At 47.3% G+C, this 71818-nt stretch overlaps 1 protein-coding gene, 1 long non-coding RNA gene and 2 pseudogenes across 4 annotated transcripts; 1 reads left to right on the forward strand and 3 right to left on the reverse strand.

The window, feature by feature from the left end:
- Nucleotides 1-16502: 16502 nt before the first annotated feature.
- Nucleotides 16503-19881, reverse strand: LOC118476991 (putative disease resistance protein RGA3). Its single transcript, XM_035967477.1, has 2 exons — nucleotides 17149-19881; nucleotides 16503-17017 (listed from the first exon to the last, which is right to left on the reverse strand). The coding sequence occupies exon 1, from the start codon at nucleotides 19708-19710 to the stop codon at nucleotides 17185-17187; it is 2526 nt and encodes an 841-aa protein (XP_035823370.1). The 5' UTR covers nucleotides 19711-19881; the 3' UTR covers nucleotides 16503-17017; nucleotides 17149-17184.
- Nucleotides 19882-21098: 1217 nt separating this feature from the next.
- LOC100192812 (uncharacterized) lies at nucleotides 21099-41425 on the reverse strand (annotated as a pseudogene). Its single transcript, NR_152383.2, has 9 exons — nucleotides 40930-41425; nucleotides 40479-40659; nucleotides 38497-39887; nucleotides 38194-38304; nucleotides 37974-38124; nucleotides 37731-37868; nucleotides 22464-23246; nucleotides 22283-22333; nucleotides 21099-21547 (listed from the first exon to the last, which is right to left on the reverse strand). The product of NR_152383.2 is annotated as an uncharacterized protein (transcript).
- On the forward strand, nucleotides 24520-40469 carry LOC118476992 (uncharacterized). Its single transcript, XR_004857893.1, has 3 exons — nucleotides 24520-25021; nucleotides 25113-25280; nucleotides 40191-40469. It is a non-coding gene; the product is annotated as an uncharacterized lncRNA (long non-coding RNA).
- Nucleotides 41426-58211: 16786 nt separating the features above from the next.
- LOC103655781 (40S ribosomal protein S16 pseudogene) lies at nucleotides 58212-59050 on the reverse strand (annotated as a pseudogene). The gene has a single exon (XR_004549368.2). The product of XR_004549368.2 is annotated as a 40S ribosomal protein S16 pseudogene (transcript).
- Nucleotides 59051-71818: the final 12768 nt, after the last annotated feature.

The following is a 71818-nucleotide window of genomic DNA, read 5'->3' on the forward strand; positions in this document are numbered from 1 at the left end:
ACAACTCTTTTTCATCACCCAGTAAAACGAACGATTTGGCACGCCGAGCCAGTCGCCGAGCTTCGGCCTTATCGAGGGGTAGCTTTCCTCGGAGGAGATATTCCAGGTACGGGGTCTGCCAGTTCAGGTTTGGTGTGACCCCATTCCGCTCTATCTCGATGCGCAGGGCCTCACCCTCGGCGGCCGAGGGTACCTCGAGCTAGGTCGAGGTCCCTTCGGGTTCGGGTGTGTCGTTGAGTTTGACGGATGGTTGATATATGTCCCTGGAGAAGACATTCGGGGGAACCGTCATCCGTCCCGAGGCTATTTTAGCCAGCTCATCTGCAGTCTCGTTGTACCGTCGAGCAACATGGTTGAGTTCCAACCCATAGAACTTATCTTCCAAGCGCCGAACTTCGTCACAGTAGGCCTCCATTTTTTGATCGCGGCAGTGAGAGCTCTTCATGACTTGGTCAATAACGAGCTGCGAGTCACCACGAGCGTCGAGGCACCGAACCCCTAGCTCGATGGCGATGCGCAACCCATTCACCAAGGCCTCGTATTCGGCCACGTTGTTTGACGCCGGAAAATGGAGGCGTATTACATAGCGCACATGTTTTCCGAGGGGTGAGATGAAGAGCAAGCCAGCGCCTGCTCCGGTTTTCATAAGCGACCCATCGAAGTACATGGTCCAAAGTTCGGCCTGGATTGGAGCCGTTGGTAATTGGGTGTCGGTCTATTCAGCCAGAAAGTCGGCCAAGACTTGGGATTTTATGGCCTTCCGAGGGACAAACGAAAGTGTTTCTCCCATGAGTTCCGCTGCCCATTTTGCTATCCTACCCGAGGCCTCTCGGCACTGGATGATCTCCCCCAGGGGGAAGGATGACACCACAGTCATCGGATGAGACTCGAAGTAGTGTCGCAGCTTTCGCCGTGTTAGAATCACTGCGTATAATAGCTTCTGGATTTGCGGGTAGCGGATTTTGGTCTCGGATAGCACCTCGCTGATGAAGTAGACTGGCCTCTGGGTGGGCAGCGCATGCCGTTCTTCTCGTCTCTCGACTACGACCGCAGCGCTGACCACCTGAGTGGTTGCGGCTACGTAAATCAAGAGAGCTTCTCCCGCAGCGGGGGGCACCAAGATGGGCGCATTAGTGAGGAGTGCTTTAAGGTTTCCAAGGGCTTCTTCGGCCTCATGAGTCCAAGTGAAGCGTTCGGTCTTCCTTAAGAGGCGGTACAAGGGTAACCCTTCCTCGCCGAGGCGCGAGATGAAGCGGCTCAGAGCCGCAAGGCATCCCATGACCCTTTGTACTCCCTTTGAATCTTTGATGGGCCCCATGTTGGTGATGGCTTTGATTTTCTCCGGGTTGGCCTCGATGCCTCGTTCGGAGACGATGAATCCTAGGAGCATGCCTCGGGGGACTCCGAAGACACACTTCTCGGTATTGAGTTTTACGCCCTTTGCTCTTAGGCACCTGAACGTTACTTCAAGGTCGAAGAGGAGGTCGGGGGCTTTCCTTGTTTTGACGACGATGTCATCGACATAAGCCTCGACCGTTCTGCCGATGTGCTCTCCGAACACATGGTTCATGCACCTTTGGTATGTTGCACCTGCATTCCTCAAGCCAAATGGCATAGTAGTATAACAATACATGCCGAAAGGTGTGATAAAAGAAGTCGCGAGCTGGTCGGATTCTTTCATCTTGATTTGGTGATAGCCTGAATAGGCATCGAGGAAAGACAGGATTTCACACCCAGCAGTGGAGTCCACAATTTGATCGATGCGAGGCAGAGGGTAGGGAACTTTTGGACATGCTTTATTCAACCCAGTGTAGTCTACACACATCCTCCATTTCCCACCTTTTTTCTTCACAAGTACAGGGTTAGCTAACCATTTTGGATGGAATACTTCTTTGATGAACCCTGCTGACATTAGCTTGTGGACCTCCTCGCCTATGGCCCTACGCTTTTCTTCATCAAAACGGCGTAGGTGCTGTTTCACGGGTCGGGCACCGGCTTGGATGTCCAGTGAGTGCTCGGCGACATCCCTCGGTATGCCTGGCATGTCCGAGGGACTCCACGCAAAAATCTCGGCGTTTGCGCGGAGAAAGTCGACGAGCACTGCTTCCTATTTGGGGTCGAGCTCGGAGCCAATCCTGACTTTCCTGCCGGCGTCGTCGCTGGGGTCGAGAGGGACAGATTTAACTGCCTCAGCTGGCTCGAAATTGCCGGCATGCCGCTTTGGGTCGGGCGCCTCTTTGGAGAGGCCATCCAGGTCGGCGATGAGGGCTTCGGACTCGACGATGGCTTCGGCGTACTCAACGCATTCCACGTCGCACTCGTAAGCGTGGCGGTACGTGGATCCGACGGTGATGATTCCCTTGGGGCCTGGCATCTTGAGTTTGAGGTACGTGTAGTTGGGGACGGCCATGAACTTGGCGTAGCACGGTCTTCCCAATACCGCGTGATAGGTTCCTCGGAACCCGACTACCTCGAAAGTGAGGGTTTCCTTTCGGAAGTTGGAGGGAGTTCCGAAACAGACGGGCAAATCAAGCTGCCCAAGGGGCAGGATACGCTTGCCGGGGGCAATCCCGTGAAAAGGTGCTGCACCGGCCCGGATCGTGGACCGATCGACCCCAAGAGCCCTAGGGTCTCGGCATAGATGATGTTGAGACTGCTGCCTCCGTCCATGAGGACCTTGGAGAGCCTAGCGTTGCCGATGATTGGGTCGACGACAAGCGGGTACCTTCCTGGGTTTGGTACGTAGTCGGGGTGGTCGTCTTGGTCGAAGGTAATGGGCTTGTCGGACCAATCTAGGTAGACTGGCGTTGCTGATAATCGCCTAGAGGGGGGGTGAATAGGGCGAAACTGAAATTTACAAATATAAACACAACTACAAGCCGGGTTAGCGTTAGAAATATAATCGAGTCCGAGAGAGAGCGTGAAAAACAAATCGCAAGCGAATAATGAAGTGAGACACGCGGATTTGTTTTACCGAGGTTCGGTTCTCTCAAACCTACTCCCCGTTGAGGAGGCCACAAAGGCCGGGTCTTTTTCAACCCCTTCCCTCTCTCAAACGGTCCCTCCGACCGAGTGAGCTTTCTCTTCTCAAATCAACCGGGAGCAAAACCTCCCCGCAAGGACCACCACACAATTGGTGTCTCTTGCCTCGGTTACAAGTGAGTATTGATCACACGAAAGAATGAAAGAGAGAAAGCAATCCAAGCGCAAGAGCTCAAATGAACACGGCAAATCTCTCTCGCTAATCACTAAAGCCTTGAGTGGAATTGGAGAGGATTTGATCTCTTTGGGTGTGTCTAGAATTGAATGCTTAGCTCTTGTAAGTGGTTGAGAAGTGGAAAACTTGGATGCAATGAACGGTGCGGTGGTTGGGGTATTTATAGCCCCAACCACCAAACTTGACCGTTGGTGGAGCTGTCTGTCGTATGGTGCACCGGACAGTCCGGTGCACACCGGACATGTCCGGTGCCCCAGCCACGTCACCAATGCCGTTGGGTTCCGACCGTTGGAGCTCTGTCTTCTGGGCCCGCCTGGATGTCCGGTGGCGCACCGGACATGCACTGTAGAGTGTCCGGTGCGCCGGCATGGGCGTGCCTGACTTCTGCGCGTGCTGCGCGCGCATTTAATGCATCGCAGGTAGCCGTTGGCGCCGAAGTAGCCGTTGCTCCGCAGTTACACCGGACAGTCCGGTGTACACCGGACATGTCCGGTGAATTATAGCGGAGCAGCCGTTGCATTTTCCCGAGGCTGCCAAGTTCCGGAGCCGCGTCCTCTTGGAGCATCGGACACTGTCCGGTGTACACCGGACAGTCCGGTGAATTATAGCGCGCCGGCTCTATGAAATTCCCGAAGGCGACGAGTTTGAGTTGGAGCCCTCTGGTGCACCGGACACTGTCCGGTGGCACACCGGACAGTCCGGTGCGCCAGACCAGAGGTGCCTTCGGTTGCCCCTTTGCTCTTTTGTTGAACCCAATACTTGGTCTTTTTATTGGCTAAGTGTGAACCTTTGGCACCTGTATAACTTATACACTAGAGCAAACTAGTTAGTTCAAACATTTGTGTTGGGCAATTCAACCACCAAAATTATATAGGAACTAGGTGTAAGCCTAATTCCCTTTCAATCTCCCCCTTTTTGGTGATTGATGCCAACACAAACCAAAGCAAATATAGAAGTGCATAATTGAACTAGTTTGCATAATGTAAGTGCAAAGGTTGCTTGGAATTGAGCCAATATAAATACTTACAAGATATGCATGGATTGTTTCTTCATTTTTAACATTTTGGACCACGGTTGCACCACATGTTTTGTTTTTGCAAATTCTTTTGTAAATCCTTTTCAAAGTTCTTTTGCAAATATTCAAAGGTAAATGAATAAGATTTTTGCGAAGCATTTTCAAGATTTGAAATTTTCTCCCCCTGTTTTAAATGCTTTTCCTTTGACTAAACAAAACTCCCCCTAAATGAAATCTTCCTCTTAGTGTTCAAGAGGGTTTTGATGTATCAATTTTGAAATACTACTTTCTCCCCTTTTTGAACACAATAAGATACTAAATTGACATTTGTTATTTGAAAATTATTTTAAAATTAGGTGGTGGTGCGGTCCTTTTGCTTTGGGCTCATACTTTCTCCCCCTTTGGCATGAATCGCCAAAAACGGAGTCATTAGAGCCCTTTGAATTACTTTCTCCCCCTTTGGTCATAAATAAATGAGTGAAGATTATACCAAAGACGAAGAGATGCTCGGAGTGACGGCGAAGGATGAGTTGTGGAGTGGAGTGGAAGCCTTTGTCTTCGCCGAAGACTCCAATTCCCTTTCAATACACCTATGACTTGGTTTGAAATAGACTTGAAAACACATTAGTCATAGCATATAGAAAAGAGACATGATCAAAAGTATATTTATGAGCTATGTGTGCAAGTTAGCAAAAGAAATTTCTAGAATCAAGAATATTGAGCTCATGCCTAAGTTTGGTAAAAGTTTGTTCATCAAGTGGCTTGGTAAAAATATCGGCTAATTGATCTTTAGTATTAACGTATGCAATCTCGATATCCCCCTTTTGTTGGTGATCCCTAAGAAAATGATACCGAATGGCTATGTGTTTAGTGCGGCTATGCTCGACGGGATTGTCGGCCATTTTGATTGCACTCTCATTGTCACATAGCAAAGGGACTTTGGTTAATTTATAACCATAGTCCCGCAGGGTTTGCCTCATCCAAAGCAATTGCGCGCAACAATGGCCTGCGGCAATGTACTCGGCTTCGGCGGTAGAAAGAGCGACCGAATTTTGCTTCTTTGAAGCCCATGACACCAAGGATCTTCCCAAGAACTGGCAAGTCCCCGATGTGCTCTTTCTATTAATCTTACACCCCGCCCAATCGGCATCCGAATAACCAATCAAATCAAAAGTGGATCCCCGAGGGTACCAAAGCCCAAACTTAGGAGTATAAGCCAAATATCTCAAGATTCGTTTTACGGCCGTAAGGTGGGATTCCTTAGGGTCGGATTGGAATCTTGCACACATGCAAACGGAAAGCATAATGTCCGGTCGAGATGCACATAAATAGAGTAATGAACCTATCATCGACCGGTATACCTTTTGATCAACAGATTTACCTCCCGTGTCGAGGTCGAGATGCCCATTAGTTCCCATGGGTGTCTTGATGGGCTTGGCATCCTTCATTCCAAACTTGGTTAGAATGTCTTGAGTATACTTCGTTTGGCTAATGAAGGTGCCTCCTTGGAGTTGCTTGACTTGGAATCCTAGAAAATACTTCAACTCCCCCATCATTGACATCTCGAATTTTTGTGTCATGATCCTACTAAATTCTTCACATGTAGATTCGTTAGTAGACCCAAATATGATATCATCAACATAAATTTGGCATACAAACAAATCATTGTCAAGAGTTTTAGTGAATAAAGTAGGATCGGCCTTTCCGACTTTGAAGCCATTTGCAATAAGGAAATCTCTAAGGCATTCATACCATGCTCTTGGGGCTTGCTTGAGCCCATAAAGCGCCTTAGAGAGCCTATAGACATGGTTAGGGTACTCACTATCTTCAAAGCCGGGAGGTTGCTCAACATAGACCTCTTCCTTGATTGGTCCATTGAGGAAGGCACTCTTCACGTCCATTTGGTAAAGCTTAAAGCCATGGTAAGTAGCATAGGCCAATAATATACGAATTGACTCAAGCCTAGCTACGGGTACATAGGTTTCACCGAAATCCAAACCTTCGACTTGGGAGTATCCCTTGGCCACAAGTCGGGCTTTGTTCCTTGTCACCACACCATGCTCATCTTGCTTGTTGCGGAAGACCCATTTGGTTCCTACAACATTTTGGTTAGGACGTGGAACTAAATGCCATACCTCATTTCTAGTGAAGTTGTTGAGCTCCTCTTGCATCGCCACCACCCAATCCGAATCTTGTAGTGCTTCCTCTACCCTGTGTGGCTCAATAGAGGAAACAAAAGAGTAATGCTCACAAAAATGTGCAACACGAGATCTAGTAATTACCCCCTTATGAATGTCGCCGAGGATGGTGTCGACGGGGTGATCTCGTTGGATTGCTTGGTGGACTCTTGGGTGTGGCGGCCTTGGTTCTTGCTCATCCTCCTTTTCTTGATCATTTGCATCTCCCCCTTGATCATTGCCGTCATGTTGAGGCGGCTCATCTTCTTGATCTTCTTGTTCAACATCTTGAGCCTCATCCTCATTTTGAGTTGGTGGAGATGCTTGAGTGGAGGAGAATGGTTGATCTTGTGCTTTTGGAGGCTCTTCGGATTCCTTAGGACACACATCCCCAATGGACATGTTCCTTAGCGCGATGCATGGAGCCTCTTCATTACCTATCTCATCAAGATCAACTTGCTCTACTTGAGAGCCATTAGTCTCATCAAACACAACGTCACAAGAAACTTCAACTAGTCCTGAGGACTTGTTAAAGACTCTATATGCCCTTGTGTTTGAGTCATATCCTAGTAAAAAGCCTTCTACAGTTTTAGGAGCAAATTTAGATTTTCTACCTCTTTTAACAAGAATAAAGCATTTGCTACCAAAAACTCTAAAATATGAAATATTGGGCTTTTTACCGGTTAGGAGTTCATATGATGTCTTCTTGAGGATTCGGTGTAGATACAGCCGGTTGATGGCGTAGCAAGCGGTGTTAACCGCCTCGGCCCAAAACCGATCCGAAGTCTTGTACTCATCAAGCATGGTTCTTGCCATGTCCAATAGAGTTCGATTCTTCCTCTCCACTACACCATTTTGTTGTGGCGTGTAGGGAGAGGAGAACTCATGCTTGATGCCCTCCTCCTCAAGGAAGCCTTCAATTTGAGAGTTCTTGAACTCCGTCCCGTTGTCGCTTCTTATTTTCTTGATCCTTAAGCCGAACTCATTTTGAGCCCGTCTCAAAAATCCTTTTAAGGTCTCTTGGGTTTGAGATTTTTCCTGCAAAAAGAATACCCAAGTGAAGCGAGAATAATCATCCACTATTACAAGACAATACTTACTCCCGCCGATGCTTATGTAAGCAATCGGGCCGAATAGATCCATGTGGAGTAGCTCAAGCGGCCTGTCGGTCGTCATGATGTTCTTGTGTGGATGTTGGGTTCCAACTTGCTTCCCGGCTTGGCATGCGCTACAAATCCTGTCTTTCTCAAAATGAACATTTGTTAATCCTAAAATGTGTTCTCCCTTTAGAAGCTTATGAAGATTCTTCATCCCAACATGGGCTAGTCGGTGGTGCCAGAGCCAACCCATGTTAGTCTTAGCAATTAAGCAAGTGTCGAGTTCAGCTCTATCAAAATCTACCAAGTATAGCTGACCCTCTAACACTCCCTTAAATGCTATTGAATCATCACTTCTTCTAAAGACAGTGACACCTACATCAGTGAATAGACAGTTGTAGCCCATTTGACATAATTGAGATACGGAAAGCAAATTGTAATCTAATGAATCAACAAGAAAAACATTGGAAATGGAATGGTCAGGTGAAATAGCAATTTTACCCAAGCCTTTGACCAAACCTTGGTTTCCATCCCCGAATGTGATCGCTCTTTGGGGATCTTGGTTTTTCTCATACGAGGAGAACATCTTCTCCCCTGTCATGTGTTTTGTGCACCCGCTGTCGAGTATCCAACTTGAGCCCCCGGATGCATAAACCTACAAAACCATTTTAGTTCTTGACTTTAGGTACCCAAACGGTTTTGGGTCCTTTGGCATTAGAAACAAGAACTTTGGGTACCCAAACACAAGTCTTTGACCCCTTGTGTTTGCCCCCAACAAACTTGGCAACTACCTTGCCGGGTTTGTTAGTCAAAACATAAGATGCATCAAAAGTTTTGAATGAAATATCATGATCATTTGATGCACTAGGAGTTTTCTTCTTAGGCAACTTAGCACGGGTTGGTTGCCTAGAGCTAGATGTCTCACCCTTATACATAAAAGCATGATTAGGGCCAGAGTGAGACTTCCTAGAGTGAATTCTCCTAATTTTGTCCTCGGGATAACCGGCAGGGTATAAAATGTAACCCTCGTTATCCTGAGGCATGGGAGCCTTGCCCTTAACAAAGTTGGACAACCTTTTAGGAGGGGCACTAAGTTTGACATTGTCTCCCCTTTGGAAGTCAATGCCATCCTTGATGCCCGGGCGTCTCCCATTATAGAGCATACTTCTAGCAAATTTAAACTTTTCATTTTCTAAGTTATGCTCGGCAATTTTAGCATCTAGTTTTGCTATATGATCATTTTGTTGTTTAATTAAAATCATGTGATCATGAATAGCATTAATATCAACATCTCTACATCTAGTACAAATGGATACATGCTCAACAATAGATGTAGAGGGTTTGCAAGATTTCAATTCTACAACCTTAGCATGCAACATATCATTTTTAGTTCTAAGGTCGGAAATTGTAACATTGCAAACATCTAGTTCTTTAGCCTTAGCAATCAATTTTTCATTCTCATTTCTAAGGCTAGCAAGAGAAACATTCAACTCATTAATCCTAGCAAGTAAATCAACATTATCATTTCTAGAATCGGAAGTTAAAACATTACAAACATGTGAATCAACCTTAGCTAATAATTTAGCATTCTCATTTCTAAGGTTGTCAATAGTGTCATGGCAAGTGCTTAGCTCACTAGATAGTTTTTGACATTTTTCTACTTCTAGAGCATAAGCATTTTTAACCTTAACATGTTTTTTGTTTTCCTTAATTAGGAAGTCCTCTTGGATATCCAAAAGGTCATCCTTCTCATGAATAGCACTAACTAATTCATTTAATTTTTCCTTTTGTTCCATGTTAAGGTTGGCAAAAAGGGTACGCAAGTTATCCTCCTCATCACTAGCATTATCATCACTAGAAGATTCATATTTAGTGGAGGATTTAGATTTAACCTTCTTCCTTTTGCCGTCCTTTGCCATGAGACACTTGTGGCCGACGTTGGGGAAGAGGAGTCCCTTGGTGACGGCGATGTTGGCGGCGTCCTCATCGGAGGAGGACTCGGTGGAGCTCTCGTCGGAGTCCCACTCGCGGCACACGTGGGCATCGCCGCCCCTCTTCTTGTGGTACCTCTTCTTTTCTCTCCTATTGCCCTTCTTGTCGTTATCCCTGTCACTGTCACTTGATAATGGACAATTAGCAATGAAGTGACCGGGCTTACCACATTTGTAGCAAACCTTCTTCGAACGGAATTTGTAGTCCTTCCCCTTCCGTTGCTTGAGGATTTGGCGAAAGCTTTTGATGATTAAAGCCATCTCCTCATTGTCGAGCTTGGAGGCGTCAATTGGTTGTCTACTTGGTGTAGACTCCTCCTTCTTCTCCTCCGTCGCCTTAAATGCCACCGGTTGTGCTTCGGACGTGGAGGGATCATCAAGCTCGTTGATCTTCTTTGAGCCCTTGATCATACATTCAAAGCTCACAAAATTCCCGATAACTTCCTCGGGCGTCATTTGAGTATATCTTGGGTTGCCACGAATTAATTGAACTTGAGTGGGGTTAAGGAAAATAAGTGATCTTAAAATAACCTTAACCACCTCGTGGTCATCCCACTTCATGCTCCCAAGGTTGCGCACTTGGTTCACTAAGGTCTTGAGCCGGTTGTACATATCTTGTGGCTCCTCCCCTTGGCGAAGACGGAAGCGACCGAGCTCCCCCTCGATCGTTTCCCGCTTGGTGATCTTGGTGAGTTCATCACCCTCGTGCGCGGTCTTGAGTAGGTCCCAAATCTCCTTCGCGCTCTTCAACCCTTGCACCTTGTTATATTCCTCCTTACTTAGAGAAGCAAGGAGTATGGTTGTAGCTTGAGAGTTGAAGTGCTCGATTTGGGCCACCTCGTCCTCATCATAGTCTTCATCCCCTACGGATGGTACCTGTGCACCAAACTTAACAACATCCCATATGCTTTTGTGGAGTGAGGTTAGATGAAATTGCATTAAATCACTCCACCTAGCGTAATCTTCACCATCAAATGTTGGTGGTTTGCCTAATGAGACGGAAAGCAAAGGTGTATGCTTAGAAATGCGAGGGTAGCGTAGGGGGATCTTACTATACTTCTTGCGCTCTTGGCGCTTAGAAGTGACGGACGCCGCGTCGGAGCCGGAGGTGGATGTTGATGAAGAATCGGTCTCGTAGTAGACCACCTTCCTCATCCTCTTCTTCTTGTCCCCATTCCGATGCGGCTTGTGGGAAGAGGATTTTTCCTTCTTCTCTTTGTGATGTGAAGAAGATATTTTCTCCTTCCCTTTGGAGGAGTCCTTCTTCTTCTCTTTGTGGTGTGAAGAAGATCTTTTCTCCTTCCCTTTGGAGGAGACCTTCTTCTTCTCCTTCCTCTTGGTGCGGGACTCTTCCGATGAAGTGCTCCCGTGGCTTGTAGTGGGCTTTTCGCCGGTCTCCATCGCCTTCTTGGCGTGATCTCCCGACATCACTTCGAGCGGTTAGGCTCTAATGAAGCACCGGGCTCCGATACCAATTGATAGTCGCCTAGAGGGGGGGTGAATAGGGCGAAACTGAAATTTACAAATATAAACACAACTACAAGCCGGGTTAGCGTTAGAAATATAATCGAGTCCGAGAGAGAGCGTGAAAAACAAATCGCAAGCGAATAATGAAGTGAGACACGCGGATTTGTTTTACCGAGGTTCGGTTCTCTCAAACCTACTCCCCGTTGAGGAGGCCACAAAGGCCGGGTCTTTTTCAACCCCTTCCCTCTCTCAAACGGTCCCTCCGACCGAGTGAGCTTTCTCTTCTCAAATCAACCGGGAGCAAAACCTCCCCGCAAGGACCACCACACAATTGGTGTCTCTTGCCTCGGTTACAAGTGAGTATTGATCACACGAAAGAATGAAAGAGAGAAAGCAATCCAAGCGCAAGAGCTCAAATGAACACGGCAAATCTCTCTCGCTAATCACTAAAGCCTTGAGTGGAATTGGAGAGGATTTGATCTCTTTGGGTGTGTCTAGAATTGAATGCTTAGCTCTTGTAAGTGGTTGAGAAGTGGAAAACTTGGATGCAATGAACGGTGCGGTGGTTGGGGTATTTATAGCCCCAACCACCAAACTTGACCGTTGGTGGAGCTGTCTGTCGTATGGTGCACCGGACAGTCCGGTGCACACCGGACATGTCCGGTGCCCCAGCCACGTCACCAATGCCGTTGGGTTCCGACCGTTGGAGCTCTGTCTTCTGGGCCCGCCTGGATGTCCGGTGGCGCACCGGACATGCACTGTAGAGTGTCCGGTGCGCCGGCATGGGCGTGCCTGACTTCTGCGCGCGCTGCGCGCGCATTTAATGCATCGCAGGTAGCCGTTGGCGCCGAAGTAGCCGTTGCTCCGCAGTTACACCGGACAGTCCGGTGTACACCGGACATGTCCGGTGAATTATAGCGGAGCAGCCGTTGCATTTTCCCGAGGCTGCCAAGTTCCGGAGCCGCGTCCTCTTGGAGCATCGGACACAGTCCGGTGAATTATAGCGCGCCGGCTCTATGAAATTCCCGAAGGCGACGAGTTTGAGTTGGAGTCCTCTGGTGCACCGGACACTGTCCGGTGGCACACCGGACAGTCCGGTGCGCCAGACCAGAGGTGCCTTCGGTTGCCCCTTTGCTCTTTTGTTGAACCCAATACTTGGTCTTTTTATTGGCTAAGTGTGAACCTTTGGCACCTGTATAACTTATACACTAGAGCAAACTAGTTAGTTCAAACATTTGTGTTGGGCAATTCAACCACCAAAATTATATAGGAACTAGGTGTAAGCCTAATTCCCTTTCAGTTGCTACCTTCACTGAGCAGACCTCCCGGCGCTCCTGCTTGCGGCGTCGAGCCGAGGCATTCGCCACTTGCCCACCGTAGATCATGAAGCAGTTGTGGACCTCCGGGAACTCTTCCTCCTTGTCGCCCTCCTTATTGTTGTTGCCTTGGTCCTTGCCATCTTCCGCCAAGGGCCCAGCCTTATTGAAGTAACGCCGGAGCATGTCGCACTCTTCAAGGGTGTGCTTGACGGGACCCTTGTGATAGGGGCACGACTCCTTGAGCATCTTATCGAACACGTTGGCCCCTCCGGGAGGTCTCCGAGGATTCCTGCGTTCGACAGCAGCGACAAGATCTGCTTCAACGGCGTTGCGTTTTGCTTGCGCCTTCTTTTTGCTCTTCTTCTTCATGCCGCGCTGGACGGACGCCTCGGGGACGTCTTCCTTCTGCCTTCCCTGAGGCTGCTTGTCTTTCCGGAAGATGGCTTCGACCGTCTCCTGACCAGAGGCGAACTTGGTGGCTATGTCCATCAATTCGCTTGCCTTGGTGGGAGTTTTGCGTCCCAGTTTGCTTACCAGGTCTCGGCAAGTGGTGCCGGCGAGGAATGCTCCGATGACGTCCGAGTCGGTGATGTTAGGCAACTCGGTGCACTGCTTTGAGAATCGTCGGATGTATTCTCGTAGGGATTCCCCTGGCTGCTGGCGGCAGCTCCGGAGATTCCATGAGTTCCCAGGGCGCACGTACGTACCTTGGAAATTTCCAGCGAAGGCCTTGACTAGGTCGTCCCAGTCGAAGATCTGCGCAGGAGGCAGATGCTCCAGCCAGGCCCGGGCAGCGTCGGAGAGGAAGAGGGGGAGGTTGCGGATGATGAGGTTGTCGTCGTCCGTTCCTCCCAACTGGCACGCCAGCCGGTAATCTGCGAGCCATAACTCCGGCTTCGTCTCCCCTGAATATTTGGCGATGGTAGTCGGAGCTCGGAACCGGGCCGGGAACGGCGCCCGTCGTATGGCTCGGCTGAAGACCCGCGGGCCTGGTGGTTCGGGTGAGGGGCTCCGATCCTCCTCACTGTCGTAGCGTCCTCCGCGCCTGGGGTGATAGCCTCGGCGCACCTTTTCCTCGAGGCGGGCTCGACGATCGAGGTGGTGTTGCTCGTTGTCGAGGCGATCCAGGACCGCAGGGGTCCTGTCACCTGTGGGCTCGGTATGGACCGAGGCTTCTCGCACGTGTCGGGAGGGCTCGTCGCGATGCTCCGAGGGGCATCCCCGCCTTCGGGAGGCAGAGCTCTCGGCTTGTTGGACTGCGGCGTTTTCCAGGAGGCCCTTGAGTTCGCCCCGGATACGCCGCCCCTCGGTGGTGGATGGCTCCGGCATTGTTCGAAGTAGCATCGCCGCTGCAGCTAGGTTCTGGCTGGCCCCGTTGAAGATCGGGGGCAGCCCTGCCCCGGCATCTTCAATAATACGGCGCTGGACGTCCCGGGCTCGATGATGCGCTCTTCCGGCGAGGGCTCGGCCTGCCCACTCTTGCTCGAGGTTCTGTCGGAGCTGCATAAGTCGCTCTGTTTCTTCGTCGAGCTTGGCCTGCATCTCGCGGAGCTGCTCAAGCTGCGTGCCCTGACCCCCCGCAGGGACCTGGGCCTCAGCTAGCTCCCGCGGGATCTCGACGCGAGACGCAGGTGCAGGGGCGTTGTTGTTTCTTGGCATGCCGAGGTGGTTGTCTCCATCGTGCTCCTCCTGATCAATGTGGAAGCACTCGCGAGTTGGGTCGTAACCTTCGTCGTCAAGGCCGTGGCCATCGTTAGAGTCGCCGGAGAGGCAGTGGTCACATGCGGACATGAAGTCTCGCATGGCCCTGGGATCACAGAGCTCGGAGAAATCCATACTGAAGTCGGGGTCGTCCTCTTCCTCGGGACCCGCGGGTTCGGAGGTAGAGGCGACCGTCAGTAGGTCCCAGGTTGACCACATATGATACCCCGGGAGGTCAGGATATGTCCTTGCGAAAGTGCTAGCCGAAGTGGGGCTGCCTGGCAGATCGAAGCTGAATCTAAAAGGAACAGGATGGAAAACCGATGGTACCTCCTGGTTGGTGGACGGTGGTGAAGTTGTAGCGGAGATGAAACGTGTCGCTGTCTCGGGTGCGAGACTAATGCCCGACAAGTCCCTTGCAAGGGTGCTGGCGTCATCAGTCCGCCTGGGGTTGGCACGTTGTCGGGAAGCGACGCCCGTCATTGTCCCAGGTGCGAGGCTAACGCCCGACATGTCCCCCGCAGGGGTGCCGGCGTCGTCAATTCGCTCTGGTCCGACAGCCGACGAGGTGCCGCCCCTTGCTGGGCCATGGTTGCCCCGTCTTCGTCTCCTTTGGCGAGGAGGGTGGCGGGGTAGACCCGAGTGTCCCTCTTCCGCCCTGGGGAGAGGTTGTCGTCGAGTTCGTCTCCGCCGGGCGACCCGACGACCGTCGTTGCTGTCGTGCTGCGGTGGGAGGAGTATCATGTCGTAGCTGCCGTCGAGGGACATGAACTCGAGACTCCCAAAGCGGAGCACCGTCCCGGGCTGAAGAGGCTGCTGAGGATTGTCCATCTGGAACTTAACGGGAAAGTATTGTCAGCACGCAGCGAGCCCCTACCTGGCGCGCCAACTGTCGGTGTTTTGGACCCGCGGGGACCCTCAATCGACTAGTGAATTTTATGTTGCGTGTCCCTGCTCGGATGGATTGATGCAAGATGAAACACAAGAGAAAAGATGAGGCTTATATTATCTTGCACCGGGGTGCTTGTAGTAGGGGTTACAAGCCTCGTGAGAGGGGGAACGGATCCCAGGTCTCTTGAGAGGTCTCGTGCTGTGGAGAGAAGGTTTTTGCCTTCAAGTAAGCCGTCTGAGTTAGCCTTTTCAGCGTGTCGTGGGAAGGCCCTGAGCATCTCCTTTTATAGATACAAGGAGGTGATCCAGCTGTACATGTGGGGGTGTAGCTATGTGCTAACGTGGCCGGCGGAGAAGTGCTTGAGCCCTGTAGAAGCGTAGCTGGCGGTGCGGCCCCAGGTCCTGCTGACGTTCTTTTGCCTTCGTAGAGAGCTGAGGGCGGTCGACGTCATGGGCGCATGCCGGGAATCATCATTACCTGCTACTGGAGTAATTTGATGTGACACCGGTCTTGTTCCTTCGTAGCCTGAGGTGGTTAGCTAGGGGAAGGATAGTGTTGTTTTCCCGGTTTGCGTAGTCGGCTCGTGGTCGTCTCGGGCGAGGCGGTGATCTCTCCCAAAGCCGAGGCCTAGGTCGGGCGAGGCGAAGATCTCCTCCCGAGGCCAAGGCTGAGGCCGAGACCTAGGTCGGGCGAGGCGAAGACCTCCTCCCCAGGCCGAGGCTGAGGCCGAGGCCTAGGTCGGGCGAGGCGAAGACCTCCTCCCGAGGCTGAGGTTGAGGCCGAGGCCTGGGTCGGGCGTGGCGACGATTCCCTCCGAGGCCGAGGCTGGGGTCGGGCGAGGCGGAACTTCCTGCTGCGCCCGAGGCCGATCTCGGGAGAGGCGGTGACTTACTGTTGTCAGTCTTACCCCGGTGGTTGGCACAGTGGTCTGAACGGGGTGCATAGTGTCGTCATCCTGTCAGAACGATCAGTAAAAGGGTGAAGTGACTGCGGTCATTTCGACCTTGCCAACTGAGGCGCGCGTGTCAGGATAAGGTGTCAGATGATCCCCGCATTAAATGCGCACGTGATACGGTCGGTGGCAAGGCGATTTGGCCGAGGTTGCTATACGACAAAGTTCGCCCGAGCTTTGCCTCGAGCGAGCCGGGGGTGCGCCCACTGCCTGAGGGGACCCTCGGGCGAGCCGTGAATCCGTTCGGGACAGGGGCGGAGGGCCCAGTATGGCCCAGTATTGCCTGGGCAATACCTTAGGCTGGCCCACTAATAGAATAGATATTAGGGTTCGGCGTTCCGCACTGCCGCACAACCGCACAGCCGGCGTCCCACACAACTTGAGATTAGGGTTCGTCACGACGTTTCGCACTGCCGCACAGCCGGCGTCCCGCACAACTGCCCGCTCGGCCGCCGGCCGCTCCTGCCGGCGCTCCAGCCTCCAGGCCTCCAGCCGCTCGGAGCCTCGGATTCGCCACGCTCCGTCGCTCCACGCTCCAGCCACCCGCTCCGGCGCTCCGCTGATCTGCTTGTCCGGTTGACCGGTTGTCTTGTCCCACCCGGCGGCCGGCTGCAGGCTGTTTGCCGCTTGGTCCCGCCGAGGCGCCGACCCGCACGGCCGCAGGGCTGCCGCCTGCCGCTGCTTCCTGCTTGGCCGCACGTCTGCTTGGCTGCTTGCTTAATGCTTCGTGCTTCTAGTTGTCTGCTTGCTTCGTGCTTCTATGCTTCTAGTTGTCTGATTGTGACTTGTGAGACTTGTGAGCAAAGCATAGAAAGATCAAAGGTAGTCTTCGTTGCATTAGCAACACCTAATTTTTCTGGCGTCCTCCGCCACTGGTTCGGGACTACTGTTCTTGCCCGAGGCTGGGCTCGGGTGAGACGGGATCGCGTCCCTCGGTAGATGAGGCCTTAACTTTGAACCGTGCTTCCCAGTCTTTATGGTTTATTTTAAAGATGTTCTCCAGCCATGCTTAGTAGTACTGGGGGTACCCCTAATTATGGTACCCGACAACCATGTAGCAATATTTGCATAAGAAAAAAAAGGGGGAATGTGACATACTTCGCTGGACATGAAGCAAATTTTATCTTGATGAAAAGGTTGCATTGCACTCCATCCAGGAGTGCCTGAAGCTGGAACATTGATGTATATGCTGTAATAAGTAGGAACATTGCATCATTTTGAAGAGAATAAAAGTGAACGAGGAAACAGGTTCTCTAATGATCAGATAATAGTAACGTGATGGAAAGGGCTAGAGGTCAAAACACAGCAGAACAAACTCACCAGCAGATGATGATGCCATGGCAGGCTGGCTGCTGATCACCAAATCCTCAAATTAGGGATGTGGGAGATGAGGTGCCAGTCCTCCCCTTTTCCTGTCTCACAACGCCTCTCCAGATCAGGGCACCTACGGATCCGCAATTCCATCAGAGTGGTGAGGCCTTTTATGTCTTGAGGCAAGAATTTGATCCCCGGGCAGTCACTGACAATCAGCTTTTCAAGGGAAGCGAGGCCGCTCATCATCCCCTGCGGTAAGGATGTGAGGCCTGGGCAGTCGCTGATCAGGAGTTCTTGAAGGGAGGTGAGGCCGGACATTTGCGGAAGGCAAGCCAGCCTCGGGCAATCCCTGATCCTGAGCTTGCGTAGAGAGCAGAGCTCCCCTATGCGTTCAGGCAGCCGGTGAAGCTCGTAGCATGCTTCTATGGAGAGCATCTGGAGGGATGTGAGCTGCCCCAGTGACTGGGGAAGGCTGCTTAAGACATCGCAGGTCCAGATGCACAGCTGCTGCAGGGACGCAAGCTCCCCTATCCACTCGGGCAGCACGAGAAGATCTGAGCACGCGAACACGATTAGTGACTGGAGGCACGTGAGGCTCCGCAACCCCTCTGGCAGCTCTCTTAGCACCAGAGAGGAGTTGATCTCCAATGACTCGAGCGCCGTCATGTGTTGCAGAAGCTCCCACCGGCGTCCAGATCCTAGTCCTGTCATCCCCCATAGCCCAAGCTTCTTCAGGTGGCTGAAATTGGAGTAGGAAGAGGAAGACCCCAGGCATTGGTCTGCAGGCAGTTGCAGCAGTTGCTCGCTGCTCTCGGACAAGTGCAGGCTCTCCAACGACGAAGGCATGTGCGGCCTGAGCCTCAACCTGGGACAGTCTTGTATAAACAGATATGACAAGCGACCACCAACACGGACCTGTCGTCCAGAGCCAGGCGTGCCAGTGTCATGGACGTTGTGGCCTGCTCCTTCACCACTAGGTAGGATTGTTGTCTCGGCTACCAGCCACACCTCTCCTAGACTAGGCAGCGTGTCCAGTTCTAACCTCGACAAGGAAGGAAATGGGCCTCCACTCATGCTCTCGAGACAAGGCATCGCTCGCAGCTCAAGGTCTTCCAAACAAGGCAGCTCCACAAGCCCATCTAGATGCTTCAAGTTAGGGAAATCAGATAGCTTCACCACCCTCAGAAATGGGAAGTGAACAAGCTCTTGTGGTCCTCTTCTGCCACTCACTTGATTCTGCATCCAGCATGCGTGTTGGCTTCCAGAATACCCATTAATTTTCAACTCTTTAATCTGTGACGGTGGCTCTAGACCATCAAGTACAGCCTGCTCCAACTCAGTGTCCACCTCACCTGCCTCAAGTGGCATCCACTCAGAGTCCAAGTCCACCTCACCTGCTTCAAGTGCCATCCTTTCCAGGTCCAGGTCCACCTCACCTGCATCGTGTGCCATCCGTTCCAAGTCCATGTTCGCCTCACCTGCCTCATGTGCCATCCATTCCAGGTCCACCTCACATGCCTTATGTGCCATCCATTCTAGGTCCAAGCTCTGTAAGCTTGTTTTTTGTTGCAAGCATGCCATCTGTGCATCGTCTGGGTCCATACCATGTGGAATACCTCTAATACTCAGTTCCTCACTAATCCGAGGTACATTTGCAAGCTCTGAGATTCCTGCAAACTTTTCACTGTCACCTACAACAAACAAGCCCAGCTTTTGGAGCCGACTGAGCCGCCCAACACCTACAGGCATGCCTCCCAATGATTTACAACCTTTGAGGTTCAAGACTTGAAGCCTATCTAGATTCCCAATGCCTTCGGGCAACTCTACCAGCTCTTGACACGTGCAGAGATCCAAACACTCAAGATTTCTCAATGTTATGATGTTTGATGGAAGCCTCTCGATCTTTGTGTAACTTAATCTCAAAACTCTTAGCCTTTCAATTCTGCCAATAGTGTCTGGCAACACTGTAAGACTGTTACAACCGCAAAGATCAATGGTTGACATCATTTGACAGTCGCCGATGGAGTCTGGTAAACGCTTGAACTTCTCAGACTTGGATAGGTTCAATGTTCTTAACCTAGTTAGCTTACCAAAGCTTTCAGGCAAATCAAGGAGATCACTGGATGCCAGGTGAAGAGCTTGTAGGGTCCAGAAATTTGAAATGGCTTCCGGGAGTACTTCACATCTTAGCCTCGAAATCTCAAGATATTTCAAATGTTTCGCCTGGAATATGGCATTGGGAATTGTTGCCACAAACATGGATTCCATGGTGATACTACGCAGATGTCTCGCATTCTGCATTGTGCTTCCAAATATTGTGTCATCACTGTTGCTAACATAGATAGCACGTGCCTTTCCAAAAGGACGTTTGGATGGAACAATTCTTGACTGCTTAGTTAGAGAAAAGTATCTGTAGCTCTCTGTCAAACTGGTTCCCTCCTTCGGCACAACAAGTGAAATTTCATGATGAACGTGGATCAGCTGGGAGAAGAGCAGTCGCGCAGTGGAGGAGTCGCGCAGCTGAGGGGATAGGCATGGAGCCCGTAAGAAGAGGAAGGGATTAGACATGCAGCGCGTAATAAGTGATTAGGCAGGGAGCCGCGTACTGCCTCCTATTTAAATAGAACTGTGTTCCCTGTTTCATTACAATCGTTCCCTAACTGCGTTCCTAAATCGTTGGGAACACGTTCCACGCATCGAATGAACGTGGATCAGCTGTATACCCCTCAACGTTCCATGTTGCTTTAACAGACGTACCGTGTTCCTCGTTCCCGTTCCTCGTTCCCAACGTTCCGGGAACCTTGTCACTAAGATTTCATCTTTAAGTATGGAGTGGGCTAGATCATGAACCAAATCGTGCATCTTGCATGTCACTCTCCCATAATAATTTTCTTCCACATCCTACAAAAAAGACATTTGCACAAGAGAACTAAAACACTCATATCCAGTGTACTCCAAGTAATCAACAGCATCCGCACTAGCGAACATGTCGTGAGCAATCCATTGGTCAATCAAACGTTCCTTGTCAATCTTGTGACCTTTAGGAAACAGTGAACAAATCGTGAAGCACTGCTTCAGATGAGAGGGCAAGTTCAGATAGCTCAACCTCAAACATGCAGATACTCTACGCTCTTTGCCCTCAGCATCGAATAGATTACTGTCTCTAATGGCCTGCCACTCTTGTATCCGTTTCTTGTCATGGAGGACACCTGCAATTACTTTAATTGCTAGTGGCACCCCACCACATTTGTTTACAATGGCATTCCCAACATCTAGGAATTCTCTGTCCAAACCTTCCACCGTCGTACCAAAGCTTTGAATAAATAGTTGCCAGCTGTCAGACAAAGACAAGAGTGGCAGGTTGATCAGATATGAAGATTCCACCGCTTCAGCAACATCGCTATTGCGAGTAGTTAGTAAAATCCTGCTTCCAGATGCACCGCTCCTCACAAGTACCATAAATTGTTCCAACTCCATTCGGTCCTTAGTCCAGACATCATCCAGTACAAGCAAGAACACCTTTTCAGTCAACTCGTCTGATATTCTTCTGACCATGTGCTGCAAGTTATGGCTTTCAGACTTGCCATGGGCAATAGCTTCAAACAGCTTCCCAACAATACTTTCAAAACCAAACTCTTGTGACACATGAACCCATAGTCTAACTTTAAAATGCTTTGCTATAGTGGTACCATCGTTAAAAACAAGTTTAGCCAAGGTAGTTTTGCCAGATCCACCAAGTCCAACGATGGAAACTATCATGGTTTTTTGTTGGTCATTGGTTTCAGTTAATTTAGATATTAGCTGGTGCTTCTCCATTTCTCTTCCGAGTATTAATGTTGCATCCATGGTAGGCACTGATGGCAGCCCCACAGCTGTCTTTTTCATATGGGAAATAGAATGACCACTACCAGTTAAACTAGTAGCTATTATATTGATGTCGGCTCTTTGCTTCACGATTGCAGCAAATCTCTTCTTGATTGCCTTGATCTTCTTAGCTGCCTTACACTGAAATATGAACGATTCTGGTTTTCTACGCATATATCTGGATACAAAATCACCATCACCAGAAGCATCATTTCTCTCGGCCTTCAGCTGGTACTCATCGACAACATCGTCAACAGCATAAGCAACATCTTTCAACTGTTTGAAGTTTGAACCAACTAAGTGATGCATCATCACCAAAAGCTTGATATCCCGCGCTTTCTAGCCAAGAGTTTATATCCTCAACTAGGACCTGGAGCTTCTGGAGATCTTTTTCCACACCCACGATTGAGCTATACTTTCTTATAACCAGTGGTGCCAACTTGTTGCCCACAATCTTTAATATTCCAGATGCTACAGCAGATATGGCGGCAGCTTCGACACCAGTCATCTTTCTGTAAAGTGTCCCTTGTGCCAGAAGTTCCTGCAAAATAAACTCACAGTGATGAAGTTGCTAATCTCAAAACCAAAATACTCCCTCCATTCAGTTATGATAGTCTTATTTCACCTTGGCACAATGACCAAGGAGAAGAACTCTCGCTTATCATCTAATTAATTACATCATCAAACACTCCTGTTTTTTTTTTTTTTTGCAAAAACTCGGTATTGATATTTTCATATACATGCACAAGTCTTTTTTCTAGATGAGCTACTCTGCACGGGGACCTAAACAGCCATTTATATCAGATTTGGGACCACAACTCAAATAGGACTATCAAAAATGGAAAACTCAATTTTGAGAATAGGACTATCATTCTATCAAAAGTGAATGGAGGGAGTAATAGAGAGCCCCATGCCCACCCAAAAAAACTGTACTAAAACATGGCTTCTACATATTGCAACTACTTCATTCATGCAGTGCTTTTTCTTGTCCTTTTCGTGCCTTATGCTGTGACTAGTGCTTCGGAACAGTTGTTGGTTGATTTGATATCTGACCTGGGTAACTAATAGGTGTCCAAAGTAGGCTGAGCCTTTGTCTTGAAATTGCTGAACTGATTTCAGTCCCCCCCCCCCCCCCCCCAAAAAAAATCGTATTTTCCGTAATTAGGAATGAAGTCGCATATGAGACAACAGTTAGGGCGAGGACATTGGACAACATGTTATATGAGAAATATTACATTAAAAAATGAACTAGTTCTTGATGCATATATAAACATACCACCGCTTCGAGCACCGAAGAGGCTGTAGAGAGATCCTGTACCACAAGTCCCTGAGAATATACAGAAGAAAGGCTGATTATTTGCTAAGAATTTTGCAACAGATTAAAGCACAGAGGCCGGGGGGAGTTAGTGGAGCAATAACCTGCCTTCTTCGTTAGAAAATATGAATAGAACACCTACCTGGAGCTCAGATCTGTTTGCTCATCTTGAAAGACTCTAGAGCTAGTGTATGCAAGACAGAGCTTATTACAGGATATATGTGCTGCAGAGTTGAGGCGCTCAAAGATACAAGCGAGGCCAGGAAACTTGTGAGCTGGAGAACTGGAGAGAGGGGATAAACATGGAGATGTCAGATGAGATGATATGAGCAGGCTGCAGGCAGGCAGAGGGTGTTTGTGCCCACCGCCCCACCCTTGAGAATCTTTTCTTTGCTCGAGCATGCTGACTGCTGAGCTGGAAACGTGTCTCTCGCGGACAGCAACTTCTCTCTCTCTCTCTCTCTCTCTCTCTCTCTCTCTCTCTCTCTCTCTCTCTCTCTCTCTCTCTTGACAAACTGTGGGCTTTGACAAACGAATGGGAAGGCGACTCACGCGCTTTTGAGCCGTTGACGTACGCGCGCACGTTGCTCTTCCGATGACGACTTTCGTCGAACGGGTGGCGCGCACTCCTCCAACCGAAATCGATCTGTTTGGATTGATGACGAGCACCACCACCGCTGCCGGAGCTCACTCCTCTCACGAAGTTCGGGAGTTTACAGGAATTGGTGAATGCAAGGATGAGGCTACCACCTTACCCAAGTCATCCCCCTTCCTAAATGTAACTGGGCTTTCCCTCGCGCCGAGTCTTGCTCTTCCGGCATCGTGACAATCCGCCATCGCCATTGCACGCTCGCGGTCGCGGGGCTTAGCCGCTCGCTGCTGCCAACAGTTAGCCATGACTTCTAGATCCAAAGAAATGTTTTGCCTGTTGCAAACGAAGACAAACACTGAGCTGATACTAGAATTTTTCTCTTTCCCAAACTGCACTAGGCCTGTGAATACAGTATAGCAGCCATCAGGACCGGCTCTTAGCATAGGGCCACCAGACGGCCGCCCCAGGCCCACAGTTAATTGCCACAGATAATTGTATAGCTAATTAAATAATCTAATCTCTAAGTTGAGAGTTTTAAAGTTAAGTTTACCTGAACCATCCATGTCTTTTACAGAAATATTTAAGTATGTCAATAAGATGGATTCATATCCTAATGTTTCTATAGCTTATCAAATTTTATTTACTATAACTATCATGGTGGCATCAAATAAAAGCAGTTTTTCGATGTTGAAATAATTAAAAAAACTATTTGAGGTCTACAATATCTTAAGAACGATTGAATCATTCAGCCACCTTATGTATAGAAAAAAAATATTAGATAAGATTGATATCAACATAATCATTAATGACTTTGCCTTAAAAATGTTAGAAGAAACTTTTAAGATATTGTAAATTTTTTTTGATATAATATTTTGATATCACATTAATTGGTATCGATATAATATAAGATTATATATATGTGTATAAAAATATTATACTTGTATAGGAGGCCCAATTTTTATGTTCGCCCTAGAACACCGAAATCTCATATCCGGCCCTGACAACCATTTCAGTCGCGACTATAACAGCAAAAACACACTTTGAGAGACTAACCAATAGGCGAACATGCATAATTACTCGACAAAGATAACAAGCTAAACATAGTCTACAGACTAATTACTGTTGCTATGAATTGATCTTTCACAGCAAACAGCAGCGATGATTGGATTATATGGATCTCACTTTCGCAGAGATGATTTCGGATGTTTTTCTCGGCAAAACACCAAAGGAAAACAGAGAAAGAAATAGTGACGAGTAAACTAGAAAAGTAATGAAGATTTATTTTTATCTTTTCCTGTATCCGCTATTGTGGCACTCGAAGTGCTTATATAACCCTTCTAATACACGATCAATCTAAACAATAGGAGCTATTGTAGCCTGAATAATAGGAGCTACTGTAGCCTGAATAATAGGAGCTACTTTATCCTAAACAATAGGAACTAACTTAAACTGAATAACAGGAGATATCTTAACATATTTCTATTCTCATGTTTTTGTGTCACGACCCAGCATGCATCTTGTTTTGTGAGCCGTTGATCCCCTCGTGCTCCTCCTATGCATACATGTTCTGCTAATGATTTCTTCATTTTTTCTTCTGTAGATGACTTCATGTATCCTTCGCCAGTCCTGCATCAACAGATCACCAAAATTCACCTTCAACACATGCCCCCCTGTTTTTTAGCAAACGCAGTATGCCGAAAAACACTTTCAAATCATCGATCCTACACTGAATCGGCTTATATAATATTCATACATACTTTCTTTTTCCTTCTCTTTTTTATTACATTTTTTTTAACGGCCCTTGTGACACTCGTCCATCAACCATACTACCAAACAGACAACTAAGCTGGTCTGCTTACGAACGTGGTCCGATTCGCAAAAAACAGCCCACACAGCCCGGTGAGCAAACCTCTGCTTGCATCTGCCTCAACCTGTGTCTGAGCTCGATGCTTCGACCAATCCTCCCCCGCACTTACTGCTAGGGTTAGGGAAACAGCCGTGCCATTGCCACGACGCCTTCGCGAGCAGCACAACTCCACCATGGCCACCTCCGGCACACCGCGCAAACAATTTAGAGGCGCGGCAGTCTCTTTTGGTGGCAGCTAAAGGTAACCCTGACCATGTCTTCTCCAATGTGATGGCGGCAACGCCACGCTCCATCGTCCGGCGACAGCTGACGAGATGTGTAAGTGGTCCCAGGCGGCGCTTCCATCCTCGATCCGAGCAGCCTTCCATGGGGCATCTACTCCGATCCTTCGGCCAGCATGACCTCACCAACCCGGACTCCCCGATGGCCAGATTTGCATCCCCTGAAGTTAGCCATCTACTACCAATCAGCTGGTCCCCATCCGCAGAGCACTCGCCCAGGTACATTCCTAATCCATCTGATGTCCCAGATACTACTGTATGCTTGTATAATTTTCTTCCCTTAGCCGGTACAATCGTTCTTATGTTGTACCTCGGCCTTAGTTTGAGGATTTTTTTTTTAACTTCATCATCAGCCTCATATCTTAGCACACCCCCTGCCATATACTAGGGTAGTATTTCTTCAGATATTTACCATTGAGGGCCTTGGGTAATCTCCTTCCTTGCAAGTCCTCAACGAAATATGCATTCCCATGCACAATACCTACAACCTTGAATGGTCCTTCCCAATTCGGCGACCATTTGCCGAATTTATTATTTTTGACTCCCACGGGTAAAATTGTTTTCCATACCAACTCTCCAATCTGAAATGATTTCTCCTTCACCTTTTTATTATAAGCTCTCGCCACTCTCAGCTTTTCTTTCTCTATTTCCCTTAGGGCTGTTAATCGACTGTCATTATTCCCATCAATTCTGTCTAGCATTAGCTCACCATATACCTTAGCCGATAATGAATTCTGACAAGCTACTCTGCAAGCCTGTAAATTCACCTCAATAGGAAGCACCGCCTCTTGTCCATAAACCAATTCAAATGGTGTCACTTTAGTTGCTCCATGCCGAGATACTCGATGAGCCCATAACGCCTCTGACAACACTTCATGCCACCTCTTTGGTTGTTCTGCAATCTTCTTCTTTATCAACCTGATCAACACCTTGTTGCTAGATTCGGCCTGCCCATTAGCTTGCGCATAATACGGCGACGAATTCAATAACTTGATCCGCAAAGATTTGGCAAAATCTTTAAATTGGTGAGACATAAAAGCAGCTCCCTGATCTGTTGTTAATGTTTGTGGAATGCCAAATCTGTATACAATATGCTCTAATACAAAACTAATTAATTCCTTATGCGTCATATTTTTTAAAGGCACAGCTTCAGTCCATTTAGTAAAATAATCAGTAGCCACTAACACGAATCGATGCCTTCTATATGAGCATGGATGAATCTCACCAATAAAATCTAAACCCCACCCTCTAAATGGCCATGGTTTTATAATAGGATGCAATGTGCTTGCTGGCGCTGACTGAATATCCCCAAACCTTTGACACGCCTCACACCCTTTGAAATATCTAAAACAATCCTCCATCATGGTCGGCCAATAAAACCCTGCCCGTTTTAGCATCCACCTCATTTTATGGGCTGACTGATGTGTGCCACACATACCCTCATGTACCTCACCCATAGCTACTTTTGATTCCTCCTCATCTAAGCATTTTAGCAGCAGACCATCTATCGTCCGTCGATACAACTCACCCTCCATTAAAGTATACTTCAAAACTTGCCTCCGAACATTTCTATCTTTGGTATTGCTGGGATTTTGCAAACATTCGACTAATGGTTTCCTCCAATCAGCATTATCCATCCCATCTTGCTGCTCGGCCTCGAATTTTTTATGGCCTGAGTTACTCCTTTCTATACTATTGCTGCCTGCAAACATTGGCTCCTTCTCGATAAAGAACTGACCTCTCTCTATGTTATATCCCGATGCTTGTTGTGCCAAAAAATTAGCTCTACCATTCTTATCTCTAGATATATGTACAATAGTGAAAGTATCCATTTTTTTAACAATATCTAGACACCTGTCTAAATAATTACGCAGCATACCATCTAAACACTGAAATTCCCCTCTCACCTGCTGTACCACAAGCAACGAATCCCCGAACACGTCTATATCTTTTATTCCCATATCATCTAAATGCATTAACCCAAACAACAACGCCTCATACTCAATCTGATTGTTAGTGCAACAATATTCAATCCTAATTGATGTTTCATGCAATAAACCATTTGGTGACACTAAAACATAGCCGATTCCCTGCCCTTCCTTGCACACAGAACCATCGAAAAATAATTGCCAAGGACGAATATTAAGACATGAGATTTCCTGCTCTACATCAACCCTATGTTCAGTTATAAAATCAGCTATAACTTGCCCTTTCATAGAAGATAAAGACTCATAAATTAGATCGTACTCTATCAAAGCATATGCCCACTTCCCGACTCGACCACTAAGAATCGGCTTCTGCAACATATATTTAACCACATCCGTTTGACATACTACAGTACAAGTACTTGAGAGCAAATAATGTCGAAACCGGGTGCATGCAAAATACAAGGATAAGCAGAGTTTTTCAATGAACACATACCTGCTCTCGCTGTCCAGCAGACGACGGCTTAAATAGGCCACCACACTCTCTTTCCCACCATGTTCTTGTATTAAAACAGCGCCGATTACCTTCTCTTGTGCTGCAATATACAATCTGAAAGGCACTCCCGCCTTGGATGCTTTAAGCACTGGCGGCTTTGCCAAATATCCCTTAATAACAGCGAATGCCTCCCTCTGTTCAGCTCCCCACTTAAAATCAGATTCATGTTTAAGCCGAATAAGAGGTACGAATGACTCAATTTTGCCGGCCAAATTGGATATAAATCGCCTCAAGTAATTAATCTTTCCTAATAACCTTTGAACGTCTCTTTTGCATGTCGGCTCTCCCAATTTATCAATTGCTTCCACCTTTTTTGGATCAATCTCAATCCCGTGCTCATGCACCATAAAGCCTAAAAACTTACCAGCCGACACTCCGAATGCGCATTTGAGGGGATTCATCTTTAAACCATACTTTCGCATCCTCCCCAATGCCAACCGTAAATCGGCTAAATGGTCACTGAAAGCAGCCGATTTCACCACAACATCATCAATGTAGATTTCTAACACAATGCCCAAAAGATCATGAAAAATAAGGTTCATGGCCCGTTGATATGTTGCACCAGCATTCTTTAATCCAAATGTCATCACAACCCATTCAAACAACCCCACAAAACCAGGGCAACGAAAGGCTGTCTTAGATACATCCTCTTCGGCCATAAAAATCTGGTTATACCCTGCATTACCGTCCAAAAAACTAATGATTTTATTCCCTGAAGCCTGATTAACAAGTTCATCGGCTATAGGCATTGGGTATTCATCTTTCGGGGTGGCCCTGTTTAGATCCCTAAAATCCACACAAATCCTGATCTTCCCTGTATTCTTCTTCTCAACCGGCACTATATTAGAAATCCATTCCGCATACCTGCATGGCCTTATGAAATTTGCTTTCAACAGCCGATCAACTTCTTCCTTAACTCTGTCATGGATGTCGTGGTTAAATCGTCTAGGTGGCTGCTTATGTGGCCTAAACCCATGCTTAATTGGTAGCCTATGCTCAACCAACTCCCTACTCAGCCCTGGCATCTCAGTATAATTCCATGCAAAACAATCTCTAAATTCTCTAAGTAAATCACATACCTTTTGCCTCTGATCGGCTATTAATTTAGCACTTACAAATGTTGGCCTTGGCACCTTTCCGTCTCCAATATCGACTTCCTCTAGTTCATCAACAGATGAGAACCCCTGTCCTAACTTTCCAAGGTCATCAAAATCATCCACCATCTCACCCATATCGTTTTTGTTTAAACGATATTCATCTGTCCTCTCCTGTAACCATTTTAAATTATCGTGTTCATTCATTTATAATGCTGCGTCATTGAGCCGTGCTATGTCAGCCGGCTTTACATGAATAGGCACAAAACTATCTCGATCTACACTGATAAAATCATATCCTGACAAATCTCTTCCTGTCAAACACCGCATATTACCGTGCTGCCATTCCATTGGCGTTTCCATGAGTGCGATACACATAGCGGTGTCTGCTTCAATCACCTCCACCTGATCACCTACCCATTGAACCAAAAACTGATGCAAAGTAGATGGTACACAACCATTAGCATGTATCCAGTCTCGCCCTAGCAAAACATTATACCTCCCTTTCACATCCACCACGAAAAAGGCCGTTGGGACAGTTTTGCTGCCCACTGTGAGTTCAACAGACATAATTCCTTTTGCTTGTGATGGCTCCCCTGAAAACCCACTTAGATTCATATTCGTCTTAATTAGCTCACTCTCTTTGTATCCTAACTTAGAAAACACGGATAGCGGCATCACATTCACACCTGCTCCCCCGTCGACCAACATGCCCCCCATTGGCTTCCCATCAATGTGACCACGAACATATAATGGTTTTAGATGAGATCCCTGCTCACTTGTTTTTTCAAACACAGCACGTTCAGCCCCCAATATTAGCTCGGCCTCATCTCCCTCTCCTGCTCTGAACTCAGTAGGTAAAACAAACACCATGTTTATATCCATGTCCCCTTGTGCTTCAGCGCTTTCTTCTTTATCAGAACCACTGCTGGTATCATCATCTTTTTCCTCCCTGGCCAATCGTTTCTCCCTCCACGTTTTCTTAGGGATAACCATTGGTCTATCCTCGTTAAACCACCTGTCACGCTCCTCCTCTTTCATCTTTTCTGTCATTTCCATAGTCCTCAACCGCTGGACACGACGCTTTTGCGTACGGCTTAACCCAGGTGGACACCATCTCGGTGCTGGTTTTGTACCGGGCGCAACTGAACCATGATTTTTCTTGCCCCCCACGTCCAGTACACTGCCAGCTGAAGCTCGACCAGCAGGACCTACATTCTGGGTGACATCAATCAACATATTTTTTCCGCCTGTATCAACCTGTTCTCTAACTGGTACCCTTGCTGGTATTGCTCTTTGCTTATTACTGCAACCTGATTGTTCAACCAATGTGTGATGCTCCCCCCTATAGTGGCCATCCATCACAACACCGGGACCAACTATGCGTTGACTTGCAATCATTTCAGCCCTGCGTTCACCTTCCCAGCTAGCAGAGTTATTCATTTCTCGTGCAGCCCCTACGTCAAGCCTCATGCGCTTGCTGCTCACCCCTTGATCACCACCACCTCGCAGCATGCTCCCTTGTGATTTGTTTGTCCTAGCAGCAGCTACGCGTCCATGCCCTATGCTTGGCTTAGCTGCCACTTCCTCACCCTTCTTTGTGTAATTCTTAGTGACAACCACCTGACCATTCTGCTTTGCCACTTCTGCCTGGGAACCTTCTGTATCATTTAATATGTCGCACTCCACTGTTCCCACTATGACTTTAGAGCATCTTTTGCTCGGTGGCTCATCTCGCCCATCAACAATAACACCCCCTTCTTCTGTTTTTTTGCCCATATGCAGCCCTCTGGCATCTGCTGGGTTGTGAGAAGCCCATTTCTTTTGAATCTGCGAGCACAACTCCTCGGGACCTTTTGATATGGCAACAGCCCTGGGCTGACTCCCCATACTTCTCCCTAGCCTGCTCCATACTCCATGCTTTCTCTCTGTCTCTAAATATGGTTGCTTCTGGAATTCACGTTGTGAGAACAAATCTCGGTTTTCTGCATGAGCACAGTTTCCTCTACTTCTCCAGTTCAGCGACCCTCCCCTCTGTCCAAAAAGGCCGCCTCCTGCCCCTTCTGGAGACCTGGGTCTCTTGAAACCTCTAAAATGTTGGAACTCATTTCTTTTCCATTGTGAAGTATATTTGTTGAGCAAAAATTCAGAAGTTGGTTTAAAGACAGACTGAACCCTTTTTCTCTCATTTACTTTCCACACACCAACTTCCGGACTCTTTGGTATTATCATCTTGAGTTTGAGATCATCAGAGATAACCACATTCTTGCCTTTAGTAGTTTCGGCCTGATCTGTCCGAACTAACACTCTTTTGCTCTCGAAATCAATTACATTGATAGGGAATGGATCTTTATCAAGCTTCATTTTGTTAGCTTCTCCAAATGTCAATCGTCCATCAGTCAGGGCCGATTGTATCTGACGGCGAAAATAATTACACTCGTTAGTAGAATGAGAAAATGAATTATGCCATTTACAATAATCTTTCTTAGCCAATTGCTCAGGGGGTGGAATAACATGCCCCTCCCTTAATCTAATGATGTTATTCTGTAATAAGATGTCAAACAATTTATCACACTTGGACACATCAAATGTATATTTCATCTCTTCCCTTTTCCCTGGACTTGGCTTTAAAAAAGTACACGCCATAGGCCTACCCTTTGGCGCATCTACCCATTCAGCCACGCATACATCTGTCTCCTCATCACTATCAGTATTGGGCTCCAACATGTTAACCTCACGTTTCTCCTTTTCCCTACTATTCGTGTCTCTAAATCGGCTATATTGTTGTTTATCCCTAACACGATTTTCATGGGTGATAGCGCGCTGCATAACTTGGTTTATATCGTTAAAGTCTTGCCCCTCTAACTTCTCCTTCAGATAAGACGACAACCCTGCAAAAGCTAAATCGGCCAAGTCCCTTTCCCCTAGAGTTAAGTTATAACATTTATTCCTAGTTTCCCTAAATCTTTTAATGTACTCAGAAACAGTCTCATTATATTTCTGTCTGACTGTAGTAAGATGTGATAACCTAAGCTCAGTCTCACCACAATAAAAGTAGTCATGAAATTTTTTCTCCAAACACGCCCAAGTACTAATTGAATTCGGTGCTAAAGATGTAAACCAATTGAAGGCAGTGCTGGACAATGATAGAGGAAACAATTTAACTTTGTGGGCATCAGTTATACCTATATCATTTACTTGTGCCAAGTATTGTCCTACATGTTCATAGGTGGTTTTTGAATCGTCTCCCGAAAATTTCACAAAATCTGGAATTCTAAAACCCCGAGGATATGGCACTGTATCAAAAAAATCTGGGTAAGGCTTCTTATAGGATCTAGTATGCCCTTTAGGCTCAAAACCAAATTCCCTAAGAGTCCTTGCTACCTGCTCCCTAACATTTTCAAATGCTTCACCATCATAAGTCACAGGTGTCATAAAAGGGGTCGAACACAATGCTCCCTGCGCCCCTGCCACATGCCTGTTTGGTACAGATCCTTGCGGCACTCCGTTTCCTATGGGATTAATAGATGGTCCATAAGCCACACTTTGGTAATATGGCTGCTGCAGATTAGAATTTGCTACTGCACTCCCACTCGTACCCTTAGCGGATGCATCTATGGTGTTGGGTGCAACTGCTATGCCGAAGCTAGACGTGTCTGGCGAATTCGCTGCACGTTTACCCTGACTCTCTTCTTGTATCTGTTGAACTATAGATCGAATCTGTCTAGGCATGTTGTTGCTTATATCTTGCTTAAATTCAGATCTAAACGCATCGAAAGAATTACGTACTCCCTCAGAAATCATACGCGTAATTTCTGTGACATCAGTCCCATACTTGCTAGCTACAGAAGTATCAATCATGTGAGCTAGCTCTTCGCAAGTGACAGATGAACTTACCTTTTTGTCGGACGTGCTTGCCCCAATGGTCTGTTTGATCACACCATTCTTGGTTTTTCGGAAACAAGCCAACCTCTCGTTCCGTTTCTCTTCCATCTCTCGTGCGATTTCTTCTTCAATCTCTTTCCTGTCTACCTCTGTAAGATCTTCCATCGTGACTTTGATCACGTTCAAGGGATGAACTTCAGATTTGTCTAGCGCCGTTTTCTTCGCTGTCTTGTCCTCCATAGCCCCGACTATGATTGGCGATGAGGACGCCAATCACCAGCAGTTTGCCGCCGTGAAACGATTACAAATCGTCCCCAGCGGAGTCGCCAAATCTGTTGCTATGAATTGATCTTTCACAGCAAACAGCAGCGATGATTGGATTATATGGATCTCACTTTCGCAGAGATGATTTCGGATGTTTTTCTCGGCAAAACACCAAAGGAAAACAGAGAAAGAAATAGTGACGAGTAAACTAGAAAAGTAATGAAGATTTATTTTTATCTTTTCCTGTATCCGCTATTGTGGCACTCGAAGTGCTTATATAACCCTTCTAATACACGATCAATCTAAACAATAGGAGCTATTGTAGCCTGAATAATAGGAGCTACTGTAGCCTGAATAATAGGAGCTACTTTATCCTAAACAATAGGAACTAACTTAAACTGAATAACAGGAGATATCTTAACATATTTCTATTCTCATGTTTTTGTGTCACGACCCAGCATGCATCTTGTTTTGTGAGCCGTTGATCCCCTCGTGCTCCTCCTATGCATACATGTTCTGCTAATGATTTCTTCATTTTTTCTTCTGTAGATGACTTCAGGTATCCTTCGCCAGTCCTGCATCAACAGATCACCAAAATTCACCTTCAACAATTACTAGTCTTCAGAACCAAACATTAAGGTAGAGCACCAGCACCAACAGCTAGATAAGTAAGCAGCTGATACTTTTTTCGATAAAGGAAGCTTTATATTAAAGGTTACCAAGAGCGATACATCAAGAGGATACATAGTCTTGGTACACAAACTTCCGGCCTCTGCCTAATGCACATAGCCAAACTAAAAAAAACAAACAAACATAAACGCAGCAACTTTCCCAGTCTAGCGACAGTCGATCCGAAGACTAGATCGCCACCCATGCACCCGGGAAAAAAAGACCGTGGCCGTTCGCACCAAGAGTCGCGAACCCTCCACAACCAACGGTCGCAGCTCCTCTCGCTGAAGGATGGCCCAACTTGATAGCTTCTGTGACGCCAAATGGATAACCTGCAAAGGAGAACACAAGATTTTTTTTCTCAAAAACTAAGTCATTTCTACAGATCCAGAGCGCCCAGCACAGCACGGCCGCTCCAAGTAGAAGCAATGGTTTCAGCACACTATTAAAACCTTGAAGCCAATCCCCAAACATATGGTCTACATTTTGTGGTTGGTTGATTCCGGTGGCCATCAGAAACACGCTCCAGACTGATCGAGCAAGCCGACAATCAAAGAAGAGGTGTTGAATGGTCTCTTCCTTGTGACAAGAGGCGCATGACAAACTACCTTGCCAGTTTCGTTTAGCCAAATTGTCTTTTGTGAGGATTACGCCCTTACGTAAATACCATAGAAAAATTTTAAATTTCAGGGGGGCCTTTAGCTTCCAAAGCTCTTTATTAACATTAGGGATATTTCTGAGCATCAAAGCAGCGTAGTGCGATTTAACCGAGAATCTACCATTCATGGAAAGGGTCCAGCGGAAGGTGTCCTGTTCGTGGGACAGCTCCACGCCTTGTATGCGTGACAAAAGAGAAAGCCAATCGATCAAATTGGCTCCAAATAACTGTCTCCGCCAGGAAAAGTTCGGAGGCGAAACGCTCAAGGCTTCTGATATTGAAATGAATTTTTTCCTCGCAATGTTATACAGGGCTGGATATTGGTCTTTTAAAGAGGACCCATCCAACCAGGCATCCTCCCAGAACCTCACTTGAGAGCCATCCTTTATGAGGAATGAGCCAAAACGGAGGAAGGTTAGCTTTACTTTCATTAAGCCTGACCAAAAATGGGAGTCACCAAGTTTCCACTGCACATGAGACAAAGGTTTTGAGCCAACATATTTATTACGCAGTAATTGTTGCCACATTCCATCTGTGGTGAGTAGCTTGTACAACCATTTACTGAGAAGGGCTGTATTCATCATATTCAGATCCAAGATACCAAGGCCCCCTTGATCCTGAGGTTGACATAGAATGTTCCATTTAGCAAGTCTATATTTCCTTTTGTTTTCATTCCCCTGCCAAAAGAACCTCGATCGAAAATAGTCTAACTTCTTAAGGACCCCTTTAGGTAGGGAGAAGAAGGACATCATATACATCGGTAGGCTACTAAGCACTGACTTAATCAAAGTCAGGCGTCCTCCGATAGACAAGTGCTTCCCTTTCCAACTGCTAAGTCTCTTCTCAAAGCGCTCTTCGACTTTAGCCCAGTCTCTATTTTTTAGCTTTCGGAAGTGGATTGGAATACCAAGGTAATTGATGGGGAGGTTACCCGGTTTACATCCAAAGAGTTCTGTATAAAGTTCTAAATTCTCCTGGGCAGCCCCAAAACAAAACACTTCACTCTTATGGAAGTTGATCTTTAGGCCTGAAGCTTGTTCAAATGCAAATAGAAGAAGCTTCATATTGCACGCTTTGTCCGGATCATGATCCATAAAGAGTATAGTATCATCTGCGTATTGGAGAATTGAGAGCCCGCCATCAACAAGGTGAGGGATCATTCCCACAACCTGCTCATCCGTTTTGGCCCTACTAATGAACACTTGTAGCATGTCTGCCATAATATTGAACAAGAGGGGAGATAAAGGATCCCCTTGTCGGAGTCCTTTTTTTGTTTGAAAGAAATCTCCGATATCGTCATTAACATTCACCGCTACACTTCCTCCCGAAATGAAGGTCTTAATCCAAGATATCCATTTGGACGAGAAACCCTTCATCCTGAGAGTTTGATATAAAAAAGGCCACCTCACCTTATCATAGGCTTTCTCAAAGTCAAGCTTAAGGATTACACCACTGAGTTTTTTCCGATGGAGTTCGTGTATTGTTTCATGTAGAATTACCACCCCTTCCAGGATATTACGACCTTTGATAAAGGCCGTCTGCGTCGGGCTAACAACCTTATCTGCTACTGAACCCAGCCTATTAGTGGTCACCTTGGTGAATATTTTATAGCTCACATTCAGAAGACAGATTGGCCTATATTGCTGAATAATATTTGCCTCTTGCACCTTAGGAATGAGGGTGATCACTCCAAAATTAAGGCTAAATAGAGGGAGGTCTCCCTTTGATAAATCCTTAAACATTTGCACTAGGTCGTCCTTGATGGTCTCCCAAAATTGTTGATAAAATTCAACTGGAAAACCATCCGGACCTGGAGCCTTATTGTGATTCATTGAAAAGATGGCCTCCTTTATTTCAGTTTCCGAAAAATTTGCCGTGAGTAAGCTATTTTCCTGACAAGAGACCTGTGGGATATCTTGATTAAAGGATTCATCTAAAGTGAAGGAGTTTTCCTCCGGCTCACCAAATAAACCTTTGTAAAACTCAGTGATAAACTTTTTAAGATTGTCGTGACCTTCTACTTTAGAATTGCCATTCTCAAGCGAGAAGATTCTCTTTTTTCTGTGTTTCCCATTGGCAATCATATGAAAGTATTTTGTGTTGTTATCTCCTAGGAGAACATCCTTTGTTTTTGCCCGTTGAAAATACTTGATCTCTTCCTCCCTAAGAAGTTTGGTCAACTGGTCACGCGAGTGAGTCAAGCAGACAAGCTCAGACTCATTCAGATCTCTTGTTTCAGCTTCAGTATCCAACGTGCAGATAATATTTTGGAGGTCTGATTTCCTTTTCTTATAATCCCCATTTGTTTGGGCCGCCCAACCTCGGAGGAACCGCCGTAATGCGCTCAGCTTATTATTCCATCTTTGCACCGAGTTACGACCCTTACATGTATTAGCCCAAATTTCCTTGATATGGTCCTGAAAACCTTCCCTTTGTAGCCAATTCAGTTCAAACTTGAATTTCTTCTTACTTCCAACGAAGGCAGGATAGCCAGTGTTAAGAAGCAAGGGGGTATGGTCGGATACGCCTCTATCTAAGGCTTGGAGTGTTACCAAAGGAAACTTAAATTCCCATTCTGTAGACATGAGTGCTCTATCGAGCTTTTCATAAGTAGGTATGGGGAGGGAATTTGCCCAGGTATATTGTCTACCTGTTAGGTCTATTTCTCTTAAATCCAAGCTATCTATCACAGCATTGAAGAGAAAAGGCCAGCGACCATTAAACCTGTCATTGTTTTTCTCCTTACTGCTTCTCATTATATTAAAATCCCCCCCAATGAGGAACGGAAGAGAAATCTGATGGCAAGCCCGAACAAGCTCCGTTAGAAAAGCTGATTTGAATTCTTCTTGAGCTGGGCCATACGCAACCATCAAAATCCATTTGAAGTTATCTGTTCTATTGCACAGATGGAATTTAATGTAAAATTTTCCTTCAGCGATAAGGGTTACATCAAAAGCATCCGCTCTAACTCCCAGAAGGATGCCACCAGATCTGCCCCTCGGTGGAAGACAGTGCCAGATAAAATCTACTCCACCAGACAGACGCGCCAAATTTGCAGTGGACATATCCTGCTTTCCGGTTTCCATTATCGCTAAGAAGTCTAGGTTGTGGTCCCTCACAGCCTCCGAAATGTAACGATATTTAGCCAAGTCTGAAAGACCTCTGCTATTCCAGAAAAAGCCCTTCATTAGGAACCATTCATTTTTTGTTTCGACATACCCCCACCATATTGGCTTTTATGATTTTTAGGGCGCTTTTTTGACTGTCTTGCAGATGCCATAAGATCACAAATTTTTGTGTCCAGGTCTACATCGTCAAAGTTCGCATCAGCTACATCATTTAGTAGGTGAGTTAAGAGGTCATTGTTTATTTCATCAACCTCCTCATCACTCACCGAGCAAGAGTTACCTGTATTGCTCTCTTCCAAGCTGGGTGATTCAAGAGTAGTGTGTGAATTAGTAGCCTTCCTATCCAATTCCATTTTTTTTAAACCATTGATCGATCTATTAACTGCAAACTCATCATCGCCCAACATGAATCCTATCTTTTTTAGCTTACTGGCACAAGAAAGATTTGACAGATCATTGATAGCAGTGACAGCCGAAGCTTGCTCCATACCTGACTGAAACGGCCCAATCGGAAGAGATGAAGTGGACACCGTGCGTAGCGCTTGACCAGCCGGCTTGAATCCACTCAAATCGCCATCAAGATTGCGACGAGAAGCCCTCTTCATAGCCTTCAAAGTAGAATCCTCATCTACATGAGTAGATCCATCTTTAGATAAGGCAATAAAGCGTGCACTTCTACGAACAAAAGCAGGTGAGTCTGAATTGTTTTTGTATAATGGAAAAAAATTCGAACCTTTCCCCGGAGGCATCAGTTTCTTCTCCGGTGGGATGGGCAATTTTACTTGCCCCGCCCCAATATGCAAACTGCGTTCAATCTTCCTTACATCATCCATCGGCCGGCCCTCCCTTTCAAATGCAAAACTCCTCTGTCCCTGGAATGCAGGCTGCAAAGAATATTCAGTCTGCATAGGAGGAGGATAAATTTCAAGAATGGGAGGGGGGCAAACATGTACCATGGACCAGCAACATGCCGCTGGCATATTCATGGCCGTGTGTGCCGAAGTAAGCACAACAGACGGACCAACCCCCTTCTTGTTACTTACTAACTGCTCATCAGGAATATTCTGTAGCAAAAAGTTGCAGCCATTAGTGCTATCTGACCCAACAACAATATTCCTTTTGCCACAAGAAAATACTCCAGCAGAAAGTTGTGAGTAAATATTCTGCATTCTATGCTTCTGTCGTGCAGCCTGCTGATAAAATTCAGTACGCATAGTAGGACCAAATTCAAGCGAGGGAGGGAGGAAAGCATGTACCTTGGACCAGCTGCTTGCGTCAGGCACAATCCTGGTCGTGTGTACAGAGTTAATCACACCAGTCGGGTCAGCCCCTTTCATGTTACTCACTATCTGCTCATCAAGAATACTCTGTAGCATTAAGTTGCAGCCATTAGTATCATATGACCCAACAACAGAGCTCCTTTTGCCACCAGAAAGAAACCCAGCAGCAGATGACATTCCATTCTTATGCAGCTTCAGATCTGCCCCAGTTCGGCCATTCAAAGAGGGACGTACAGAATGCAGGGCAGACAAGTTGAGCAAAGGAAAACCCTTCATCACAGCAGGCACAGGTTCATTAGCCTTCTCCAAGGGTGAAATGGCAGCAGCCCCAAGCATTGGAGAATCTTCTCCATCACCAAAACCCCCTGCCATAGAACCAGCACCACCCCCCTTCCCATCTAATTTATGCTTTTTGAAAGCATGTTCTGGACTTTTACCCTCTTGTTCAGAAACCTTGTCCATACCACCCCCACCATCATTACGAGACTCCTCCCTAAAAATCACCGGAGATGCAGGAATGAAGTTCTTATCCTCTATAGAATAGGTGATCTCGTATCCCTTCTTGTCAAAAACAATATCGGTGGTCAGGGGTAGTGGATCTCTGCTCATCACACCAACAAGCAGTCTGATGACGCCCATCTTTCTATAGGTGTACATGTCTACATCAAGAGTGGCGCCGATTACCGATCCTAGGGCCCAAAAACCCAAATAATGCCTCCAAGCGTGAGGTACTCCCCTCACATGAACCCAAACCTCGTCCAATTGATAACTGGGTTCAACATCACTAGCATCCTTCCATTCAGAGATGGTGAGAGTAACTCCATGATTTTTGAGAGTGAACTCCACATCAGCCATCCTAATCAGTTCATCAACTGAGGGAAAGCAGCTGATACTGACTTTTTGTATCTTTCTTTCCCAACAATGTATTAGGCCTATGAAATATGAATTAGAGCAGAGAAGGCATTCCAGTCGCAACTATAACCTATAACAGCAAAACACACTTGAACGGGAGACTGACCAGCAAAACATACTCCAGAGACTAATTACTAGTCTTCATAACTGCACATTAAGGTAAAGCAGCAGCAGCAGCAGCCAGATAAGCAGCTCCATGGACAGAAAACGAAACCACCAACAAGCACAGCCATCTTTCGCAAAATTCGGCAGGCCATCACTCAACGGTAGGACTTCTGGAACCTGGCGCGGGCACCACAGCCGCCAAACTTCTTGTGTTCGTGGCGCATGGGGTCGGCGACGAGGATAGCGGTTGACAAGGTCCTTGACCTCAATCTTGGTGGCCTCGTCGAAGCACTGCACCATGCCCGGGGCCGGGCGGCTCAGCACGGACATGGTTGAAAGGAAGCTTCAATCTGATAGAGCGGTCATAAAAAATTTCAGAATACCTTAACATTGTTGAACTCAAGTGGCAAGATGTTGACGAGAGAGTTCTCAAAGTTTTCAAGTGTCTTTCTACCTTTAACATATGTAAGCTAACTTGCAAATTTTCTAGCATTGTCAGGTTAAGTGAACATAAGGCAGTTAATGGGATTATCTAGCTGTTGTTAATGCAGTTTTAAGATTATGCCAAGTTACTGATTTTCTGTTCCAGTAGATAACAATAAAGAATAAACTCTTAGAGTTTTTTTTTTTTTTGCTTTTTCATTTTTGTACAGGTTTTGGTTTCTGGTTTGAGGGGCTATAAAATTTGGGCTGTCAAGGTATCTACCATCTTTCAGTGTCACAAAATGTAAGGTCAGACAGAGTTGGCTGCAAATATACAGGCGATTGGGTGTGTGTTATGTCAGCTACAGACTTGTAGTTCTATGAGTGTCTAATAAATGAAAGCACAAATTGTTCAGAACTTTAAATATCAATAGCTGTATTAGGCACATCATATAGCGGTGCCCCATCCGGTGCAGTGCATCAAGAGAGCTATCGTGGCAGGTAAGCGAGCTACTGACCGGATAACATGGCAGCTATGTCATGCATAAAGAGCCACATGCGGCTCCCTCTTCTCTGTCGCCCAGCTCGTCGGCTGAAATCCGGGATCTTTTTGTTGAATCCCCCCCCCCCCCCCTTCTCCCAGCATTAGAGCAAGGCATTTCCCCGCTCCTTTGCTTGTTTTACCCTTGGTTAAGGTACCTAGAATTTGAACAAAATTCGAATTAGTTTAAAATGGTATACAGTTTTGGTAGATTGAATACGTGTAGAAACTATTTTTTGAGGCCTGTCCTTAATCTGTACATGTACATATAGTTGTACATGTGTTACAAACTAGTTGGGACATTTTGCATCATTTTGAAGAGAATGAGAAAATAGGTTCGTCAATGATCTAATAATAGAGTAGTAGTAACACGTAATGGAAAGGGAGCTGGTTCATTTCTAGAGCTCGATACAGCAGAATAAACTCACCAGATGATGCAGGCCGCTGATAACCCAATCATCAAAGTAGGGATGTGGGAGATGAGGTGCCAGTCCTCCCCCTGTCCTGCCTCACAACGCCTCTCCAGATCAGGGCACCTACGGATCCGCAACCCCATCAGAGTGGTGAGACCCTTTGTGTCTTGAGGCAAGGATTTGATCCCCGGGCAGCCATCGACGACCAGGTTTTCAAGGGAGGCGAGGCTGCTCATCATCCCCCTCGGTAAGGACGCGAGGCCCTGGCACTCGATGATCTGGAGTTGTTGAAGGGAGGTGAGGCCGGACATGGATTGGGGAAGGCAAGCCAGCCTCGGGCAATCGCTGATTCTGAGCTGGCGTAGAGAGCAGAGCTCCCCTAGGCATTCAGGCAGCCGGTGGAGTCCGTAGCATGCATCTATGGCAAGCACCTGGAGGGATGCGAACTGCCGCATTGACTGGGGAAGGCTGCTCAGGCCATGACAGATATGGATGTGAAGCTTCGGCAGGGACACGCGCAGCACTACAAGAGCTGAGCACGCGGACACAGTCAGTGACTGGAGGAATATGAGGCTCCGCAACCCCTCTGGCATGTGTAGCAGCAGCTTCCACCCACATCCAGACCCTAGCTCTGTCACCCCCCACAGCCGAAGGGTCTTCAGGTGGCCGAAGTTGGAGTAGGAAGAGGACCCCAGGCATTGGTCTGCAGGCAGTTGCAGCAGCTTCCACTCGCATCCAGACCCTAGCTATTATATTGATGTCAGCTCTTTGCTTCACGATTGCAGCAAATCTCTTCTTGATTGCCTTGATCTTCTTTGCTGCCTTACACTGAAATATAAACGATTCTGGTTTTCTACACATATATCTGGACACGAAACCACCATCACCAGAAGCATCGTTTCTCTCGGCCTTCAGCTGGTACTCATCGACAACATCATCAACAGCATAAGCAACATCTTTCAACTGCTTGAACCAACTAACTGATGCATCATCGTCTAAAGCTTGATATCCGGCGCTTTCTAGCCAATAGTTTATATCCTCTACTAGGACCTGAAGCTCTTGGAGATCTTTTTCCACACCCACTATTGAGCTATACTTTCTTGTAACCAGTGGTGCCAACTTGTTGGCCACGATCTTTAATATTCCAGATGCTACAGAAGATATGGCGGCAGCTTCGACACCGGTCATCTTTCCTTAAAGTGTCCCTTGTGCCAGAAGTTCCTATAAAATGAACTCACCATGATGAAGCCGCTAATCTCAAAACCATAATAATAGAGACCCCCACCTCCACGCCCACCCAAAAAAATGTAGTAAAACATGGCTTCTACATATTGCAACTACTTCAGTTATACAGTGCCTTTTCTTCTCCTTTTGTTGCCTTATGCTATGACTAGTGCTTGGGAACAATTGTTGATTTATTGGATATCTAACCTGGCTCTAGCAGTTTACCCATGTTTATCCCCGTATTCAAACATCACTCTGCGAACAATATTTTGGTTGATCATATGAGTAAGCTGCTGGACACCGAAATTACTGAACTGATTTCAGCCCCCCCCCCCCCCCAAAAAAAAACAGCCTTCTTTTTCTTTTTCATAAACAAGAATGAAGTCGGCATATGAGGCGATAGATATGGCGAGCAATGACATTCGACAGCAGGAACAGTACATGAAAAAATGAAGTAGTTTTTGATGGATATACAAACATACCACCGCTTCCAGGCTTCAAGCTCTTGTCCACGTACATGAGAATATACAGAAGAAAGGGCAATTATTTGCTACGAATTTGCAAGAGATCAAAGCACAAGAGTGGGTGTTATTAGTGTGTGTGAGAGAGAGACGTGCGTACGCCTGCGTTATTGGTTAGAAAATAGAAATAGAGTACCTACCTGGAGCTCCGATCTGCTGCTTTTGCTCCTCTTGAAGAACTCTGGGGGTAGTGTATGCAAGGCAGAGCTTAGTACAGGATGTATGTGGCTCAGAGTTGTTACAACTTACAAGCGCAGCTAGGCAACCATGGTTTACAAATTAGCGGATGCTGTTGTCCCCATGCCTGATAATAAACAGAAGAAAGGCCGATTATTTGCTAAGAATTTGCAACAGATTAAAGCACAGAGTAGATGTTATTAGTGAGAGAGGGGGATGAAAGCTAGTGAAGCAAGAAACAAAATAGATGGAACGGACGTCTGCGTTCTTGGTTAGAAAATAGAAATGGAGTACGTACGTACCTGGGAGGATCTACTGCTGTTGCTTCTCTTGCAGAGCTTAGTACAGGATATGTGCTGCAGAGTTGAGGCGCTCAAAGATAGCAGCGGGGCCAGGAAACTTGTGGGCTTAGCTAGCTGTGAAGACAAGGGATGAAATGAGCAGGCAAAGGGGAGGGAAAATCATGTAAAGTACCTAAACCCAACCAAATGGATGATGACACACAGAATATGTTCCCCGGCAAGGCAAAAGTATGTGCCCACTCCCAGGAAACGCGTCTCCCGCGAACAGGCACTTCTTTTTTCCTTTATCTTTTATTTTATTTTATTATTATTATTTTGACAAACGAATGGGAATGCCTAATATTGTTTCTTTAGCAAATAAAGAATATATCATATACTATCAAAATGTTCTCGACACTTCCAGAACGGAGTGTACCCGTTGCCATATTTGATCACAGCTTGTGGTAACTGTACAACAATTTCTTCTGCTTTACTTTTAAAACTACTCACGGGGGACAATGAGAGTGTGATGGGGATACTAGAATTTCCCCCCTTTCACAACACTGTATAACAAGCAAAGCATAGTCTAGACACTAATTACTAGACTTCAGAACCAAACATTAAGGTAAAACAGCAGCAGCAATCCGATGCTCAGCGGTAGGACTTCTGGAACCTGGCGCGGCCGCCACGGCCGCCGAACTTCTTGGGCTCGCAGTGTCGGTGTTTTGGGTCCGACCGCACACCCGGAGGTTGCCCCTCAAGGTGTTTTTAGGAGTAGGACGGTGTCAACGACTGTAGCAAAATGGTTCGTGCCGATCGCACGAGGGACAATAGACAAGATTTGCAGGTTCGGGCCGCTTAGAGATGCGTAACACCCTACGTCCTGGTGAGTATACGAGTGTGGTTACAAGAGGGCTCTCTGGATTGAAGGCACAGAGAGTTAATGAGGATGACTAAGTAAAAATAGGGTCGATCGATCTGAAGGGGTGCCCCCTAGGCCTTATATACTTGACCGTGGGGCAGTACATGTGGATATGATAACAACGAGTAGCTAAAAGGTAGTGAACCTCTTGACTTTATCCCTACGTAACCCTTGCCGACTTATCCTCGCATGGCTCTGTTGCATGGGGGCTTTAGCGCGGGAAAGTCGGGTCTCTGTTGCGATTTACTCGCTCGACGTTGTGGGCCATCCGGGTTTGCATCAATCCGGTCTTACGTCTTCTCTGCTTTGTTGGTTGTTCCTCCTCAGACCCACGAAGGAATGACCTTACGATTTATTGGGCCCTTGGGCCTTTCGTGAGGTCTTTTATTTCTTTAGTGGACCCGGGGATATCCATCCCCCACAAGCCCCCGATCTTTGGGTTGATTTAGAGGTAATCAACCCAAAGATCCAAGGTCCAAAAAATGACTTCCTGCTGTCTTCTTTTGCTCCGATCACTCGTTCGACCGAGTTTTAGTTCTGTGCTTGTGCCTTAGAGGTCGGCATTTTGATTTGCAGGATTCTGAACTTCATCGGGTGCACCGGAGGTGCACCCAATGGGTGTAGCCCCCGACCTTTGAGTAGATTTTTAGAAGATAATCTACTCGAAGGTCTTCACCAGAAATTATCTCCATTTGCGCTCCTGCATCTCGGTTGAGGATTGGTCTTTTTAATCTTGTCCCACGCCTTAGAAGTCGGCACTATCTCGGTTTGGAATGATAATCCATGGGGTGCACCGGAGGTGCACCCAATGGGTGTAGCCCCCGACCTTCAAATGGATTTTTAAAGGGTAATCCATTCGAAGGTCTTCCTTTTGCTTGTAAAAATTGGCATGAAGCTATTTGCATTATGCTTTGGAGGTCAGCATTATGTCATCAATATTTTGCTGCAGAGGTCAGCATATATTTTGTCTTTAGCAGCCGAGTTTGCAATCCATCCATATCTTGCTAGGTAATGCAATTTATTTGCTTCTGTGACTTGATTGGACGTTTGATGGACGTTCTCTGTCTAGTCCTCACGTCGCTTCTGTCGGCCACATCTTGTACTTTGCTGACTATATTTGGCTTTCCTCTGATCATTACTGATATCTCATTTTTGTCTTGAGGTATTTACTGCGTGCCCTGCACGGATGTGACCATTTTTGAAAAATATACTGATAATTCCTGGGCGTCCCCCCCCAATGGGTGTGGGCAAGGGACGGCTTGGTACGCTGAGTGTTTTAGCCGGCTGCTTCTGAGTAGTAATGTGATGGGACGGCTAGTGTAATCATATCCTTTGCGCTGTTGACTGGAGTCCCAATGGGTGTAGTGTTGCATGAAACGGCGTCAGCCGTCTGACGTGTCTTCAGATGGGTGGGAGTGCTTATTGAATGCTTTGCGACTGTTCAGTGGCCGCGGTTGGAAGTGAGCGGTTGCCTTTCCCTTCTATAAATAACGCCCTTGCTCCTCTGGTTTTTTCACATCTCTTCGTTGTTCTTTACTGCATCCTTCTCCTCCCTTCTGTCTGCTTCCACCATGGGCAAGGGTAACAAACGCAAGCGTGAGCCGACTCCTTCGTCGGAGGATTTTGGCGACTCGGAATACTCGGAGGAGGAGTTCTCCTCCGAGTCCGAGGGATCTCCGGCTCCCGTCTCTCCCCCGGCGTCGTCTGATGATTCAGACGACTCCCAGGGGATTGCCGCGGAGGTCTGGACGTATATCCGGGCCGTCGAGCGCTCCGGGCTCGAGGGCTCGGATGAGTCTGAGTTCTCCTCGGACGAGGAGGACTCGGACGGCGGCGAGGACGAAGATGACGACGGCGACGACGACGATGGTGGCGACGGCGACGGTGACGGCAGCAACGGCGGCGGGGGCAGCGGTGGCAAGGGCAGCACCAGAGACAGCAGCAGCACGGGCAGCACCAGAGGCGGCAGCAGCAAGGGCAGCACCAGGGGCGGCGGCGGCAAGGGCAGCAGCAGCAAGGCCAGTGGCTAGACGCCACTGGTCTTTAGATATTAGTATAGTGTAGTTAGAATAATGTAGTAGTAATGTAGAGTAGTATAGTGTAGTTTAGTAGTAGTAGTAATGTAGAGTAGTAGTAGGGAAGCACCAACTCGCAAAGAGTTGGTTTGTAAGCTTATTATCTTCCCCTTAATGAAAAACCGACGTTGGCCCCTTCTCGATGACTCGCTTTCCCTTATTGTTGAACTGATCCTTTTGATACAGTAGATGAATAACTTGTGCATCACACTGACGCTTCCAGAAGTAGTTGCCGAGTAATATTGTAGTCGGTATCGGCGTTTTAGAAACAACGCTGAGCGATTGAAGGTCGACATCAGCATTTTGGAAGTAACACCGAACAATCGAACACGAGATCAGCGTTTTAGAGGCAACACCGAGTAAGTGAAGGTCGACATCGGCATTTTAGAAGTAACGTCGAGCGATCGAACACGAGATCAGCGTTTTAGAGGCAACGCCGAGTGATTGAAAGTCGGCGTCGGCATTTTAGAAGTAATGTCGAGCGATTGAATACGAGTTCAGCGTTTTAGAGGCGACGCCGAGTAAGTGAAGGTCGACATCGGCATTTTAGAAGTAACGCCGAGCGATCGAACACGAGATCAGCGTTTTAGAGGCAACGCCGAGTGATTGAAGGTCGGCGTCGGCATTTTAGAAGTAATGCCGAGCGATTGAATACGAGTTCAGCGTTTTAGAGGCGACGCCGAGTGATTGAAGGTCGGCGTCGGCATTTTAGAAGTAATGCCGAACGATTGAATACGAGTTCAGCGTTTTAGAGGCGATGCCGAGTGATTGAAGGTCGGCGTCGGCATTTTAGAAGTAATGCCGAGCGATTGAATACGAGGTCAGCGTTTTAGAGGCAACGCCGAGTGATTGAAGGTCGGCGTCGGCATTTTAGAAGTAATGCCGAGCGATTGAACACGAGATCAGCGTGTTAGAGGCAACGCCGAGTGATTGAAGGTCGGCGTCGGCATTTTAGAAGTAATGCCGAGCGATTGAATATGAGGTTAGCGTTTTAGAGGCAACGCCGAATGGTTGAAGGTCGACATCGGCATTTTAGAAGTAATGCCGAGCGATTGAACACGAGGTCGGCGTGTTAGAGGCAACGCCGAGTAATAGCTGGCCGCACGAGTTATTTTGAGGATAATAACCGAGTGATGAAGTGGCACGTCGGCTTTTTCGGAAATAACTGCCAGATGTCCACGTGGCATGCTGGGGTTTCGGAAATAACCGTCGGGTGATGACTGGGCACTTTTTGAAGCGGTATCTGGCTCAAGAATATCCCATAAGAGTTGCGCTTTTAGCCGCCTTTGCTTTCCGTGCCCTAGTTCTTGCATTCCCGCATCTGAATCTTCTCTGCCACTCGCCTCCTACTCTGTCCGCCGGTGAAAAGCAAGATGGCGCCCAAGAGGAAAACTGCGAACTCGTCTGCCGCGGTGATCCCTGCAATCGACCCCAACAGTCAGTTACCCTTCGCAGGTAACCATATGTCCGTTATTTTCGAAGCTGAGCTTCTCCGCCTCGTTTCCGTCGGGGTTCTTCCTCCGCGGGAACTCTGTTCTTGGCGGATTTGCCACGGGACTACTGTCCCAACAGAGGACACCCACGAATCTGTAGTTTACGCTCCTTTTCTTCTCCGCGGCCTCGGCCTTCCCATCTCTCCTTTTTTCCGCGGCCTCCTTGATTTCTATCATATCAACTTGACCCATTTGAACCCTAATTCCATTCTGCAAATCTCCATTTTTGTTCACCTATGCGAAGCCTTTCTCGGCGTGCTGCCGCATTTCGGTTTATGGAAGTATCTGTATCATTGCCGCCCTGGGATGGCCGGGGGGCAACATCAGTTGGTCGGAGGTGCCAGTTTGGAGATGCGCCGTGGGCGGAAAACTGAGTATCTTGAGATTCCCCTCAAGGATAGTATTAAGGGGTGGCGTCTAGAGTGGTTTATAGTTGATAATTATGGAAATTCTCTCCCTTCCCGGTCGGGAAGACAGCCAGACGTTCGCACTCCGAGTTGGACTGAGTCTCCCACGGATCAGGAAGTGGCTGAGGCAGGTGTGTTGCTGGCTGAAGTTGGACTGCTGAAAGAGAGAGGTCTAACTGCTGAAGCGGTGGTCACTGACTTTGTTTTTAAGAACATTCAGCCACTGAAAGATAGGGCCTATCCGGCATATCTGTATCGAGGGCAGGCCGACTCAACTCGGGTTACCAATAGGAGAATTCCTTCTGTTGACTTGGTAAGCCGACTTGAAATGATCCTCAGGGGTAAAGTTTCAAATGTTGGTGCTCCAGTGGCATACTCGGCCTGGAACTTGCCTCCTCCCAAAGCTTTCACCCTTTTTGTGTCAAATCCGCCTGTGACTGATAGCAATTTGGGCCTTAGAGTGCGACCCTCTGATGAAGAAGTCAGTACTTTGGTTACTTCGCTCGGGGAGATTCCTGATGATGAACGACAGGTTTATTTTGAAGTGCCTCTGAACCCTAGTGATGCCGACATAAATGACATGCTTGATCTGTTAGCTGAGGATTCATCCGATGCTGCTCCTGATGGTACGTTGGCAGTGGTGCCCCTCCCGGAGGTTGATACAACTTTGGATGTCCCGAAACCTGTCAGTACTCGCCCGAGGCGTCCTAGCCGAACCAGTCAGCCTGAGCCTTCTGCTGACGAGCAAAAGAAAAAGAGAAGACGCCTCCGGCGAGTATCCAGTTTTGATGAGGACGCCAGTACCTTAGCTCCTGCTGCTGAAGAAGTGCCTGCGACTGGCCTTACCGATGCTGACCCCAATGGGTGTGCCCAGACTGCTGCTGATCCCAACGGGGGTGCTGCTTGCGTTGCCGCTGTGGAGGATGAAGAGGAAGAAGATGAAGCTCCTTTAACTCGGAAAAACAGTCGGCAGTTCATCGCCAGCGGTGGAAGTAGTGGAGTTCCTTCTCCTGCTTTGTCTGCCCTTATTGGTCTGCAGGAACTGTCCCTGGCCAACTTTGATCAAACTCTAGAGGATATGGTCCCAGAGGATTTGTTATCAGAGCCTGTGGATGTTGATGCAACAGAGATCTGCGCTGCCGTGCCTGATGCTGGGTTGAGGTCATCCCGTGCCTCGTCGACCTTAGAGCGCGATCTCGAGGGTCAGGATGCTGACTTGGATTGTCCTGGTCCCATGGAAGTGGCTGAAGGCCTGTCAACCTTAGAGGTGGTTACTGCAGAAAGCCTGGGCCCCAAGAATGGTGCTGGCACATGCCCAGCCCCCGAGGATGTCGCCGGGAATGACTTAGCTCGGGCGAAGAGTGTATGCCACTGCCCAGCCCCCGAGGGTGTTGCCGGAGATGATCCGGCTCGAGTGGGCAGTGCCGACTGTTACCCAGCCCCCGAGGGTGCCCGAGCAGGGTCTCCTTCCTGCACTTCCATGGACGTTCATGCGGGTTCGCCTCCACACTCTGGCTGCATGGTTGTAGCCCAAATTCCGAACCGGGGAGTTGCTTTAGAGGGCAGCGTCCCCGCTGATCTGGCGTTTGGCTCTGTTGAAGGCACTGAGCTGATTCCTACTGATCCGTTGCAAGCTGCTTCGGATGGTGGTCTTGCACCTGGTTATCAGCTGATTTCTCCTGATTTGGGGATCCCTTCGTTCTTTTCCAACCTCCAGGTACTATGCTGTACTTTAGCTTGATCTTTACGTTGCATGAACTTTTGTCATTATGTTCATCCGTTCTTCTCATCAGGCTTTGGTGGATGGGATGGCCAGCCAGCTGAGATCGCAGGGTGCTTCCATCCCAGAAGTGGCTTCGTCTCTTGAGCGTTGGAATCCGGTGCCGCTTCATCGTCGTGTATCCGAGTTGGAGGCAACTAATGCTGGTTAGTGCCCTTTTTCTTCTTCTTTTTTGCCTTTGTTCGTGGATTGTTTTACCTTCTGACCTTATTTCGTTTGATTACCTCTTGATAGGAATGACTCGGCAGATTGCAGTTCTTGAGGAAAAACATTCCCGAGATCAAGCTGAAATGGCTCAACGGTGCGTTGACTTCGAGGAGAAGTATTCTCAAAGCCAGACTGAACTGAATCAAGTCTCCGCTGCTTTGGATGACGCCAACGCTCTGAGTTCTTCTCTTCATGCTCGGCTTGACTCTGAAAAGGTAACTTACGAAACCGTGCCTCGCCTTGCTATGCTCTTATTACTTGCTTGGATTCCGAAGGAGTTGATTTTTGTTTGTAGGAAGAAAAACGTATCCTTGCTGCTTCTCGCGACAATCTGGACAGATTGTATCGTGATTCTAGCAACTCGCTGACCATCTTGGAGAGGAGCCACCGCTTCACAATGGAGGAACTGGACAATCAGCGTTGTAGGTTGCAAGAATCTGTGGACGAAGTGACCAGCCTTAGGCGATTGCTATCAGCGAAGGATGCCACCATCAAAGAACTTCAAGCTTCCAAGAAAACCATTGCCCAGGAGTTGGAGGCCGCTCGGCTGGCTGCTAAGGTTGCCGAAGAGACTGCAGCTACTCTCAAAGCCCAGCGCGATAAAGCCATGGACAAGGCTATTCGTGCTGGACGAATCTTAATGAGGAGACCCGGCGTGGTTGTTTCTGAAGACATAAAGGCCGATGTGAATGCTGCCCCCGATTCCTCGAATCGCCCTTCTTCGTCGGTCGTTCCTGAGATAGACATTGGAAAATAGAGAAACATTTTGCGTGCTCTGAGCGCGCGGTTAGCATGATCAAGTATTCGTTAGAAGGTATCAGCTTATCATTCGAATGACATGATTACTCTCTTATTGTATCAGAATTTATTGGTTCGCGAGTTTGTGGTAATGCTGCATGATGATTATGAAGTTTGTTTGCGAGATATGGAAGTCATCCCCTGAATTGCATAAGCGCGAGCATGCTGCGCCGGCTTAAACCACTACTGACTTTAGCCGATAGCTCCGTTAGTAGGGCATAGTGGTCACCCTGGGTTAAGTAAGCGTGAGCATGTTGCACCGCCTTAAGTCATTGCCGACTTAAGTCGATTGCTCCGTTTGTAGGGCATAGTGGTCACCCCGAGTTAAGTAAGCGTGAGCATGTTACACCGCCTTAAGTCGTTGCCGACTTAAGTCGATTGCTCCGTTTGTAGGGCATAGTGGTCACCCCGAGTTAAGTAAGCGTGAGCATGTTGCACCGCCTTAAGTTGTTGCCGACTTAAGTCGATTGCTCCGTTTGTAGGGCATAGTGGTCACCCCGAGTTAAGTAAGCGTGAGCATGTTGCACCGCCTTAAGTCGTTGCCGACTTAAGTCGATTGCTCCGTTTGTAGGGCATAGTGGTCACCCCGAGTTAAGTAAGCGTGAGCATGTTACACCGCCTTAAGTCGTTGCCGACTTAAGTCGATTGCTCCGTTTGTAGGGCATAGTGGTCACCCCGAGTTAAGTAAGAATGCAAGTCAATCATGAATAAGCTGAGTATCTTTGAAATCCCTCTTTATTGATGATATATTTCCACTTTACAGAATACATTGTCGCCCCGGCAGTTTTGAAATACAGCCTAGGGATAAAACTTTCTGAGGTGCTCTATGTTCCAGGAGTTCCCAACTTCTGTGCCATCCATCTGAGTGAGGCGATATGATCCGGGCCGAGTGACTTCTGCCACCATGAAAGGTCCTTCCCATAAGGGTGATAATTTGTGCCGTCCCTCTCCCGTTAGAATTCGGCGGAGGACGAGGTCTCCTATCGAAAAGAACCGTTGCCGCACAACTTTGTCGTGATAGCGCCTTAGAGTCTGTTGGTACCGTGCTGATTGGATTACTGCATTCAGTCGTTCTTCCTCAAGTACATCAACATCCTCCAGCCTGGTGGCCTCGGCTTCTGCTATGCTTTCGAAGATCAATCTTGGCGCCCCAAACTTGAGATCAGCAGGTAGCACTGCCTCCGATCCATAGACCATAAAGAAAGGAGTGTTTCCATGCAGGGCTCGGCTAGGTTGGGTTCTCAAGCTCCAAACAACATAAGGCAATTCCCTTATCCACTTTCCTGCGAATTTTTCATTCTTATCGAAGACCCTTTTCCTGAGTGCCTCCAATATCATTCCGTTGGCTCGCTCAACCTGTCCGTTGGCTCTTGGATGTGCTACAGATGCGTACTTGATCTGAATGCTCTTTTGCTCGCAGAAGTCAAAGAATTCTGAACTGGTGAAGTTGGATCCCAAGTCAGTGATGATACTGTTTGGTATCCCGAATCTGAATATTATGCCTTGTATGAATTCCACGGCTTTAGCAGAAGTTAAAGAAGCAATGGGCTTGAACTCTATCCATTTAGTGAATTTGTCAATCGCCACCAATACATGGGTGTATCCCCCTTGAGCTTTCTTGAAAGGTCCAATCATATCCAGTCCCCAGCATGCGAAAGGCCAGGTTACCGGTATGGTCTGTAGCTGCTGCGCTGGCATGTGTTGTTGCTTTGACAAGTATTGGCAAGCTTCGCATCTCTGAACTAATTCGGCTGCATCGTTCTTCGCCGTCGGCCAATAGAATCCTGACCTAAAAACCTTCCCGACTAGTGTTCTGGATGCTGCATGTATCCCACATTGCCCTGCATGGACTTCCTCCAGAAGTTGTTTCCCGGTGGACGGGAGAACGCACTTCATGAGGATGCCTGACGCGCCCCTTCTGTACAGTTCCTCCCCAATGAGTGTATAGTGAGCCGACTGCCTGGCAATGCGCTCTGCCGAGTTTTTGTCGTCTGGTTCTTCTTCATTCTTTATAAACTTAATAATCGGTCTTCTCCAGTCGTCAGAATCTGACTCGAGTTGATTTATAATATTGCATTCTTCTGTTTGATCCATTGAGATACTCGGCTGCAAAATTTCTTGCACGAAGACTCCGGGTGGGACCTGAGTTCGACCGGATCCGAGCTTGGACAATACATTGGCCGCTGTGTTCCGATCTCTTTCTATATGATGAAATTCCAGACCCTCGAATTTATCTTCCAGCTTTTGGACGGCAGCACAGTATTTTCCCATTGAATCACTTGAACAATCCCATTCCTTGTTTATCTGGCTGATGACTACCAGAGAATCTCCGTATACCATCAATCTCTTGACGCCCAGTGATATGGCGATGTTTAATCCATGTATCAAAGCTTCATACTCGGCTGCATTATTAGAGGCCGGGAATAGCAACTGGAGAGCGTACTTGAGGTGTTCGCCTCCAGGTGCAGTGAAGAGAATCCCTGCTCCTGCTCCCTGCAGCTTCAGCGAGCCATCAAAATACATTCGCCATACTTCTGCCGTTTCTGGATTGTCTGGTACTTGCTGCTCTGTCCACTCTGATACGAAATCAACCAGTGCTTGAGTTTTGATGGCAGTGCGAGGCCGGAACTCGATATCATGGGATCCCAACTCGCAAGCCCACTTGGCTATTCGGCCAATGGCTTCCTTGTTGTGAAGAATGTCCCCTATTGGAAAACCAGTGACTACTATGACTTTGTGGTCGTCAAAGTAGTGACGCAGCTTGCGGGCAGTTAGAAGTACTGCATATAATAGCTTCTGAACCTGAGGATACTTTTTCTTTGAGGGGCCTAGAACTTCACTGATGAAGTAAACAGGATGCTGTACTGGATAGGCATGCCCTTCTTCTACTCGCTCGACTACCAACGCGGTGCTTACCACGTGAGTCGTGCAAGAGATATACAGCAACAAATCTTCAGTTGGTTGAGTCGGCGTAGCTCGCCGTGGTGGTTTCAGTACTGGTGGTGTTGTCAAGAATTTCTTCAGTGCGTCTAGAGCTTCTTGTGCTTCTGAAGTCCATTGAAACTTATCCACCTTCTTGAGTAGCTTGTAAAATGGCAAACCTTTTTCTCCTAGCCTGGATATAAATCTGCTCAGAGCTGCCATACATCCAGTGAGTCGCTGAACCTTCTTTTGTGACCGAGGAGCTTCCATCTTTATGATAGCTTCAATCTTATCTGGATTAGCCTCAATTCCCCGGTGGCTGACGATAAACCCGAGCAACTTTCCTGCTGGTACCCCGAAAACACATTTTTCAGGATTAAGCTTCCATCTATATCTTCTCAGGCTGTTGAAAACCAGTTGTAAATCCTCGATGAAGTTTTCTGAATTCTCTGTTTTGATCACCACATCATCTACGTAATCCTCCACACGCTTGCCCCAGTGATCGGCTAAGCATGTTTGAATGGCTCTCTGATAAGTCGCTCCAGCGTTTTTGAGGCCGAACGGCATGGAGGTATAACAGAAAGCACCAAACGGAGTGATGAACGCCGTTTTTTCCTCGTCTTCTTTTGCCAAACTAATCTGATGATGCCCGGAATAGCAATCTAAGAAAGACAGCACAGAACACCCAGCGGTGGAATCCACCACCTGATCTATCCTCGGGAGCCCGAAAGGATCCTTCGGACAGTGTTTGTTGAGATCAGTATAGTCGACGCACATGCGCCAATCCACTTTATTCTTTTTGAGTACAAGAACAGGGTTGGCTAACCACTCGGGGTGTAACACTTCTCTAATAAATCCAGCCGCGACCAAGCGAGCTAACTCGGCACGAATGGCCTCTCTCTTGTCGGGCGTGAAACGACGCAGCTTTTGCCGTATTGGCCTCGCCTGGGGATAGACCTTTAATTGGTGCTCGGCCAGTTCTCTTGGGACTCCCGGCATATCCGCAGGTTGCCATGCGAATACGTCTCGGTTATCTTGCAGGAACTGGACGAGCGCGCTTTCCTATTTGTCGTTCAAACTGGAGCTGATGATGGCCGTCTTGCGCTCATCAGCGAACCCCAGGTTAATTCGCTTGGTCTCTTCAGTCGGCCGCATAGAGGTCGCGGCCTGAGCTTCGTTTGCCGGTACTGCGAGGTCCTCCTCAGGCTTAGAGTTCGCCAGTGTAGAAGGAACCGTTGATGGCTTGGTGGTGAGGGCTGCTTGGATGGCCACTCGGAAACATTCTGCGGCGCCTTGGAAGTCGGCGCGCACAGTTATGATTCCTTGCGGTCCTGGCATCTTCAGTATCATGTATGTATAGTGCGGAATGGCCATGAATTTGGCCAATCCCGGCCTCCCGATGATGGCGTTGTACCCGCAGTCGAAGTTCGCCACCTCGAACCTCAGAAACTCGGTTCTGTAGTTCTCCGGAGTTCCGAAGGTGACCGGCATGTAGATGTGGCCCAGCGGGTATTCCCCTTCCGTCGGCACGATGCCAAAGAAAGGAGTGTCTGACTCGTGGAGCTCTTTGAGGTGAACTCCCAAGCCCTGGAGTGTCCGGGGGAAGGTGACGTTGATGCTTCTCCCCCGTCCACTAGCACCTTCTTTACTCGGCTCTCTCGGATCACCGGATCGACGAGGAGCGGGTATTTGCCTGGATGGTCGAAGTTGAGACATTGATCCTCCCGAGTGAAAGTGATTGGGTGCTCCGACCACCGGTATGGGGCGGGAGGACCGGTGGTCGCCACCAATATCTGGCGGTCGTTGAGCTTTTGTTGTCTTTTGTTCTCCTGCGACCCATGTCCGCCGAAGATGACGTTGACCTCCCTGTCAACGCGTGGGAAAGCTCCTCCTCCCCCCTCCTCCTGCTGATGGGGCTGTCGTGGTTCATCTGGTCCTCCCCTCGGCGGAGGAGGCGGTAGAGGTTGGAAGGGTCGGCCGTGCCCGACGGAGTGCTTGAAGTCCCGGCAGTTACGAAGAGTGTGGCGCATGTCCTTGTGGTACGGGCACTGGGCGTCGAGGATGTCGTCCAGCGTGCGCTCGCCTCCACGAGGTCCTCCTCGGGCGCGAGAGGCGGGTGGTCCAGCGGCGTGTACTTCTTCACGAGGCCTCTTCTCCCAGCGTTTGTCGGGTGGTTGGTTCGCGTCACGTTGTGGCGCTGCTGGTGCAGGCTTTGCTCCTCCGATGAGATCCTGGGCCCGCTCGTCGGCGGTGATGTAGAGGTCGGCTTCCCGGAACAGCTCCTCGGAGGTAGTCGGCGCCTTTTGTAGTATGGCTCGGACGAAAGCCGAGTCATTGGATCCTCTGCAGAAGTCCTCGATCACGGCCGCCTCCGTGACCTCGGGGATGCGGTTTCTCATGGTCTGGAACCTTTTGAGGTACGACCGGAGAGTCTCATCCCCCCGGCGCTTGATGGATTTAAGGTCCCATGGTTGCGCTGGCTTATCGGAGTGGGACTGGAAGTTGGCGGTGAAACGTCGACTGAAGTCTCCCCAGTCGTCGATGCAGTGTCGGGGTAGATGTCGTAGCCACTGTAGCACATCTTGCCCAAGGACGATGGGCAGATACGCGGTCATGACGTCCTCAGATGCCCCAGCAGCCCGAGCAGCGGTGGTGTAGACGGCTAGCCAACCCCCTGGATCCTGCTTAGGTTCATATTTGTCGACATTGGATACCTTGAAATTGGGAGGCCATTGGATGGCCCTAAGGCGCGGAGTAAGAGCGGATACTCCGCACGTGTCCTCCTGTCGTCGGGGACGACGTCTGTCCCGGGGATGGGAGTGGTGGTTGTGGTTCCTCGACCATCCCCGGGTGGTACCGCCAGTTGAAGCTGTTGCCGACTCAGTCCTGGTGGCCTGGCTTTGAGTCGGGAAGCCATGATCTCGGTCATACTCCTCCCGACGGCGAATTTCGTTTTCATGCCGCCGTTCGCGCGAAGCATTGATAGAGCTTCGTGCGTCTCGGCGACTGTTGATGGCGTGTCGTAGATCGTTCGGCGGGTGAGCGAGCGGTAGAAGATGGTTGGCCGCCTGAGTGAACAGGCGTCGGTATCCCTCGGCGTCGGGAGTCCGAGGAAGTCCGTCAGCTATCCGAGCTAGTACGCCTCCGACTTCGCTTGGCGTGTTCATAGCTCGGGCGAAGTCGGGGTTCAGGTTGCGCCCGAAGAGCGGATTCTCCCGGCGTTGCCTCGCATCTTGCTCGGCTTGCTCCTGAGTCCGTCGGCGATCACGTCGTCGGGAGTTCCTTCGTTCTCTGAAGACGCGTTCTTCCGGAGTTTCTCCTATCTCCGAGACCTCGTCTCGCGAGACAGGCTGCTCCGGATCCCGTTCTCCGGCCGCGTGATGTCATCGAACGTTCCTGCGTCGGTTCCTCCGTCGGCGGGATTCTCGTTGAGGTGGTTCTTCTCCAGGCGTGGTCGGTTCGTCGTCAGAGACGGCGGGCGACTCCACTCTCCCGATGAAGAGGACGTCGGGGTAGAATGGTGCTGCTGTCGCGGCGACTTTCTTTCCGTTCTCCTTTGAGGCTGGAGGAACGGAAAGAACGACTTGCCTTTCCCTGGTCTCCTTCTTCCTCGCGATCCGTGTCCATTCTTTCGTCGGGGAAGTAGACAGCGGAGTCTCCCGGGTCAACGAGCTTCCAGCTCCAGCCTTTCCGGAGACGATCTTTTTCCGAAGAGCCGGAGGTTGCGTCTTTCCAGCATTTTCGGGGTTCGTTGGAGGAGACTTCTTTTCCGGCGGATCTGCGATGCGGTGTAGAATTCCCTCTTCATCCGCTACAGATGAGATTGTCCCGAAGCAGAATACAGATCCGGGACGCACGGTGATCTTGCTGTGAAAGGTGACGGCCATTGAGCTAGCTTGGATCGTCGACACACCCCCTACCTGGCGCGCTAGCTGTCGGTGTTTTGGGTCCGACCGCACACCCGGGGGTTGCCCCTCAAGGTGTTTTTAGGAGTAGGACGGTGTCAACAACTGTAGCAAAATGGTTCGTGCCGATCGCACGAGGGACAATAGACAAGATTTGCAGGTTCGGGCCGCTTAGAGATGCGTAACACCCTACGTCCTGGTGAGTATACGAGTGTGGTTACAAGAGGGCTCTCTGGATTGAAGGCACAGAGAGTTAATGAGGATGGCTAAGTAAAAATAGGGTCGATCGATCTGAAGGGGTGCCTCTAGGCCTTATATACTTGACCGTGGGGCAGTACATGTGGATATGATAACAACGAGTAGCTAAAAGGTAGTGAACCTCTTGACTTTATCCCTACGTAACCCTTGCCGACTTATCCTCGCATGGCTCTGTTGCATGGGGGCTTTAGCGCGGGAAAGTCGGGTCTCTGTTGCGATTTACTCGCTCGACGTTGTGGGCCATCCGGGTTTGCATCAATCCGGTCTTACGTCTTCTCTGCTTTGTTGGTTGTTCCTCCTCAGGCCCACGAAGGAATGACCTTACGATTTATTGGGTCCTTGGGCCTTTCGTGAGGTCTTTTATTTCTTTAGTGGGCCCGGGGATATCCATCCCCCACACGCAGCGCCTGGGGTCGGCGACGAGGAGGGTGCGCTGGTATCGGCTGAAGACGTCCTTGACCTCCTTCTTGGCGGCCTCGACGACGTAATTCTGGTAGTATGCGACGAGCCCCTTGGCGACGGCCTGGCGGATGGCGAAGACCTGCGACGTCTTCCCGCCGCCGCGGACGCGGACCCGCATGTCCACGTCCTTGAACCGCGACCGCCCCGCCAGACATTGTTGCAGTGGGGGCTGCTGGGTTTTGGCGGCGGCGGCGTTAGGGTTTGCGATGTGGATTTGGCGGCTTGCGGGAGGGGGCGGCGGACAGGGGAAAAAATTGTCTGCCGCCGGCTGTAGGCCAACGTCTATGCTAGACTGTTTCATATGTGGCATTTGTTTTTCAGAACCATTCAGAGTTTGCCGGTCTATTCATGTGTATTTCTTCAGTTGTCCATATACTCTGTACTAGTGATTGTAGTGATCAGTTGTGACTTCTATTGTCATCAAAACCATGGAAATTGATTATTATAGGTCTAGTTACATCGAAGTTTATTATGTGCTTCATCAAAAATGTAATTTTTTAGCTGCTGATGCTTCTTGATCAACTCAAATAAAAGGCTTGTATATCCTCCTGCCTCCCATCAATAGAGAAACAAACCATAGCTGGAAAATCGTATTGTCATCGCCTTGACCATTTTTACTAGTAGCCAACAATATTATGTGTGATATCTGACTTTATGTACGTACGGCTCGTTAATAATTTGCACTTATAAAAAATGATCAATCCGTAGATGAACAAAAATGGCATCAAAGAAATAGATGATTATACCTGTGTTTTCTGCTGCTCATCGGCTCTCTGATCACCCATCGGTGGAGAGTCTTCAGATCACCCATCGATGGGCTCCCTTTTGCATCTCTGTTACAGATTGGTCGTTTTGTTTATTGGAGATTTGTGAGAGGACATATGTCATCCATCTAAAGGCAGCTGTATAGATGTTGGCCTACAGCTGCGGGAAAAAATTGTTATTTTAGCCTTTCTAACGTGGGCTCTTTGCTATTATGTGACCCTGTCTATGACTTGTGGGATTATTTGTGTCTATAATTTATGTGTCTGGTGGTAAAATAGAGAAGTCTACAACTGATAGTGACAAAATAGCAAATTCCCCCAGCTGCGGTAGGCAATTTTTTTTTTCTCGCGGACAGAGGCACAGCAGCAGTTGCAGTGGGTGTGATTGTGTGAATATATTCTACCAGTCTTTTTCCTTTCTTTCTTTCCTCTCTTTTTTCCCTGTTTCCTTGAACAGATCTCTCGACCCCTCCTGACAGGCAGATAGATATACATGACGATACCTTCGATGCAGGTATCCATCCAGCAGCATCTCTCAATCCGAGACATGACCACGTCTGATGCATAGTCTGAACTCTGAAGTGATTATCAGATAGCTACTATACATTTTAATTAAGCTGTTCCTAGGTATACAAAGCCACCAATAATGGTGGCCAGCTGAATATATGAGCATATAATTCATCTGCGCAGGTAGCTAGTAGATGTCTATCTACCAGAACGGGGAGAAAGCAGAGATGGAAGTTGGAAGGTGGCAGAAGCAAGCCGCTGCACACACATAGTCGATTATATTGGAGAGGAGTGCTTCTCTGCCCAACCTCACATCCTACATATGGTGTAATACTCAAATTTGTGTACAAAGGAAGATAGTGGATTTCCACATGTTGTGTGCCTTATTTGCATCATAAAAAGAGCATATACAAGAATTTAGAGATTTATTCAAACAGATGATAAAAAAATGCATCATGTTGGAGTTTATATGATTGTGCATTAAACAAAATAATAAGGTTAATGATAATAATATAATAATTTCTAGAAGTAGAATTAAACCCTAAACTTAAAAATAGGGTTTTGAATATGAGAAGGAGAAAGTATAAAAAAAATATATAAAACAAATTTCATAAATGTCCCAAATTGGTATTTCCTAAGTTCACAATAAAATTCGAGGACAAGTTCTGCACAAGGCTTGAATTTAAAATTTGAATTCAAATTGAAGTTGGGATAGAAATAAAAAGAAAAAGAAAAGAAAAAGGAAGAAAACCCTAATTGGGCCAAACTCCCCAAACCGGCCCATCCTCTCAACCCTCTTCCACGCGCTCACCCGGCGCTGACGTAAGGACCCCACGGGTCAGGCTCGCTGCGCGCGCGGATCTCGCGTCCTCGCTGCGCGTGGGGCCCGGCCTCCAGTCTCATTTTCCTTTGTTCCACGCGTGCGCCAGTGACTCTATGACTGGTGGCCCCCCCCTCTACGCTGAGCAGCTCGTCCCTTCTCTGCACCGCGCGGACCGCTTCCTTCGCCGGCGAAGACGGACTCCGTTCAACCCTCTTCGCAACTTCCCTGCGAACCGTCCGGGAGCCTCGACTTCGTGGATAAAGCCAACACGCCGTTCCTTCCGTTTCCCCACTTCCCCAATCTGTACGGTAAACACTAGTACCCGAGAGAGAACGAGGGCCGAGTGCTGGGTGGGGCGCCGGTGCTGACCGCGTCCACGGTCGGCGTCCGGGAGTACGTGGTGTGCCGCGGTGCCTCGGGGGCTTGCCGGTGGATCATCCGTTGACGGGTTGGAGGGGGAATCAATCCGGTGGCGGCCGGAATTCGTCATCGCGCCCATTGATCCGCCGTGTGAAGTCTAGCGCCAATTCGACCTCCGCGTTAGGTGAACTCTCGATTCTTTACCCTCGTCGTATTCCTTTACCTATTTAATGTCGCGTCGTGGTTAATCGTGGGCGAATTGGGCATGAATTTGGCCATGGTGCGGGGAATGTCGTTCGGGCGCCGCTCGTGTCGTGGTCGGGGGTGTTCGGCTGCGCGAAGGTCAGCGAAACCATTCCCATGTGTTATCCTTGGGGTCCGTTTAGGGCTGGACTAGTTTGATTTGGGTTTGGGGCCGCGAACCTCGTCGACCATATGGCGCGGCCGTGGGCATTCCCGGCCAGGGGGTGCTCGGTTCACCGGGAGAGCGCAAGAAAGGAGAAAGCACCAGGGACGTTGATCTCAGGATGAACGGGCCAGGGTCAGATAGGGTTTGGACCGTTGGATCGGTGGTGTGCGGCGCTGATTAGAGTGATTAGATACCGTTTCGGTGGGTCGCGCGCAGCCGTTGGATTCGATCTGCGCGGGGGAGATTTAATCCCGTGATTTTAAATCCCGACCGTCGATCCCCGATCTGAGGGTCCAGAGAGAATACCGGTTCGCAATAATCTAGATCTAATCCTGGGCGTTGGAAATGGATCTCACGGCCGAAAACCACCGATACCCCTTCGGATCGCCGACTTTGCAAATAGAACCCTCTGTTTTAGGGAAAACAAACCCGCCGTCCCTAGCGACTGTGCTCTGTGTCTTGGAGTTCTTACGCCGAGGACCCTGCTCTTCTCTGTATTAGTGCGCCCAGTCCAGGAAGTTAAGAAATCAAATAAATGGATTTAGAAAATGATTTTTAATGATTAAATAATTGCTAGAGTTTGTATAAACCATAGAAAATTCATATTAGGTCCAAATTGATCCATTCCAATTCCTATAATTTTGTAATAATGTTGTTTATCACCCTGTGTCTCTGTTTTAACATGAAAATGGTATTAAAAATTTATCTCTTAATTAATCTCGTACCAAATACATAAACCCTAGGAAATTCGTATCTCCTCCGTTTTAACTCCGATTTGATCCGTTCAAGTTCCGTTAGTCTCGTAGCAACGCATAGATTATTTTTACGCAGTGTATTATCATGTTTGATGTGATGTTAATTTGTGCTATACTATGTATGTATTGTGTTGATGCGAGTAGACGAGCAAGCCACTGTGGATTCTGAGGTTCAGCAAGTAGAGATGGCTGAGCAGGAGCTCATTGAAGGCAAGTTGTGCCCTTGATCACTTACTTTCCCAGCCATGTTCTTATTAATTTTAATGATCTGCATAGGATAATTTTGATGGGAGCCTTTATGTTACCCCAGTTTTGATTACCTCTATACCTTGTTCACCCCTGAAATATTTTTGGGTAGTACTTGCTATTGCTTTATGTGGATTGGGTATGGAGATACACTATTCATGATTATTCTGTTATTAACTTGTTATTATTATTGTTCATGTTAAGATCATTAAATTAATGGGAACATGGAGCGACCACCCGGGAAAACAGTGCTACCACAAGGGTATAATGGGACGCCCTTGGCTGACTAATTAGGAAAGCTAGTGGAAGACTACCTTACCCGAAAGGGGCAAGGGCAGTAGGGGAGAGGTCAGTGCGGGGAGGTCCCTGGTTGATTTTGCTGCGATGGCTGTCAGCCAGGAACCCTGTACTGGATCTTCCTATAAACTGTAGCGGGTTTTCGGAAGCTAGTGGAACTTTGTAAAGGCCTCGTAGTGGATCCCTAGCCATTCACCTCGGTAGTGTCTAAGGGCCTTGCAAACCCAGGCGACATAGGATACACGACTTGTGGGTAAAGATGCGCAACCTCTGCAGAGTGTAAAACTAGTATACTAGCCGTGCTCACGGTCAAGAGCGGCTCGGACCCTCACATGATTAATTATGGAACTTAAATTCAATTTGACATTTGCATCGCATTTGGGATTATTTTACTATTACTGTTCTTTATTATTATTAAGGTTTGGTATTTACTTACACTTAGTAATTGCTAATAAAATTTTGACCAACTTATAAAAGCAATGCTCAGCCTCAACCTCTATTTCATTGATCAGCCTTACACTACATGAACTCCCACCTTTGGTGAGTTCATGCCACATTATTCCCCACGACTTGTTGAGCTATGAACGTATGTGAGCTCACTCTTGCTGTCTCACACCCCCCCCACAGGAGAAGAGCAGGTGGTCGAAGAGGAGCCGCCTAACACTGAGGAGTTCGATCTGATCTAGGTGGCGTGTCTCGGTCGACATTGGCGCCGGCGATCCTTAGTTCGCTTTATCTTTATTATTTTATTTTGTAATAAGACTTCCGCTATGTAATAAGTACTCTGATGTTTTATGACATTTATCTCTATACACTCTGTTATTATATATGTTGTCTTCTTGGCGCATGTATGAGATGCACCCGGTTTTGTCCCTTTAAAACCGGGTGTTACAGAAGTGGTATCAGAGGAAATGTTGACTGTAGGACGAACCCTAGATACAAATGGACAAAACCCTTACCTACTTACCTTCTTCTGATTCATTCTATACTTATCTTACTCTGATTCTCTCTATATTTATCTTGATCCTGTCTCACCTTCTACTGTTCTACTCTGATGATTCTTACCTTTTCTACTCTGAGACAAGATGGATTTCACACTTTGGAATCCTACCTTTATGACCTTTTTAGGAGATAGGAGACCTAAGACAAAAAAAAATAAAATTATTTTATCTATTAAAAATGTTGGTTGATTGTGCTGATGATCAATGCCTGATTTGCTTCTTTGATTGATTGAAATAGTATAGATGGGCATCTTAGCATGTACCACAATAAGGTAATGAATTAGCTTTAGTAGGTTACACACTTAGCTAATAAATCCCCCAAAGTAACATGCTTCGTAATCACTGCCTTGTCTACAATCCTTTCTTTCGTCCCCTGTGTTTCTAACCCAGATGGGCTACCCCTATAGTGTTAGAAGAGAGCACTATAGACGTGATCCTTGGTATGTCATGGTTAAGAAAGGCAAAGGCAGTATATACATTGTGCTAAGGGAACCGTAGAACTCACCAGGACAAAGATTTGAAGTTGAAGTTGCAGTAACTACCACCATCAGTCTAACAACATTCTTAGAAGATGAGAAGTTTGTGGGTGACAACATCCGTGCAGTTAGAGATCTTCCGGATGTCTTTCTAGAGGAGTTATTAGGGGTGCCACCAGATATGGATGTTGAGTTGGTCATTGATCTCTTACCTGGGATGACTCCTATTTCTAAACGGCCATACAGGATGTCTGTAGAAGAGTTAAAGGGGCTGAAGAAGCAGTTAACGGAATTACAAGAGGCTGGGTACATACGTCCGAGTTCCTCACCTTGGGGGAGCACCAGTACTGTTTGTACAGAAGAAGGATGGTTCGCAACGGATGTGCGTGGACTATAGATCACTTAATGATGCTACGGTGAAAAACAAGTATCTGTTACCCCGTATTAAGGATTTGTTTGATCAGATGAGAGGAGCCAGGGTATTCTCGAAGATTGATCTCCGATCGGGATACCATCAGATGAAGATTAGACCATCGGATATTCCCAAGACGGCTTTCTCGACTCGATATGGATTATATGAGTTCACTGTTATGTCGTTTGGATTAACTAATGCACCAGCCTATTTTATGGATCGGAAGAATAAGGTGTTCGTGATCTGGACAGATTCGTCGTGGTTTTCATCGACGATATTTTTATTTATTCCAAGAGTGATAGTGATCATGAGGAACATCTGAGATTGGTGCTACAGAAGCTACGAGATAATCAACTCTACGCCAAGTACAGTAAATGCGAGTTCTAGATTGACGAGGTGTCATTCCTTGGACATATCATTTCTAATGGAGGGATATCAGTGGATCCTGCTTAAGTGAAGGAGATAATGGAATGGAGCGTGCCCACTACCATCACTGAGATTCAGAGTTTCTTAGGGCTTGCAGGATATTATCGGAAATTTATTGAAGGATTCTCTAAGATTGCCAAGCCTATGACCTCGCTTCTAGAGAATGAAAGAGAATTTAAGTGGGATGACAAATGTCAAGGAAGCTTTGATCAATTGAAGGAGATATTGATGTCACCGCCAGTATTGATTATGCCAGATCTGCATAAGGAATTTGACATTTATTGTGATGCATGTGGCCAAGGATTGGGATGCGTGCTTATGCAAGAAGGTCAGGTGATCGCCTATGCATCTCGTCAGTTGCGGAAACACGAGTTGAACTATCCCACTCATGACTTGGAACTTGCAGTCGTTGTGCATGCACTTAAGATTTGGAGACACTACGTTATGGGAACTAAGTGCCAAGTATACACGGATCATAAGAGCTTGAAGTACATATTCACTCAGAAGGATCTCAACCTTAGGCAACGCCGTTGGTTGGAGCTCATTAAGGATTATGATTTGGAGATTCACTATCACCCAGGCAAGGCAAATTTGGTTGCAGATGCCTTGAGTCGGAAGGAGCATGTTCACTCCGCTTTCGTTGTCCAGCTACCTGATGAATTAGCAAAAGATTTTGAGAGACTCAACCTGGGAATTGTTACACATACAGAAGGAATTACCATTGAATTGGAACCTACCTTGGAGCAAGAAATTTGTAAAGGTCAGGTTGGTGATCCTAAGATTCAGGAGATCAAGGATCTGATAACAGAGGGTCGAGGTCCAGAATTCACGGAAGATGAGCAAGGCACAGTATGGTTCAAGGATCGGATATGTGTTTCCTGAGATTGATAGTTTTTGTGAGGCTATTTTAAAGGAGGTACATGACTCGGATTATTCTATTCATCCTGGTAGTACCAAGATGTATCGGGATTTGAAGCATAAGTACTGGTGGTATGGACTAAAGAGAGATGTGGTTGCACATGTGGCTATGTGATAGTCGCCTAGAGGGGGGGGTGAATAGGGCGAAACTGAAATTTACAAATATAAACACAACTACAAGCCGGGTTAGCGTTAGAAATATAAACGAGTCCGCGAGAGAGGGCGTAAAACAAATCGCAAGCGAATAAGTAAGTGAGACACGCGGATTTGTTTTACCGAGGTTCGGTTCTCGCAAACCTACTCCCCGTTGAGGAGGCCACAAAGGCCGGGTCTCTTTCAACCCTTCCCTCTCTCAAACGGTCCCTCGGACCGAGTGAGCTTTCTTTTCACAATCACTTGGAACGCAAAGTTCCTACAAGGATCACCACAAGATTGGTGTCTCTTGTCTCAATTACAAGTGAGTTTGATCGCAATGAAAGAATCAAGAAAGCACGATTGAAAAAGCCAAGCGACAAGAGCGACAAATGACACACGGATCACTTTCTCTCTCAAGCCACTAATCACTAATGATCTCTTTTCTCAATTGTGAAACTTGGAGAGATGGAGGCTTTGAATGTGTCTTGGAATGGATTGCTAGCTCTTGTGTTGAATGTTGAAGGTTGGAATGCTTGGATAAAGTGAATGGAGGTGGTTGGGGTTGTATTTATAGCCACCAACCACTTCCTAGCCGTTGGGCCATTCTGCTGAGCGCGGACGGTCCGCCCTCCTGGTGCGGACGGTCCGCCCCTGTAGATCAACGGCTGAAAATGCAACGGTCAGCAGTAACGGCTATATCAACGGCTATATTGCATTTAATGCGACGTCAGATGTCAGACAGAGCCAGTCGCGGACGGTCCGCCCACCTGGTCCGGACGGTCCGCGAGGCCGCTATAATTCATTTCTCCGAACCCGTTACCTTCGGGTTTTTCGGTTTCTCACCTACCGGACGGTCCGCGCCAGAGGCCGGACGGTCCGCGCAAGGGCTCGGACGGTCTTTGCTTTTCCTCCGGACAGTCCATAGCACAGACTTGGATTTTTGCATTGGTTCTGGCCGAGTGACATCCTCGTGTCGCGGACGGTCCACCGCAAGGGCCCGGACGGTCCGCGCTTGGCCTGTTTTTCCAAAAAGCTTCTCCTGTCCGGAATAATCTACGGTATTCCGGACAGTCGAATTAGTATAGATGTAGATGAACCTTTGGCACCTGTAGAACATGTAATCTAGAGCAAACTAGTTAGTCCAATTTATTTGTGTTGGGCGATTCAACCACCAAAACTATTTAGGAACTAGGTGTAAGCCTAATTCCCTTTCAATCTCCCCCTTTTTGGTGATTGATGCCAACACAAACCAAAGCAAATATAAAGGTGCATAATTGAACTAGTTTGTATAATGTAGGTGTAAAGGTTGCTTGGAATTTAGCTAATATAAACACTTACAAGATATGCATGGATTGTTTCTTCATTTTTAATATTTTGGACCACGCTTGCACCATATGTTTTGTTTTTGCAAATTCTTTTTGTAAATCCATTTCAAAGATCTTTTGCAAATAGTCAAAGGTATATGAATAAGAGTTTGCAAAGCATTTTCAAGATTTGAAATTGTCTCCCCCTATTTCAAATGCTTTTCCTTTGACTAAACAAAACTCCCCCTAAAAGAGATCCACCTCTTAGTGTTCAAGAGGGTTTTTGATATACCATTTTTGAAATACTACTTTCTCCCCCTTTTGAACACAATAGGATATCAATTGAAAAATATTCAACACTTAAGTTTTTTGAAATTGGTGGTGGTGCGGTCCTTTTGCTTTGGGCTCTTACTCTCTCTCCCCCTTTGGCATGAATCGCCAAAAACGGAATCATTAGAGCCCTCGAAGTGTTTCCTTCCCCTTGGGTCATAAATAAATGAGTTAAGATTATACCAAAGACGAAGTCCTTTTGCTTGGTGCTCATGATTTCTTCCCCTAGAATGGAGAGTTGACGGCGAAGGATGAGTTACGTAGTGGAAGCCTTTGTCTTCGCCGAAGACTCCAATTCCCTTTCAATACACTTATGACTTGGTTTGAAATGGACTTGAAAACACATTAGTCATAGCATATGAAAGAGATACGATCAAAGGTATACAAATGAGCTATGAGTGCAAGTTAACAAAAGAAATTCCTAGAATCAAGAATATTTAGCTCATGCCTAAGTCTGGTAAAAGATTGTTCATCAAGTGGCTTGGTAAAGATATCGGCTAATTGATCTTTAGTATTAATGTAAGAAATCTCGATATCCCCCTTTTGTTGGTGATCCCTAAGAAAATGATACCGAATGGCTATGTGCTTAGTGCGGCTATGCTCGACGGGATTGTCAGCCATTTTGATTGCACTCTCATTATCACATAGCAAAGGGACTTTGGTTAATTTGTAACCGTAGTCCCGCAGGGTTTGCCTCATCCAAAGCAATTGCGCGCAACAATGTCCTGCGGCAATGTACTCGGCCTCGGCGGTGGAAAGAGCGACCGAGTTTTGCTTCTTTGAAGCCCAAGACACCAAGGATCTTCCCAAGAACTGGCAAGTCCCCGATGTGCTCTTCCTATTGATTTTGCACCCCGCCCAATCGGCATCCGAATAACCAATCAAATCAAATGTGGATCCCCGAGGGTACCAAAGCCCAAACTTAGGTGTATAAGCCAAATATCTCAAGATTCGTTTTACGGCCGTAAGGTGTGATTCCTTAGGGTCGGATTGGAATCTTGCACACATGCAAACGGAAAGCATAATGTCCGGTCGAGATGCACATAAATAAAGCAATGAACCAATCATCGACCGGTATACCTTTTGATCCACGGACTTACCTCCCGTGTCGAGGTCGAGATGCCCATTAGTTCCCATGGGTGTCTTGATGGGTTTGGCATCCTTCATCCCAAACTTAGCAAGAATGTCTTGAGTGTACTTCGTTTGGCTAATGAAGGTGCCCTCTTGGAGTTGCTTGACTTGGAATCCTAGAAAATACTTCAACTCCCCCATCATCGACATCTCGAATTTCTGTGTCATGATCCTACTAAACTCTTCACATGTAGACTCGTTAGTAGACCCAAATATAATATCATCAACATAAATTTGGCATACAAACAAGTCATTTTCAAGAGTTTTAGTAAAGAGTGTAGGATCGGCCTTGCCGACTTTGAAGCCATTAGCAATAAGGAAATCTCTTAGGCATTCATACCATGCTCTTGGGGCTTGCTTGAGCCCATAAAGCGCCTTAGAGAGCCTATAAACATGGTTAGGATACTCACTGTCTTCAAAGCCGGGAGGTTGCTCAACATAGACCTCTTCCTTGATTGGTCCATTGAGGAAGGCACTCTTCACGTCCATTTGATAAAGCTTGAAGCCATGGTAAGTAGCATAGGCTAATAATATGCGAATTGACTCAAGCCTAGCTACGGGTGCATAGGTTTCACCGAAATCCAAACCTTCGACTTGTGAATACCCTTTGGCTACGAGTCGAGCTTTGTTCCTTGTCACCACACCATGCTCATCTTGCTTGTTGCGGAAGACCCATTTGGTTCCTACAACATTTTGGTTAGGACGTGGAACTAAATGCCAGACCTCATTCCTCGTGAAATTGTTGAGCTCCTCTTGCATCGCCACCACCCAATCCGAATCTTGGAGAGCTTCCTCTACCCTGTGTGGCTCAATAGAGGAAACAAACGAGTAATGTTCACAAAAATGTGCAACCCGAGATCGAGTAGTTACCCCCTTATGAATGTCGCCGAGGATGGTGTCGACGGGGTGATCTCGTTGGATTGCTTGGTGGACTCTTGGGTGTGGCGGTCTTGGTTCTTCCTCATCCTCCTTTTCTTGATCATTTGCATCTCCCCCTTGATCATTGCCGTCATCTTGAGGTTGCTCATCTTCTTGATTTTGCCCTTCATCAACTTGAGCCTCATCCTCATTTTGAGTTGGTGGAGATGCTTGCGTGGAGGAGGATGGTTGATCTTGTGTACTTGGAGGCTCTTCGGATTCCTTAGGACACACATCCCCGATGGACATGTTCCTTAGCGCGATGCATGGAGCCTGTTCTTCACCTATCTCATCAAGATCAACTTGCTCTACTTGAGAGCCGTTAGTTTCATCAAACACAACGTCACATGAGACTTCAACTAGTCCAGTGGACTTGTTAAAGACCCTATATGCCCTTGTGTTTGAGTCATAACCAAGTAAAAAGCCTTCTACAGTTTTAGGAGCAAATTTAGATTTTCTACCTCTTTTAATAAGAATGAAGCATTTGCTACCAAAAACTCTAAAATATGAAATGTTGGGCTTTTTACCGGTTAGGAGTTCATATGATGTCTTCTTGAGGATTCGGTGAAGATATAACCGGTTGATGGCGTAGCAGGCGGTGTTGACCGCTTCGGCCCAGAACCGGTCCGGTGTCTTGTACTCATCAAGCATGGTTCTTGCCATGTCCAATAGAGTTCGATTCTTCCTCTCCACTACACCATTTTGTTGTGGCGTGTAGGGAGAGGAGAACTCATGCTTGATGCCCTCCTCCTCAAGGAAGCCTTCAATTTGAGAGTTCTTGAACTCCGTCCCGTTGTCGCTTCTTATTTTCTTGATCCTTAAGCCGAACTCATTTTGAGCTCGTCTCAAGAATCCCTTTAAGGTCTCTTGGGTTTGAGATTTTTCCTGTAAAAAGAATACCCAAGTGAAGCGAGAATAATCATCCACAATAACAAGACAATACTTACTCCCGCCGATGCTTATGTAAGCAATCGGGCCGAATAGATCCATGTGGAGTAGCTCAAGTGGCCTGTCGGTCGTCATGATGTTCTTGTGTGGATGATGGACTCCAACTTGCTTCCCCGCCTGACATGCACTACAAATCCTGTCTTTCTCAAAATGAACATTTGTTAATCCTAAAATGTGTTCTCCCTTTAGAAGCTTATGAAGATTCTTCATTCCAACATGGGCTAGTCGGCGGTGCCAGAGCCAACCCATGTTAGTCTTAGCAATTAAGCAAGTGTCGAGTTCAGCTCTATCAAAATCTACCAGGTATAGTTGACCCTCCAACACTCCCTTAAATGCTATTGAATCATCACTTCTTCTAAAGACAGTGACACCTATATCAGTAAAAAGACAGTTGTAGCCCATTTGACATAATTGGGAAACAGAAAGCAAGTTGTAATCTAATGAATCAACAAGAAAAACATTGGAAATGGAATGGTCAGGTGAAATAGCAATTTTACCCAAACCTTTGACCAACCCTTGATTTCCATCCCCGAATGTGATAGCTCGTTGGGGATCTTTGTTTTTCTCATATGAGGAGAACATCCTTTTCTCCCCGGTCATGTGGTTTGTGCACCCGCTATCGAGTATCCAACTTGAGCCCCCGGATGCATAAACCTACAAAACAAATTTAGTTCTTGACTTTAGGTACCCAAACGGTTTTGGGTCCTTTGGCATTAGAAACAAGAACTTTGGGTACCCAAACACAAGTCTTGGAACCCTTGTGTTTGCCCCCAACAAATTTGGCAACTACCTTGCCGGATTTGCTAGTAAGCACATAAGATGCATCAAAAGTTTTAAATGAAATGCTATGTTCATTTGATGCATTAGGAATTTTCTTCTTAGGTAACTTGGCACGGGTTGGTTGCCTAGAACTAGATGTCTCACCCTTATACATGAAACCATGATTGGGGCCAGAGTGAGACTTCCTAGAGTGAATTCTCCTAATCTTGCTCTCAGGATAGCCGGCAGGGTACAAAATGTAACCCTCGTTATCCTGAGGCATGGGAGCCTTGCCCTTAACAAAGTTAGATAAGTTCTTTGGAGGAGCATTAAGTTTGACATTGTCTCCCCTTTGGAAGCCAATGCCATCCTTAATGCCAGGGCGTCTCCCATTATAAAGCATGCTACGAGCAAATTTAAATTTCTCATTTTCTAGATTGTGCTCGGCAATTTTAGCATCTAATTTTGCTATATGATCATTTTGTTGTTTAATTAAAGCCATATGATCAAGAATAGCATTAACATCAATATCTCTACATCTAGTGCAAATAGA

Source organism: Zea mays, chromosome 4, assembly GCF_902167145.1.
Source record: "Zea mays cultivar B73 chromosome 4, Zm-B73-REFERENCE-NAM-5.0, whole genome shotgun sequence".
In the NCBI taxonomy this organism is placed as follows: domain Eukaryota; kingdom Viridiplantae; phylum Streptophyta; class Magnoliopsida; order Poales; family Poaceae; genus Zea; species Zea mays.

Coding starts and splice junctions, on each gene's coding strand:
- LOC118476991 (XM_035967477.1), bottom strand. CDS start 19,710: ATGTCTAATCCCTTCCTCTTCTTACGGGCTCCATGCCTATCCCCTCAG.